At 40.3% G+C, this 55,143-nt stretch overlaps 3 protein-coding genes and 1 pseudogene across 6 annotated transcripts; 3 read left to right on the top strand and 1 right to left on the bottom strand.

Moving 5' to 3' along the window:
* The first annotated feature begins 685 nt into the window (after window positions 1–685).
* Window positions 686–8,299, top strand: LOC149023212 (5-oxoprolinase 1 pseudogene; annotated as a pseudogene). Of its 2 annotated transcripts, XR_016171503.1 has the most exons (3): window positions 686–1,122; window positions 1,194–5,699; window positions 6,799–8,299. The product of XR_016171503.1 is annotated as a 5-oxoprolinase 1 pseudogene, transcript variant X1 (transcript). The 2 variants fall into 2 exon arrangements; XR_016171504.1 differs by lacking the exon at window positions 6,799–8,299 and having other exon boundaries at window positions 1,194–6,419.
* Window positions 8,300–10,365: 2,066 nt separating this feature from the next.
* On the top strand, window positions 10,366–15,104 carry LOC149023211 (UDP-glucuronic acid decarboxylase 6-like). Of its 2 annotated transcripts, none has more exons than XM_089143764.1 (13): window positions 10,366–10,468; window positions 10,613–10,718; window positions 11,094–11,180; window positions 11,331–11,418; window positions 11,864–11,955; window positions 12,465–12,529; window positions 12,621–12,709; window positions 13,197–13,274; window positions 13,450–13,543; window positions 13,835–13,901; window positions 14,006–14,069; window positions 14,169–14,209; window positions 14,649–15,104. In XM_089143764.1, exons 2-13 carry the CDS (start codon window positions 10,635–10,637, stop codon window positions 14,829–14,831), a joined length of 1,032 nt encoding a protein of 343 aa, XP_088999890.1. In that variant the 5' UTR covers window positions 10,366–10,468; window positions 10,613–10,634; the 3' UTR covers window positions 14,832–15,104. The 2 variants fall into 2 exon arrangements, with proteins under 2 accessions (XP_088999890.1, XP_088999889.1); XM_089143763.1 differs by having other exon boundaries at window positions 10,366–10,473.
* A 4,381-nt stretch (window positions 15,105–19,485) lies between these two features.
* On the bottom strand, window positions 19,486–23,637 carry LOC149023210 (ATP synthase small subunit 6, mitochondrial-like). The gene is made up of 3 exons (XM_089143762.1): window positions 23,413–23,637; window positions 23,272–23,314; window positions 19,486–19,810 (listed from the first exon to the last, which is right to left on the bottom strand). The coding sequence occupies exons 1-3, from the start codon at window positions 23,531–23,533 to the stop codon at window positions 19,807–19,809; spliced, it is 168 nt and encodes a 55-aa protein (XP_088999888.1). The 5' UTR covers window positions 23,534–23,637; the 3' UTR covers window positions 19,486–19,806.
* A 4,823-nt stretch (window positions 23,638–28,460) lies between these two features.
* LOC149023209 (histone H4) lies at window positions 28,461–29,016 on the top strand. Its single transcript, XM_089143759.1, has one exon. It carries the CDS (start codon window positions 28,536–28,538, stop codon window positions 28,845–28,847), a length of 312 nt encoding a protein of 103 aa, XP_088999885.1. The 5' UTR covers window positions 28,461–28,535; the 3' UTR covers window positions 28,848–29,016.
* Window positions 29,017–55,143: the final 26,127 nt, after the last annotated feature.

The raw sequence follows: 55,143 nt of genomic DNA, 5'->3' as shown, positions 1-55,143 counted from the left end.
AAAAAAATTAATTCTGTTTTTTCTTTTTAGTTTTTATTATTTACTTTCTGACTATTTTTTTATTTTTGTTATTTACTTTCAAATTTGATGTTATTAGGAAGTTCCTACTTCTATTAGGTTTTTATTTTTTATTTTTTTAATTTGACATCATCAATTTTAAGAAGTTCCTACCATTAATAGATTTTTTTTTTTTAGAATTTAAATTGTATAAGAACACAATTGTAAAATTGATATGGTTTTTTCTAAATGAGGATAATTTTTTTATTTATTTCTTATTCTATAAGAACAAAATAGATTAAGAATCCAAACATAATGGTCTATTAATACTATTAAAACTAGGGGCACAGTAATTTCATAAATAGTAAGGTTTTTTTTAGTTGTTGAACTATAATATAAGAGCCTAATAGTAATTATCCCTTTATAATAAAATTCTTAACTCTACCAAAAAAAAATTCTTGAAGCACTAAAACGGATGACAATGTAACAAAGATGATAATAGTGGGAAAGAGGTCCTCTTGATATGAGAAAAAAACTAGTCAACCATGAGTTTTTTGTTCAAGTTTTTTTTCCTCTGGTAATGGTTTTTCGTTCAAATTATTATTGTTCAATATTTAACTGTAAATTTTTTGAAAATAAAGAGAGGTCTTTGATATATTTTTATCTTATAACAGGTTAAAGCATGCAATACGAAAAGATAGCTTTTTTGCAGCAGGTAGCAGTGTAGTCGGTCATCGTTCATCTATTCATAATCTCTCACACGCACACATGGAGTTGAAGTGCTAACAAAAACCAGCAGAAGAAGACAATACCCAAGGAGGGTTTAGTCTTTCAAAGCATTCTCTGGGTGAAATTTAGGCAATCAAAGGTTCATTAGAGAGAACCTATCCCATATCAATCTTTCCTTTAGTGATGTCATGAATCGATTAGCGAGTGACCAAATACAGCCAAGCAGCCGTCCCTTTCCCTGAGCTTTCCATGCCATTTCCCATCATCATGGTATCTCTTTACTGTGTGCATGCACTGAACCTGGAAGTTCAAAGTTCACTCCACACTCATCTCACAAGAACAATTATTCGACGTTGGGGAACCCCAGATCCTCAACCAAGTTTCTCCAGATTCAAGGTATAACTTCTGATTTCATATTTTGATTAATTCTGAATTTGTTTATGATTACCTTTTTTTGAAACTTTCAGTTGATCAGAGCTCAGAGAGGACTGCAAGGATGGGTAGTATTATGGAGGAGAAGCTCAGGTTCTGTGTTGATCGCGGTGGCACATTTACAGACGTTTATGCAGAAATTCCTGGTCGGTCGGATTGTCAAGTTATGAAACTCTTGTCTGTCGACCCTGCAAATTATGACGATGCTCCGATCGAAGGGATTCGCAGAATTCTGGAAGAATATACAGGGGAGAAGATACCCAGGTCTTCAAAGATCCCAACTGATAAGATAGAGTGGATTCGTATGGGCACCACTGTTGCTACCAACGCTCTTTTGGAGAGGAAGGGGGAGAGGATTGCTCTCTGCGTGACTCGAGGCTTCAAGGATCTCCTTCAGATTGGTAACCAAGCTCGACCTCACATTTTCGACCTCACCGTCGCCAAGCCCTCCAATCTTTACGAGGAAGTCATAGAAATAGATGAGAGGATTCAGCTTGTTCTTGACAACGAAGAGCATGACCCAGATACTTATTTCAAGGGAATTTCAGGGGAGCTAATCAGGGTTTTGAAGCCGCTTGATGAAAAAGCTCTGAGACCCTCACTGCAAGCTTTGTTGGATAAGGGAATAAGCTGTTTAGCTGTTGTGTTGATGCATTCTTACACGTATCCACAGCACGAAATATTGGTAGAGCAATTAGCTCTGAGCCTCGGCTTCAGACATGTTTCAAAGTCTTCGGCTTTGTCTCCCATGGTGCGTGCAGTGCCAAGGGGATTAACAGCTACTGTGGATGCCTACCTCACTCCGGTCATCAAAGAATACTTATCTGGTTTTGTATCTAAATTTGATGAAAAGCTGGGGAAAGTGAATGTTCTGTTTATGCAATCAGATGGAGGGCTTGCACCGGAAAGTAGATTTTTTGGTCACAGAGCAGTCCTTTCAGGCCCTGCTGGTGGAGTAGTAGGCTATTCACAGACTCTTTTCGGCCATGAAACCTCGAAGCCTCTTATCGGATTTGATATGGGTGGAACATCCACTGATGTGAGCCGATATGCTGGTAGCTACGAGCAAGTGCTGGAGACCCAGATTGCTGGGGCCATAATCCAAGCGCCTCAGCTTGATATTAACACTGTTGCTGCCGGTGGTGGTTCTAAGCTGAAATTTCAATTTGGAGCTTTCAGGGTAGGACCTGAATCAGTAGGGGCACACCCAGGTCCTGTTTGTTATAGAAAAGGTGGGGAATTGGCTGTGACAGATGCTAACTTGATTCTGGGAAGTGTAATTCCTGATTACTTTCCCTCAATCTTTGGACCAAATGAGGATCAACCATTGGATGTAAAAACTACCAGGGATGAATTCGAGAAGCTAACTAAGCGGATCAATTCATACAGGAAAAGTCAGGATCCATCGGCCAAGGACATGACAGTGGAAGAGATTGCTCTTGGATTTGTTAATGTGGCTAATGAAACAATGTGTCGACCTATCCGGCAGTTGACAGAGATGAAGGGTCATGAAACAAAGAACCATGCTCTTGCTTGCTTTGGAGGTGCTGGGCCACAACATGCTTGTGCTATTGCAAGGTCTCTGGGTATGAATGAGGTTTTAATCCATAGGTTCTGTGGGATCTTAAGTGCTTATGGGATGGGGATGGCTGATGTTGTTGAAGAGTCTCAGGAGCCTTATTCTGCTGTTTATGGTCCTGAGTCTGTCCTGGAGGCCTCACATAGAGAATCAATCCTGTTGGAGAAAGTAAAGCAGAAGCTGAAGGAACAAGGCTTCATGGATGAAAGCATTTCAACAGAGAGGTTTCTCAACTTGAGATATGAAGGTACAGATACTGCCATAATGGTGAAGAGATTCAAAACAGAGGATGGCTTGGAAGGTGATTGTGCTGTAGAATTTGTTAAGCAGTTTCAGAAAGAGTATGGTTTCAAACTTCAGAACCGCAATATCCTTATCTGTGATGTTAGAGTTCGTGGAATTGGAGTCACTAATATCTTAAAGCCTAAGGAACTAGAACATGTTTCAGGTACTCCTCAGGTTGAAGGTAGCTACAAGGTTTATTTTGGAAATGGGTGGCATGAGACACCATTATTTAAACTTGAGAATTTGGGTTACGGGCATATCTTGCAAGGCCCAGCAGTCATCATGAATGGTAATAGCACTGTAATTGTAGAGCCTGAGTGTGAAGCAGTTGTTACCAGATATGGCAACATCAAAATTAAGATCCAGTCAGTGTCGACTGCGACGAAATTAACAGAAAAAATAGCTGACGTGGTTCAGCTTTCTATCTTCAACCATCGGTTTATGGGCATTGCAGAGCAGATGGGGCGTACCCTGCAAAGAACTTCCATCTCAACCAACATCAAGGAGAGGCTTGATTTCTCTTGTGCCCTCTTTGGCCCTGAGGGTGGACTGGTTGCTAATGCCCCTCATGTCCCTGTCCATTTAGGTGCCATGTCTAGCACTGTAAGATGGCAGCTCAAGTACTGGGGCGACAATCTTAATGAAGGCGATGTTCTGGTCACAAACCATCCAAGTGCAGGAGGTAGCCATCTTCCTGATATAACTGTTATCACCCCTGTTTTCGATAATGGGAAACTGGTGTTTTTTGTGGCTAGTAGAGGACATCATGCAGAGATTGGTGGTATAACACCAGGCAGCATGCCATCCTTTTCAAAATCCATATGGGAAGAAGGAGCTGCTATAAAAGCATTCAAGCTTGTAAAAAATGGAATCTTTCAAGAAGAAGAAATTGTCAAACTACTCCGGTTCCCCTGTTCTGACGATGGATCAGCCCTTAAGATCCCAGGAACTCGTAAGATTCAAGATAATTTATCTGATCTGCGAGCACAAATGGCTGCAAACCAGCGAGGAATAACTCTTATTAAAGAGCTAATTGAGCAGTATGGTTTGGAAACAGTTCAGGCTTACATGACCCATGTACAGACTAATGCAGAAGAAGCTGTGAGAGAAATGCTCAAATCAATCTACACCAGAATTGCAAGTCCTTCATATGATTTTGGAGGTGCAGATTCTGTCACCATTGAAGAAGAAGATTATATGGATGATGGTTCTGTTATACACTTAAAGCTTACTATCAATACTGAGAAGGGTGAGGCTTTGTTTGATTTCACTGGGACTAGCCCAGAAGTGTATGGGAATTGGAATGCACCGGAAGCAGTTACAGCTGCAGCTGTCATTTATTGTTTACGCTGTCTGGTCAATGTTGATATTCCTCTGAATCAAGGTTGTCTGGCTCCAGTTAAAATATACATTCCAAGAGGTTCTTTCCTTTCTCCCAGTGATAAAGCTGCTGTAGTAGGAGGTAATGTTCTTACATCTCAAAGAGTTACTGATGTAGTACTCACTGCCTTTCAGGCCTGTGCTTGTTCTCAGGGTTGTACTAATAATCTCACTTTTGGGGATAATAGTTTTGGTTATTATGAAACAATTGGAGGTGGGAGTGGTGCAGGACCTACTTGGGATGGAACCAGCGGTGTCCAGTGTCATATGACCAATACCCGTATGACTGATCCGGAGATCCTTGAGCAGAGATACCCTGTTTTCTTGCATAAATTTGGGATAAGAGAGAACAGTGGAGGTGCTGGTCTTCATAGAGGTGGAAATGGACTAGTGAGGGAGATTGAGTTCCGCCGTCCTGTGACGGTAAGTGTGCTTTCGGAGAGGCGTGTTCATACACCAAGAGGTATGAATGGTGGTAAAAACGGGGCTAAAGGGATTAACTACCTGATTACAAAAGATAAACGACAAGTTTACCTTGGAGGTAAGAACACAATTGAGGTACAGGCAGGGGAGGTTCTTCAAATTTTAACTCCAGGGGGTGGTGGATGGGGTTCTGTTCCTCGTTGATTCTCTATTAAAACGGATTTTGTTGTGGTCCTCACTCATAACATCAGGTTATAGAAATAAATGATGAGTTCATACTGGTGAATAAGATGTTATGGTCCATTGAGGTAACAGAAAGGACATGTAAGTTACAGAAATAAATTGACTTCATACAATCTTACTTGTGTTTATATTAGAGATTTCTATATATCAATCTTTCCTGTCGTTTCAATCTTCAAGTGTCCCTCTCAATGTTTTCTCTTTTCCTTGTGGAATGATGGATTTGGATCCTGTCTTGCCTGAAAGTTGGTGCTACTTGTGCTTCAATCGTTGGGATTGCATCAGGTGACAAGGTTGAATGTTGGTCAGTCAAATAAGCATATGGAATTCCTCCACTGAAGTAAAAAGAACTGGAGTTGAACCCAAGTTGGACCGAACCTAATATCCATGAACCGAGATCCGTTCCATATCGAATTAACACAAAACCAAAGCTGTCAGAAAAAGAAGAGAGAGAGAGAGAGAGAGAGAGAGAGAGAGAGAGAGAGAGAGAAGCAGAGAAGAGGAGATGAAGTGTCCCTGCAACTCTGGGTCATCGTCCTTCCTCCTGTGATTATCCATTTGAGAAGAAGACTTCTGATGAAAGGGATACAGCTAAGGTGACCTTAAAGGGTTATAGTTCCAGCAATTTCACAAGGTATGATAGGTCAGGGTTCTCTCCTTTTTCTTTTCAAGTTTCTGATTCAATGTACCTTTTTGTTCTTTATTCCCCTGCTCCTGGACCATTAGGATCATGTTATTCTATAAATGCTTTTGGTTGGTCAGCACAATGTTCTTTGAAGGTGGCCACCCAAAATATCTTGATGCTGAATGCATTCGTAAAGCTTTATCCTAGTGATAAAGTGTAGAATGGCGGAGGTGGCAGCACTCAAAATTTGTGAGATACTAAAGATTTTTGTTAACATAGTGTGAATTAGATAAGACACATCCCTAATGCTGTAAGTCAGAATGAAGCTTACGATGCATGACAATTGGGCTCTCCCATGAAATCCCCACTGCATTTTCTCAATGTATTATTTTGTGTTACTTCATATTGAAGATTTTCTATTGAAAGTGAAGGATTGCTTGGTTAATGTTGCACATGAGCTGGTGGAATTCTTCAGCTTTTCAACCTGATTTGTTGCCAGAAATGTTTGCTTGTAGACATGTGGTTGTCTAAGATACTGATACCTTTTATCAATAGATGATAGTTTGATCATTCATGGACCCTTTAATTGCACGGGGTATGGTGGAATTCTCAACCTGCACTCTTTTTCATGGAAATTGGTGATCTGAATGATCATGAAAAGGAGCTGGAGCAGAGTAGTAATGAGGACAATATTTTATGAGAATAGTTTACTGAGATCAGGTACTTGATCTGTTTAAGGGAGTGGGGGGGGGGGTTATGAACTGTGTCCGATGCGAAAATCATAACAGGGAGTGGTAGTAGCATGCAGAAGCAAAGTTCATGCTTCTCTAAGCATATATATTAGTTCCATGTGTCCTACAAGTGATTTGATCATGTGAAGGAAAACTTGCCTCGTAGTTCAATTCTAATATTACTCCATGTTGTGTTTGCTTAGAATCGTTCCAGTTGTCTCATTAGTTTCTTCTCCTTGGAGAGTTTACTTGTCAATGCAGTGACAGAATCTATTTTCTTGAATAATGTTTGAAGATTGAAGATTTTCTTTCTTTCTCTCATGTCCACAAATTTTATAATGCCATACCTTGGAACTGCAATTATATGTTATGTTTAGGTTCAGCCTGTAAGCTGCTGATCGAAGGAACCATGAGAGCAAGAGGCAGGCCAAATATGACCATATGAAAAGTTGTGACGAAGTTCATTTGTTGTCTAGCTCTTGTACCTATTATGACCTTGAGTAGAGACCTGTTGGAGGACAAGGATCCATGGAGTTGTTGATGCCATCTATGTAGTTCTCAATGTGTTATCTTTTTCTTTGTTTGAAAATTGAGATCCAACATGTGTTTTTTTGGGTAAATCCTGAGCTCAAAGAAGTTATCCAAGGTATTATGGTTCTAACCCATCAGGTTCATTATTCTTGTTTTTTTGTGTGAACATGTGTCTTGTTCATTCCTATTGCTCATTCAATGAAATGTTTTCTTTTCACACGTAAAATGAAAAATACAAAGAATGAAAGAAGCCAATTCTATTGGACTAGCTTCAGTTTCTATATGAACTTTTTGGTATAGTCAATAACATGTCTTTCACTCTTTCAGCTAGCAGTTGGTCTTGCTTTTCCTGCTGCTTCAATTGTTCAGATTTGTTGCACTAGTAGTAGTTCTTGTTGCTGTTGTGGCTGGCCTGCTTCTAATTCTCTTTGCTCAACTCTTAGAAGATTCTTAAAATGAGTTCTCCAATAGTGTGTGTTTTTAATTTTTTAATTTTTGTTTATTTTATATTTCTCATTGTCTGTTCTAAAAGGCAAGCAATTAGCAATTGTAGCCCTTCTTCTCTTGGTTACCAGATAGATCCAGTTCATATTTTGGCTTCATTCTCTAAAGCTCACTTGTCGCTGACCTGAAGACACCAGCAGAAGGAAAAGGCTCTGAAACAGGGGAATTGTAGATATCAGCATTAAAGGGTACAGTTGCTTTGATAAGTTTTTCAAGCAACATACTTGAACATGTTACCACTATAATGGTTGATCAATCTTTAGGAACTGCTTATTGGTTTGACCCTTATCTTTCCTAGTTCTTCTTCTTTGTTTCCAAACACCCCCCCCCCTCTCTCTCTTTTCTGTCTAACTTTTAGCATGCTTCTCTTCTTTTTGCTGTAAATAACTTTTAATGCAGTTGCAACTAGTTGATATCTGACAGTGCTGAAAGAGTTCAACAATGGAAAAGTCAATGAAATCAAAGAGGGACAGGAGATTGAGGACTTGCAGATGAGAGATAATAGAGCCTTTCGGTGAAAAGAAAGAAGTTGCAAACCTTGCTGCTCCAAAGCTTCCTGTCCATCTCATAAGATACTAACTTTTCAAGTTCAGTCCTCTTGTATGTGCTGGCATCCCATAGACAACTGCAGCATAAGAAATGCTTTTCCAAAAAAAAAAAAAGAGATCATGTTTAGACTATCAACTTTGCATGGTATGTAAGTGAATCGGACAGTTTCTGGATAATAGAACTTCATTTTAAAAATTCACTTGCCCAATCACATTTAAAGAAAATAAATTCAATTATTCAAGAACTGAGTTCTCAACATTGTCAATTTGTTTACACATGATATGTCAATTTACAATGCCTTTGATCTCAATCAAACTTATGATGCGCCCCCCCCCCCCCCCCCATCAATGCTATGGAGCTTGAATATCATTCATTGTTGGTGCACACGTAACAGCAAGAGAGGATAACTGCTAATGGTCAAACATGGCTCACACTCCAAAATCATAGAAAATCCAAACAGTTCAAGTTCACTGTTTATGTTCCTCCTTAAATGAGCTCCATGTCAGTTGAAAAAACTGCACTGGATTTTTCATATTCACCAAATTATGAGCCTGTATAATATAACCACAGCATGTGAGAAGCATAAAGCTAAGCCTTAATAATCTGAGTATAAAGAATTTAATGGAGAAAACCTAAGCACAACCCACAGTTTATCTCTCTACATGCAGAGTTCAAAAAATGTGTTCTGTGATTAGAATGAAATCATAATTTATTTCAGTACCTCTGATTCAAGTAGATCTTTCTCTAAATTTGGAGCAGAAGCAATGACCAGTTTTTCTCTAAATTTGGAGCAGAAGCATAGACCAGTTTTTCTCTAAATTTGGAGCAGAAGCATACACCAGTTTCTTGTGTCTACCACCATCAACATGAGGGAATGATAATGGATGTTCCTTTACAGTAAATTATATAGGGCTTCTGCTTTAGTGCCAAAAAGATTTGAACACTTGAGCTCTTACTTATAAGGTATTAATCTTTACCAACTAAGCCCAACCTTAGAATTTGGATTTATTTCGATCCAATCATAGAATAGTATGAATATCTATGGTAAGTATTTATTGATTCTGTCTATTACCCATATGCACATGAAACTTGAAAATGTTTTGATAAATAAAATTTTGAAAAATGGGAGATGCCAGTTGAAATCAAATGATGCAGCATTTACTAGGTAACAGCTTGAAAAAAATTTCTAGTTGATGGTAGTTGTGTCAGGAAAATGGAAGGTGTGGCTCGTGTAATATATTCTTATGCTATGAAGCAAACACATTCATTATGAAAATTGTTTCACAAGACTGAAGAGTAAGTCAAGTGTTTTGGTGTCTCATCTAAACAATATATAATACAACCCATGGACTTTAATCAAAATTCTATGTAAGTTCTTTTATCATTAAAAAAAGAAGAAAAAAAATCTAGGTAAGTTGGTGAGCAAACATCTTAAGAGACTTTCTAGCATTGTTTACTTAATGTATAAGTTATAACACCTAATGTTAGAGGAATCTCTCATACTACAATGACGTCTGAGCAGCATTTAAATCTACGTAAGACCCACATGGTCGAAAAAATAACAAATAAATAAAAACATATGAGAAGATGATGATAATTTATTTTATTTTTTCCATTTGATCCTAATTTATAACCTAGTTGAGGCTATTTTGTATCACCATTTATTTCTAAACATGAAATGACCCATAAATATATAATTAAGGATGCAAATTTAGTCCCAATGGCTCCAACCTTCCCAAGTCCACTTTAAGCTAGAATAGATTTTTGCTTTAGCACTTGATAGTGTAATAGTGTATATTAATAAACCTTATCACATTTCTCAGCAAAAACAATTTTCTACGTAAATTTCTTCTAGCATAAATTTATCAATAATATCTAGAAGATCATTAATCATTGTCAGCCGTTAACTATGATTTCCATTCGATAACTCCAACTACCTCTTCACTAAAAGTGTTCGTTTATGCTAAAGTAGAGCTGTTCTAGTGGTGAAACCAACACCTCTTAGTGAAAAAGTCGTGAATTCGACTCTTGTTATAGCATATTAAATCCTCCTGAAAAGGTCCAAAAATCGATTTCAGTCCTTTCAATTAATTCCTCTATTATAGCGATTAAATTTCTCAGGTAGTTAATCGTTTCGATTCAGATCTAAATGATAGTGAAGTGGGGAACATGAATTAAGGATCTGGTAGAGTTTTCTTAACTTAAATTTGAAGTCTCTATATTTTATTTTTGTTATTTTGTTGCAATCTCATCTGTTTTCTAATTTCGGTCTTTTGTCGTTTTTCATTTCATCCAGTTGGCACCAGCCATTAGGTACGAGTCCTGGTTTCACGGTCTTCTTCTTCTCATCAACTACTATATAAATGTCTCTCTGATCCCAATCCATTACTCAGAATTTCTTTCTTGGAAGGAAGAACTAGCAGTCAAACTTGGGTGTTTGTTGATTTCACTGATTAAGCTAAGGTCAGGTATAAATCTTGATTCGTCGTTCATTACGTTGTGGAAATTTACGATTTTTTCTGTAGTCAAACATACATTGATTTTGAATCCATTATCAGGGTTTGTTTTGAGTGGCGAGATTTTTTTTGCTGTTTGTGGTTGATTTAGGTGTTAACTGAAGATCTGTGCAATGGCGAAAGAACCTTCCAATGGTACTCACCAGCCAAAGGCGGCGCCTTCTCCATCTCCATTGCGAAACTCGAAATTTTTGAAGGTGAAAAGTTGCATTATTGTTTTTATTTTGTTCCTCCCCCCTCCCAACCTTGTGATCTGATTATACCATTTAAGAGCCAGATACATCAGAAAGATCTCATTTTCCCCCTCTCGTATTCTCTTTCTTCTTTTATTAAACTCAGTGGTTCTATGTTAGTGAATCCTGAAATCTTCTAGGGTGGGTTAATCAAATTATAGCGATTAAAAGTAATCAAAAGTTGAAGTTTCTGCGGTTTCTTATTTTACATTGGGCTTGGGGAAGTGGGAAAGCTCGCATTTTGTTTGTTCTATAGGACAAATGATAAATCTCTTTGCGTTTTTTTGCCTCATTTGTGTTTTATATAATCTTGAGTGGTGTTTTCACTGTTGATGGCAGTCTAATATGAGAATTTTGATAACCGGAGGAGCTGGATTCATTGGCTCACACCTTGTGGATAGATTGATGGAAAATGAGAAGAATGAGGTATACAGACTTTTTCTCTTTTCTTCAACCATTTCCTTGTTCTTCACCCAACATCTATCCTGTCTACTGTGTAAACTGTCTTTCCGTGATCCATAGGAACACTGGATGAGTTGACATGGGGAATTTGTTTACTTTGTTCTTATTACTCAGGTAATTGTTGCTGATAACTACTTTACTGGCTCAAAGGCTAACCTCAAGAAATGGATTGGTCATCCTAGGTTTGAGCTTATCCGTCATGGTATATCTTTATCTCTCGCACTGGCATTGTTACAAACTCTTGATTCAGCAGATACATTGCTTCAAGGCGTGTTACAAATTTTTTTTTTTTTTTTCCCTTTTTAACTTGTGAAAAGAGAAAAAGTACAAGGCAAAGCTTAAAAAGAGCCCCCTGATGCAAAAGATTTGTTTTGGTCTGATTAATATCCATATTCATGTGACACCAATCGTGCATAGTTCCTGCCAATCCTTGATTACATAATGTGCCTTATGTAATTCTCAGGAATATTTATCTTAATCGTCATTTGTTTCCTTTTGACTGTCTACCTTATTCTGAATACTTAATGTTACTTCTATATTCTACCAACATAATCTCTCTCCATGTCAACAAATTGAAACTATTAGTAACTTCTTAGAGAATATGATCATATGTGACCACATTTCAAATGTGTTTGCTCTTTGTACAGATGTCACAGAACCATTATTAGTCGAAGTTGATCGGATCTACCATCTTGCTTGCCCTGCTTCCCCAATTTTTTACAAGTACAATCCTGTAAAGGTAGTATTTATGTTTCTCCTCCAAGCATGATGGTTTCTCTAATTTGGCTCCTTATCTGTTGTTTGCTATTTTCCCGCATCTTATTCACATGGTTCAGTGACATGACTCAAAACTAATTCAGGACTTATTGATGCCTTTGAAGGGTGTGAAAAAGCATCCAAAGGTTTGGTTTTTAAATTTATATTTCACCACTAGCCCTTAAAATCTGCCCTTTCAAAGACATTATCAAGGAGTAATTTTAATAGAGGAGCGTCCCAAATTTCAGTATCATAGATCACTCATCCAATGAGGAGAAGGAAGAGGCATCTATAGGCTTAGGTTACATAACCCTCATATGTTCTGCAAAGTTGTTTTGAGCCTGCTCAATCAGTGAACCTGAATCCTTTTCCTCAATACCTTAATTTTCTAATCGTTACTAAAATTATTAGTAATTTTTTGCTTCTATTTGGAAAGGTTTTTTGGACTATAGTACTGTTCTGATTTGGAATAATGGGATGATACCTTCACAGACAATAAAAACAAATGTGATTGGCACGCTGAACATGCTGGGACTTGCCAAACGAGTTGGAGCAAGGTTCAAGACTTCGTTCACTTATTTTTTACTTGCATCATCGAAGTTCTGTTATGTTATGTTCTCCACTCATTGTTGAAGAATCATGCTGCAGAATTTTGCTCACATCAACATCTGAGGTATATGGAGATCCTCTTGAGCACCCACAGACAGAGTCTTACTGGGGCAATGTTAACCCAATTGGTATATCCACTTTTTATTTCTCTGTCTCAACTTTAATGATTTACTGCTAGAGAGCTTTTGAGTTCTCCAAAGTTCTTATAGGATGATTTCTCCTTTGTCTCTAAACAGAAAATTTTCTTGGTTCTGTTCAAGGAGAAAATCTCCCTCTGTTCCCCTTTTTCTATTTTCAGAACTGATGAAATTTTTAAGACCATTTTCCACATTCAGATAATTGTTAGCAAACCATACGCAATTCAGCTCTCCACAGATTTCTCTTCTCCATATTGCATAATCTGGAAACAAATTTCAACCCATTCCATTAGTATCCTCTCTTTACTTAACCAAAAAAACATTGAAACAAGCCCACAAATTTTATCACCTTGAATCCATGCAAGGGTTTCATGTTTGATAATCTGATGTTGGTATCTCAAAACTTGCCTGAAGTTGACAAGATGGATCTGTACGAATGGCATATACATAAATAGATTATTTACTATATGTACTGCAGGAGTGAGGAGTTGCTATGATGAGGGGAAGCGTGTCGCTGAAACTCTGATGTTCGATTATCATCGTCAACATGGGATAGGTAAAAATATGGTTGCATGAATACCTTGAACGCATTTCTACATTGAACTGAGGGCACTTATAATTTTACACTTCTTCTTTCTTTCTCTCTTAGTGTTTTAGGAAATCCACATATTAATGTTTTACATTTATTTAAGGCCAAATCCTCAATATACTCTGGTTGTGTTTTGTGACAGAAATACGCGTTGCTAGGATCTTTAACACATATGGGCCCCGAATGAATATTGATGACGGACGCGTTGTCAGCAATTTCATTGCTCAAGCACTTCGGTAATCCTCAATTTTCTTTTCTTATGGTTTTTCCACATGTTGTTTTGCTTTATTTAAAAAAGAAATATAATTGAAGCCTGTTTAGGATTGCAATAATGTCCAATAGAGAATAACAAAATTTCAACTGAAGAGAAAAGCCCCGCAAGGGGGTCTTGAGGTTGGAAGGAATAAGAGTTTTCCCATTCATGCTATGTATTATCTCCTCTGTATGTATTGTAAGTTTGTAACCTTCTATTGATGGTACTTTGGATTAGCATGCTTCTCTGACAATCGTATGGCAATTGTCTGCAGAGGTGAATCCTTGACAGTTCAAGAACCAGGAACTCAAACACGAAGTTTCTGTTATGTATCCGACCTGGTTAGTGTACAGTACTTAAAGCTTATATGTATGACATGTAAAGTTGAGTACTACATTTTTTTTAATTGTTATATGATCTAATCTGCATTTTTTGAATGTTAAAGGTTGATGGCCTAATCCGACTCATGGAAGGAACTGATACTGGGCCAATCAACTTAGGGAACCCAGGTGCTTTGTTTGAGTGCTTGTGCGCAGACATGAATTCTGATTGTATATCAGTTATTTTTGGTAGTATAAACTGACTCTGGTACTTGTTTGTAATCATAGGTGAATTTACAATGATGGAACTTGCGGAAACAGTGAAGGAGGTCAGTTTTGTCTTTACCCTTGTTTCTATTTGTGCATAAATGACATTCGATTTTCAATGTTAACTAGAAAATGTTGAGAATATCTTACAAAGCCAGAGAAACAACCCTTTCCTCCCAACCCCACCAGGAAAAAAAAAAGGAAATGAGGAAACAGAGAAGGGATTGTGCCTTTCTCATTAGTTTCTTTGTAGATTGACTTTTGTAATCTCTCTTCGGGTGTGATACTCAAATATATATACATAATGGTAGAGATTAGAGAATTGATTTAATAGACAAGTGAGTTCACAAGTTGCTGAAATAAAGCTAATGGTTTGAAGGAGGCACAATAGTTGGATGTTTTTGAATTCGTAATTTGTTTGAATGCTTAGGTGATGATGTACTTCACTTTCTTACCTGATACCTGATGTAGTCCTAATTCCTCCTCCAATGTGATCTGCAGCTAATTGCCACTGATGTGAAGATAACAGTTGTGGGCAGCACTCCAGATGATCCACGCCAGAGGAAGCCAAACATCTCAAAGGCGAAAGAATTGCTTGGCTGGGAACCCAAGATTACCTTGCGCGATGGTCTGCCCCTCATGGAGGAGGATTTCCGGGCTAGGCTTGAGATTCCCAAAAAGTAGAACACAGACAAAGCGGTGTGGCATGGAAGTTCAACAGAGTTTACTTGTCTGAGTTTTGTTCGGAAGATATGAATTACCCATTTTTAGTTCCCTCAATTTTGTTTGTTTATTGTACCGGAGAAGGAAAAATTTTTGTTTTTTTCCTTCTATTTTTTTTCTCTTCCCTATCCATTTTTATGATATAGCTAAGAAATAAACAACTGTGGTTGTTGATTTGTTATGGATGTAGAGAAACTTCCTCATTCATTCAATAAATTCTTATAAATTTGTCTTTGTGCCAGGGTTGAATCTCTTACCCATCTGTGTTGAACTATGAACTGTCCTTTCCTTTCCTTGCATTGTTTTATTGCGTTCTCAAACCTAAGGGATTCCATGAACACCATGACTTGGAATTATGTGTTTTGGGCGAGTTTGATTGTATTACCAAAAAAAATTGTCGCGAGAATTACTTGATGGTATATGTTCATGAGTATCAATCATGTGGAAATCTCAATGGTTGAATGTCTTTTTCTTTTAATTAGCCATTGGTGGATATTTTTCCTACTCTTCTTTGAAAAAAAATGAAAAAGAGAGACTTTCCCATTCGTGCTATACATCTGAGACAAATGCTAGTCTGCTACATCAAAACTCCCATCAGCATCTAAATTTGATATTCAGGCGTAGTGTGCTATTTACTCGTCCCTTTTTTTTATTTATATACAACATTGAGTTGAGGTCCTTTATACGAGTAGAGGTTTATGCTCTTTTGACATTTTTCTACCATACACTAGGAGAGGGAGTCCTCTAAAATCCCACAAGAAAAATTAGAAATGAGTCTTTCATTAGGCCTACTTCTTAATATATGGTAAAATATAAAGAAAACACTAGACCTTGTTAACACTTTTTAAGTATAAATTCAACAAAATCTCTTATTTTTCAGATGTCATTAATCCATTTCAAATAAAAAAAATTTGTAACATGGGGAGTACAGGGATAAATTTTGGTATCATCAGATTTGTGAGGATAGAGCCCACAGTGTCATTGACATCTATGGAGAATTCAATCCGTACTTCAAAAGAGTCAACTGCTCATTAAGCCTCTTTTTAAAATGAAAAAAGTAATACGCATTCATAAAAACCTAGATCATTGTTGTTTCAAAAGAATGCAGAAGTCACCTTGGTTCGCTCTTGGTCTGAACCTGGTTCTTGATGGCAAAACAAGGGTAAGAGTGGGCCGCCTCTGAGGATGAGAAGCCACCTCCAATGATTAAGTCAGTAAACGAAGAAACCAGAGTCCTCCTTTAGAGGAATAAATGCCTAAGAAGAAAAGGAAGGGAATGTCTTTTGGAGTAGTTGCAGAAGAATAATGGCTAGGTATTCAAAGTCTTACTCTTTACCCATGCATGGTGATGACATATATGGCTGGTCCATAACTCATAAGAGAATAGACGCCCCATAGCCCTACAATATCCTTGTATTAGAATGAAGAGTGGAGATGGCCTCTTGATGGTAACTTGATCAGCAAGCCAGCAAGTTGATTTGCTATACAACTTGAGATAATATCATTGAATCAAAGGGTCAACATCATACTCACATTGGAGTGACATCAATCCCCAGCTGAGCAGACAAAACGTGAGGGTGCTGCACTCGATGATGGTTTTGAGCAAATGAGAAGCGACCTTGCCAGCATTGAACATTTAATGATTCTCAGTGCATTCAATGCTAAAATTAATGTTGTAATTGACATCTAGACAAAGATACGCTGGATCTCCCCACAACGTTACTTTTACCGAGAAGTCTCACTATGACAATTTGGGTGTCACCACGATATTCACTCCTCAGCGAGCATCCCTTCGAGAAGCGCCCATCTGAGAAGTTTCAAGTGAACCATCCCAAATCAAATTTGAATCCTTGGTTTGATTTGGATGGTTCATTCAAGCTCGATGGCTTGAACCATAGTGGGTATAACAATCATATATCATATAAACAAAGAGAGGTTCAAGTAATCAAATTTCTTCTTTATTCCCTATAAATGATAATAGTCCTCTCATAAAATCTCTTTTTCGTTTAATGCCATCAGATGCAGGGACATTACTCATTTCTTCTTGTAGGACATTACTCTCTCCTACAAGAACCCTGGCACAAAAAATAGCAACCAATACCCCGGCCCTGGCTGCTGCACCACCTTGCAAATAAGTCGCTTTGGTAATAAATTTAATCCATCTAGAACCAGAGCAATTCATGGCCCGATTCTCAGTTCTAGATCACCATAGAATAACCAAGATTCCTCCACTTCCTGAACCAATATGGATTAGAATCCCTGCAGATGGTTTCCGTACTTTCGAGCATTTAAACCTGGGTAAGATGCTTCTTAGCAACTTCTATTCACATGACCTAATGGGTATAGATTGTAAACTCAGTATAAGCGGTTAAGTTGGTTACCGCCATTATGAATCGGCCCCAAAAAGATTATCTAAAGTTCCATCACATGGCACACGAACCTGAAAAATCCCCACAGTTCAAATCGACTTGTGAAAGTTATAAAAACCTAACACCTAGCAAGGACGATGTCGACAATAAAGAAAGTCATAAAACTCTGAAGAAACAAGAAGAAGATTGAAAAAATCTATAGAATTTCATGTCCCTTAGAAGAATCTTGAAGAAAGTTGTAGAATTTTGAAAAATGGCGTAGAATTCTAAAAAAAGAAGAAGAGGTTTGCAGAACATTGTAGAAGAGAGAAGAAATTTGAAGAATGTAGAAGAAAAAAAGTAGAAAATTGATGAAAGAAGTAGAAGATTGAATAAATAAATAAATTATTCTTTTATTCGATTTACATCCCTTATAAATATAAATGAATCTTGATAAGCATGCAGTTATCATTATTTATTTAATTTAATTCCCCATACTTATTTAATTGAAGAGAGTTAATTGAGTATTTTTGTGTATTTTTCAAGAATAAGGTGATTTTGGATATTAGAGATAATATGGAGTAAGTTGGCAAATATATTAGATATTGGTGGATTTTAAATCATGACATTCAATCTTGCTGCCCAAGAAATCATGAAAAGTGAGATCTTAGTCAAATTGGAAACAGGTGGAGGTCTAAGGAACAAAATTGGTAATAAATCTGAAAATCGGGTAAACAGACCTACCTTCAGTATTTTGGGCATATCTCTCTCATATGAGCTTGGATTTTGATGATTCAAGATGCTATGGAACGATATTGAAAATATCTACAACTTTCCAATTTTGAGTTTTTCCAAAATCCGAAAGAATAAAGGTCAAATCGATGGGTAAAGAAAAGGGATTCATTGTATGCGGGAGACATAAAAGTGAAGCCAACCACAGAGAAGAAAAGAAGGCGGCGAACTCGGCTCTCATTTCTCTCATTGCTGAAGAAGAAGACCACATCTCTCTCTCTCCCTCTCCCTATGTTTCATCTTTATTTTTGTTATGAACTTTGTGATAATGAGTAGCTAGTTCATTTTCTTTGGAATGTAGATGAACCATGCTTATTTCATTAATTTGATTATTCTATATCTTCTAATTGATTGTGTTTAGCCAAAGATGTTCTATAGCTCAGCAAACTAAGCGTGCCAAGCTTCCGCGAATGACGATAGTCTTGCGAAGATAGAGCATATCTAGGAAGACTATCCCTAATTTGCTTTGAAGTGCAGAGTTATATCAGTGCATTGGGGATTCGAAATCCCAAAGATCTTCACGTATTCATAATTAACGTTTTTGCATTAATTAGTAGATTTAGTTTAAATTTAGTTTTGTTGAATTCAATCTTAGTGACTTAGCCTTTTAGTTCCCCATAGTTCGACCCCGTACTATCTGCTCGCTAGATTAGTATAGGATTTTATTTTTAATTGGTTAACGACACAATCAAATCTCACCCTATTTATAATGAAAATTTTGAGGAAGAGAGACCGCCTTTAATAAACAAAAGTGTTACCATACCTCAGTTGTTTGTAAAAAAATTGTGTTCTTAGTACAATTCTGTTAATTATCCAGCTCTGTTTCGTGTGAGTATATCTTTGTGAGTTCATATTCCAGCTCCGCTGACGAACTGCAATTTTCTTCTTCATAACTTCGACAATATTGCTTTGCTCAAGAGTATGTTGCATATTCATATGTTGTTTGATCAAGAGCATTCCTCAGACATTGCTACAGCAGTTCCCAGATTGGCCCAATAAACTCCAATTTTGTGCTTGGACTATAATACATTCTGGGTTTTCCATCATCCATGATCCCATGGTGAAATTGTGCAACTATAATAAGGGGCAAGATACAAAGTGAGTGAAATGATCAAAAAGTCCAAACATGATGTAACTTCATCAGCAGAGAAGAAATTCTTTCTTTTCTACAATGAAAGAAAAATTCAGGGTTGAGGTAGCAAACCATTCATCCCCATTTGCTGAGTTTGCCTAACTAATGCAGATAGGCATAATCATACTCCTCTATAGTTTAGACTGAAAAGAAACCAACGTACTAAAAAGTAAATCCCTAAATTAATTCGTATTTATGAAGTCTGTGGTGGGAAAATGGTATAAATTTAACGTTTTACATGAAAATTAATGAGATTGCCACCATGAAGATATGCACTAGAGCCACGAAACCAAATTTCGCATACTGAGATTGCAATCATAAAGGCTATGCATAATGCACTAAAGGCATTAAATAAAAAATTTTATATGAAATTGAAGCTACAGGGTTCCTTTAAATTGGTACACATCCAGGAACACTGGCTGAGACAAAGGACACACTACCAACACTTTTAAAGTCTCCATATTAATATTCAATTAAGCTCCATATCCAGCCTGACATATTTCAGGAATCAAAAATGATCCTTATTGAAGAGAAAAGGACAGCCTTAAAAAAATGGCAAAACCAAAGAGCTTAACCATTGTAGCAACTGTTATTTGATCTCAAATCAGCAACAAATAGCCAGAGCCTTCATTACTGCCTGGGAACTACATCAGGAGCCTGGAATTCACCTGCAGTAAGAAAAACCCATCAAACCATTAAATAAAAGCAAAAGATAGAACCTTCTTCCCCCCGAAATGCACAATCAAAAAAATAGTCAATCTAAATTATAACTTGGGTTTCTACCAGAACGGTCCCCATTACAACCACCTACTTACTTTCTTCGTAAGTACGTCCAAAATAATGTACTTCTCGTAAATAATAGGAACGATATTCACTAAGTTTGGGTTCTTGTGGTGAGATAAGGATTTCCCTTTGGATCAAGGAACCACATTTGATGCACTTAAATGCAACATGAGACACCAATCATGCACAGTTATGAATTTCTACCATCTAAAATGTAATTGATTATTGTTGTATTATTTTTAATAAAATAAAAAATAAATGTTTCATTTTCTTGGATTTATAAAGTGCATAAAACTTTCCTTTATTTGAAGTGTTTTTTATTCTATCCCACATCGCAAACCGAGAAGTGGGAATCCAAGTTAATTAATAAGCACTGCCTATTAACTTTAATTTATAATAATAAGGCATACCAATGCTTGTGCGGTGTACGAGCAAGGATGGTGTACTGTTGTTTAGACGCTTTTGGCACACACATGCTTAGTACTTTGCACGCTTGCATCCCTTTGAGCAAGATTAGATTTGAACTGCGTATTTTGATCAACAGTAAATCAAGGGTGACGGAAGTAGATCCATTGGATTCCTAGAATTTGTTACAAGATGATACACAAATCTACTCGATGGTTCACTCTAGACCATCAGATCATGCGGCCAAACGATCCAACAGCTGAGATTTGAATATGGGCATTGGTATTCCTATAGAGAGGAGCATCCATACGAACAGAGTCATGAACTATTCAATACAAGCACCTCAATGCCTATGAATACCCTCAAGCTTAACAAAGAGACAGAAGCAAAATCCAAAATTCTCTCTGTTCATGGGTTTTGTCTGTGCTTTGCAGAACCTGGGAAAACCAACTCTAAGTTGGGCTTCTTTGTATTCTGGGAGACGGTTAGCCGGTACCCTAAAGCACCTTCTGTGGGGGTGAATTACGTCTTAAGGACAGCTCCTACAATAACACACCTAAAAGTTCCAACTTTCACATTGTGCTCTCTTGCTCCTAATACTTCATTATTTAACAATTATGACTCAAATAGGTACACCAAGATAGGCATTATGTTTCAAAAGGACTCTAGGGCAACAGACCATGAGCTAAACTTGACAATGAGTCATTACTGAATCACCTAGACTAGGTTTCTGAATACCGGATAAACTTCCAGCACTGCAGGCCCCAAAAAATTGAGATAACCCACACATACATAGGACTAACAGAGAATATGAATGTCCATATGCTGACTGAAGGGTCTTCAAGTGAACCTAGGTTGGAACAATCTTAACTTTCAGCTGCTAGGTAACCCATCCAAGCAAGAAAAACTCGACTCATAACAGCTAGTCAAAATAATAAATAACTAGAGGTTTTTTCAAGGACAATAGTATAGTAAATAATCTGAAATTGAGAAGGAAAGCAGACACGCAAATTATCAGAACTCCAAAATCCAAGTGAAAGACTCTGACATGTAGGTGAAGAGGTATTCTTGGAGCTGAAACATAAGTAGGGAAAAACAGAATAGCATCAATGATTCTGGGGGTTTGTACAATTAACAATATTAGTCTTTGCTTGCAATTTCAAAAACTTATATCTTCTTCAACCTTTGAGGAGGAATAGAAATTCAGAATTAGAAGTCAGGACTCCAAGGCTAGCTGGCCAGCATTGGTCTGCAAGACGGATAGATCCCATACTCCGTCTTTTGTAATCTTTTTCAGTTTCAGTTCAAGTTCTATGTCTATAGGAGTATAGGGAGTCCGAGGCCCAATAGGTCTTTTCAAGTTCTATTCTTTTAGGATTCTATTTCCTATTTTTTTATGAAGTGTAAGGCTGTACGGCCATTTAAATACACCCTCTGAGTGCAAAGTAAAGGAACCAGAGGTTTACACAATTTCCAGCTTGGGCATCAGAACTGGTTCCCTTTTTGGATTATTGATCTAATGTTTAACGCCCAGTTTGGGCTTTCTTGGTCGTTAAAGTCCAAGTACCTTGAATTCTTGGTGGTTAAAATCCAACATGGTTAAGATTATTGGCAGTTCAAGTTGAATATTCTCGTTAGGTTGTGGATCCAGATGTCATTACCATCTTCAATTCCTACATTAAAAAATAACAGATCCATAGTACAGCAAGAACCCACCCCTTTATTTTCCTTTTTTATCCATTCCTTGAAATCCCTACATTGACCTCAGCTTGTTGCCCATCTAGATCCCCCCCCCCCCAAACCAACTATCCAAACCTGTCCAAACTTCATGCACATCATTCCCCCTAACCTCAGTGACCTTCAACCCAAATCTCAAACAGACCCATCATCCCAAACCTAGAAAACAGTTACATTCCCAACAACAATAGCCTAGATATAGCCCAACCTACCTATTAGATTATCACCAAGCTTGGTAGATTATCCCTCTACATCATTCGTACATTCACTCCAAGTTTCAGCCCATCCTAACACATAGAAATCCCAATTCCGACCTCAAGAATATTGACTCCCTAAGAACCTAACCTATCCATGGGCACCTTCTTGCCCTTGTTCCAATTAGATTTCAAACTAAAACAGACATTCTGCTTGATTGTTAGATTGTCAACATTACATTATGTGGCTTTTAACAAAATAATGTACCCAAAACTGAGAGAAGGAAATCCAGTTGAAGACTGAAAAAAACCAAGTAAATGGGAAAGCCTACAATAGGTTTTAGACAAATAGAAACATCAAAGCAGGACACATAAAAGCATGATACAATAAGTCATCAGGCAGACTGAGCATATTGCATACATGTACAGGAATGTACCAACAAATGCTTAGCAGAAGGCTTGCACACAGCACATTACACGATGCAGATCTGACAACTTAATCTTAAGTCTTGAACATTCATGATCTATCTGTTCTACGCATTCATCTATAACAATTTTTAAGGTTGAAAAATCAACGAAAGAGTCGGTATAATAGAATCCAACAAGAAGTAACATTTTTTCAAATCTATAGGCCACTGAGTACTTCTTTCGTATCATGGATGATTCCTAAAATAATCCGATTAGGGACGTGAGATGAACCAAATCACGAATAACTACTCAACCTTGACAAAATTCAACTCTATAACCCCTTGCCGAGTAGAAAAAATACCTTCGATTTATAAAAAAAACAAGACTAACAGTAAATACACGCAAACGAAAGGATAATTGATCAAATCTATTGATCAGAACGAAATAATGAACGTAACCAAATTGATCATTCTCAAAACCTAAACCAGATCTGGGATCCTGAATAACAAGAGACTACAAAGAATCAGAGTATCAATAAAGAATACGAGTAACATTCTAGGGTTGGATGATTGAAATGAACTTGATCCAAATCGAAGAAGTACCTCTTGTGCCTCTGAACGAAAGGGGAATTCTTAGCATCCTCCTCTGCGAAAATTAATTAATGCGTACACGATCATATTAGATATCATAAAGTTCAAACGAGTAGATAGATAAGTAAGTAACCAGACAAGAGGAAGAAGTACCAGTAAGACCAAGAGACATCTTGGTGATGATGGCGCCAGTGATGGCGAAACCGACCAAGAAAGGCCAGTTACGGTTCCACTCTCGCTTGAAGAATACAGGCCATGGATCGAATCTCGGCATCTCTGTTACTATGTGTTCCACACGCCCTAGCGTTCTCCTTTCTTGCTTTTCTCGTCGTCACGGATGAGAAAGACAGCAGCGGCGACAATCCAGCAGCTTGGCATTAAAAATGATCCTTTAATACAAAATGTGAATTTTTTATTTTATTTTTTATTTTTTATTTTTACAAATAAACCAAAAAATAATAATATCGGAGAAGGGTAAGTGGGTAACCAGCATGTGTCGGACCCGTGCAAAAAGATGTGCATTAAGTGTGCAAGTTTGGGCTCGAGCCTGTCCTAAGCTTGAATAGGAGGGTAAGTTAGGGCCAACATATTCTAGCCCTGACTATGATCAAAGACGGGCCTGAGATTACTCTTTGGCTTGCCAGACCTGTCCGGCCCATCCTTAATTTTTTGCCCCAACTCTGGCCTTAATTTTGACATTGATTCTGGTCATAATCCTGGCCTTAATTTTATCCCTGATATTTGATCTCAATAAATTAGGAACATGGACAAAAATATGGTCAATCAGGGTTAGGGTCAACTGCCAAGTGTAGGGTCAATCAGTATAAGGGTTAGGACATGTTCAAGTATAGGGCCAATTAGGGTTAGAGACAGGGCCAATCAGGACTAAAGACAGAGCCAATTAGGGCCAAAGACAGGGCCAATCAATGTGAGAATGGACTTGGCTTGGCCCTGTAGGGCTAGGGTCAGGGACGATAATCCTTGACCCTAAATTAATGTCAGGTAGTAATGAGCTTAAATTATAATATATATGGTTGAGCTTTGGATTGCAAAAGTCTGACCCTGTTGCAGCCCTATTTAACTATTTTTGACTTCGAAAGATATCTTAATTGGTAAGAAACCAACCCCTCCAAGTAGAATGTCAAAGTTCAAATATCTTAGAGGCTATAGCAAACCGCTACCTTATATTATATAATACTCCCATTCTCAATATATTAAGTTACCTACAAAATAACAAAAATTGTATGTAAGGTAAGATGCAGGACCGACAACCTCTTTAGGGATGCTTTTCTTTTTTTTTGTTTTTTTCTTTTTTTTTTTGCCAAACACAAAAAAAGAAATTCATTCAAATAAACAAGCCTGGGGAAATCCTCCCAGTAGGAATAGAGTACAACAGATCAAGACCTCGTAGTGGTTGCATCCACCAAACTTTAGACATACCTAAATAGCGAGCATCTCTAGCTAACAAATCTGCAGAAACATTATATTCTCACGAAATATGGATTGTTACACAAGTGTCAAACCCCAACAACAAGCTCCTAATGAGCTTAACTAAGTTTGAACAATTCAAATCCAAAGTAGTAGAGTCACCATGTAAACTAGAGACGTGGCCGGTGGCTCCACTTCTACTATTACTGTAGCTCACTTTGAAAAATCACCGCTATTCACCAAAATTGAAGTGAAAGTCACATCTGTCCCTACATCACACTATGGCCTCTTTGGAAACCTTTAAAACGTTAATTTCAAACAAATACGTGAACCTTTAAAATCTAAAGTTCTCAATAAAATCAAATTCCTCTTTAGATCTGATAGATATCTAATTCCAATCAAAACTTGCGTAATCCATCAAACATACAAATCCATACAATCCCAATCCAGACAAATTCACTTTCGACATTATTTTGTAAAATAGAGGCGACATGATTAAGAGTTTAATGGTTGAAAATAGAATTACACCACATCTCAAGAGAGCTACTCATAAATTTCCCCAATTTCTTACTCAGAATTATCGTCACATGAGAATGGCCGAAATGTTGTTATTACCCAGTCTTCCACCAAGTCAAGCGTGTATCGATCATTGTTACGCAAAATCTCCAATACATATTTGCATCTATAATAACCAATTAGAAGCAAGTCAATAGATTAAGGGTTGGATTAGTTGGCAATTACCAATGCATCATAGTATAAGATCAAATTGACCTTGCGTTGGATCGATTTTAAGACCATTACTAACTCGTTATTAAACAACTTTAAAATAAAAACTAATATCTAGATTTTGGATCATGCCTCTTGAGCTTTAGGCTCAAATAACCCATCCTATTTAATATATTGAAATCGGGTTATAACTTATACCATACTGGGTTTTTCAATGATTTGGTTCGGTTATTGTTTCAAGCTAACAGGTTGGACCAAATTGAATAGATGAGTTTTTCGATTCCAACCTGTATTGCATCCAATTAGCCCTGGCTTGGTCTGATTTTGATATTAACGGGCGGGTTCGATCATCGAATTTACACCATTCCTTAGCTCTAAGGGCCTGCATTATGAATATTTCTGCTTCTTCTACCCAACAAATTTGAATATTTCTGCTTCTATGTCTATAGTTGGCCCCTAGGCCAAGGGTGAGTCCAACTTTTACTTGTTTTCTGTTTGGAACTCCTTTTCTCATTTTCATCTTTTCAATATTAACCTCTTTAATGAACTCCTCCTGTATGTCTCTTATTTCGAACAATGGAGAATTCTCAATAAAAATGGCAGGGAAAACCTTATTATAAATAAGAACGAAATCTCAGTCTATTACTCAAAACACATGGTTGAAATATATTTGGAAATTACTCCTTCACTCAAAATTTTAAATTTTCTTTTGGTGTCTTCTAAATGCAGGGCTACCAGTCAAAGCAGTACTCGCCCAATGGACACCAATATCATCAAAATGCGAACTTTTTGGAAATAGTGTAGAGTTCCTCTGGCATACATTTCTCTTGGGTGAATGGATGAAAAGAATATGGGCTATAGGCCCTCTAGGACTCCGAACATAAAGAATTACACATACATCCATCAGTGACCTATGCCATTCTTTCATATCAAATATTGGTCTTGACAAACCATATAAACAAATGGTTGGTGTCCATCTAAATATTTTGTTTGGATAGAAAGAAACAACAAAATATTTAATAAGCAAACTTCCAACCCCATAAGAGTTTTCAATAATGTTTTATATTGGATTAAAGATCTAAAACTCAAAACACAAGAAACACCATAAATCACACACATCTTGACACAAGTAAGGCCTTCTAAATCTTATATTTGTTTTTGTGAAAGTATTACTAACTCGAGTCAACTACCAATTTTGATGTGTACAAGGGTACATAACTAAGATTTGAACAGCACCAGATGGAGTGTGAGACTGTTTTGGGATGAACAACTACAATATATCAGTACGGAAGGACTAGGGAAAAGGAAATATCATCGAGGCACTTTTGTTGGGATTACAGGACGTAATAGACCAAGCCAAAGTCCTCAATATTCAACTATATGAGATTTGGTGTAATGAAATAAATATTTGATCTACTTCTGCTGCTGAAACACAAAAGTTGGCCAATAGCTTATGTCTTGCTTTTGGTACACATAACTTTTTGTATTAACAATATTAACCTTAGCAGGTTTAGTCATATCACACTCCAACAATGGTTCATCTATTTAGCTTCTAAATCCTCCGTAAAATACAAGAACATAGTAAAAGTACTAGACACTAATGGTCTTTGTAATTGCTACTAGAAGTAATATTAATCATTTTTCGTGTTTACGAAAAAAAAAAAAAAAAAGCCTCATTTTTCCTTTGCTTTTCACATCTTCATTCCCTTTCTCTAAGAGTTCATTCATTTTCTCCATAGTTCAAGCCAATTAAGGTCAGCCCAGCCAAACCCAAAGGACGGACCATAATTGGATTTTCAATACACGACTTGGGGTTGGGTCTGGGCCCGGTAATGAGGCCTAGGTTCCAAAATGTCTTATACATCTCGATCATGTTGCCATGTGAGTCTTTGTCTCCGTGACTAACCATATAGGTGTAACACTACAAACGATTAACCCCCCCCCCCCCAAAAAAAAAAAAAAAAAAAAAAAAACACTACAAACATTTCATTATAACTAAACTAAGCATTCATGGTGACGAGTATGGTTCCTCTGTCCTCTTGCATTTCGACCACCGGATGTCGCACACCCTCAAGTTGCAGACTGGCTGGAAGGCTTCAAACAAAGTATGCCAAAAGATAAATGGGAAGCTAGGAAATTTTTTAGCCTCCCCTGCTTCATAATCTGGGAACTGTGGCTTGCTAGGAATGATACTTTGTTTAAACTCGGAAGCAGATCTCCAATGGAGGTTGTTACTCGCACTACTGTGCATCACGAAATGTTTTGGAGTGCAAACAGTTTCAAAGATAAGGCATACGCACATCTCGAGAAGCACACCCTTCAACAACATCGGATGACAATCATACCAGCTGGCTGGCATCTCGTTAGAACCGATGCCGCCTTTGGTCCAAATGCAAATCAAATGGGCACAGGCTTCGCGGTATATAATGAAGATGGGCTCCTCACCAAGGCGGTCTCGAAACATGAATACTTTGGGTCGGCTCTTGTTGGAGAGGCCTTAGCACTGAGAAATGCCATGCTGGATGCTTTGGGAGAAAGCGTTGAAAAGGCAATTTTCCAATCAAACTGTGCCGTGCTAATCAATCATTTGCAACAGACGGCCTCAATCATTAATCTCCACTTGGATCCAATTTTATCGGACATCAACACCTTAAAGTCCTACTTCTTGGATTATAAATTTGATGTAATTCCTAGGACAAGCAATGCAATTGCTCATATCTTAGCCCTAAGGCAATGTCAATCATGGGCTCGACAGTTTGGCCTATTTCCTCTCTTTGGCTGAAATTTTCAGCCTTGGCTTTAGCTTATCCTTAATAAAACTTGTTTACCAAAAAAAAAAAAAAAAAAAAAAACTAAGCATCCGTGGTGACACCCTTCCGACCAGCAGACCGTCGATTGACTTGTAATCGACGGCCCATAATCATTCAAACCAATTCACCCGGATCGACAACCGCAGTCGTAGATTTAACTACGAAATTGACCGATGGCGCCATGAAACCCCGCCTGAAACCGAGTTCAAAACTTCATCTATAAAACCCATTCGACTCTCGCATCTAACAAACACGAAGCGAAATACTCCTTCTCTTTACGGTCTCAGCTAGAATCACATCAAGAACTTGAAAATGTCTGGTCGTGGAAAGGGCGGTAAGGGTTTGGGTAAAGGAGGCGCAAAGCGTCACAGGAAGGTTTTGCGAGATAACATCCAGGGCATCACGAAGCCTGCAATTCGTCGTCTTGCCAGAAGAGGAGGTGTTAAAAGGATTAGCGGTCTCATCTACGAAGAAACGAGAGGTGTTCTTAAGATCTTTCTTGAGAATGTTATTCGAGATGCTGTTACTTACACTGAGCACGCAAGGAGAAAGACTGTGACAGCCATGGATGTTGTCTATGCCCTCAAGAGACAAGGCAGAACCCTTTACGGTTTTGGAGGTTAATGCATTCCTTAGGGCAGTTCACGTTGTTTAGTTCTCTCTGTTTAAAGAAGTAGAAGAAACATGTACTATACTTGCTCTTGATTTACAGTGTAGTTAATAGTTTCTTCTACAATTATAAAATCATTTTGATTTGATATTCTTCTCTTTTTATAGTATTTTTTCTCTCAATATCGTCGGCTAGAAAAGGTTCCAGAATCAAAGGGATCAGATGATTTGCTTGCCTAAACCTTTTTGATTGCCTTCGAGTTTTCTAGGTTAGGTTAGTGCCTTGATGGCCTTAAAATATTGAAGCTTTCGTTTTCACCCAGCTATGGTTGATGCGTCCCTTTCGGATGGCAACGCTGAGAGCCTCCCTTGTTTTATTTCGAACTTTTGGAATAATTAACCGCGTAATTCATGATTCTGGACTCTGTCGCATCTTCGCCGAATAAGGGAAGGTCGTTTTTTGTTTTCCCTCTCCCTTTTTGGAGCTTTCCTGAATCTATTGTATATCAATATGTCTTGACTCAGAGGAAAAGATTCAAAGTGACTTCACGATTTTCTCGCCATATAGAAGATCACGATGTTCAATATAGGCAGAATCTTCCACTTTCTCGAAGCAATGAGTTTTCTAAACACGCGTCCGATGCTGTGGGGTTTTCTCAATTTGTGGCTAGAGGACGACGAAATACATTCCCTCCCAATCGGATATTGGCCATTAATGTTGTTGTCTACATGTATCTATCTTCTATCCACTAAATAATTCCATTTTTATTTATTTTTAGATTGTCGTCGAGGCGCAGAAAATCATTTGACAATCGATTCGTCAGTTTTCTGCGCAGGGGGAGAAAAGGGTAAACGAATCTGGCTTGTGATTGACGTTCTAGCTGAATCGTATTTGATTTTCTGGCGGGTTTCCGTCATTTTTCCGGTATGTGTACCCCAAGCGAAGACATGGTTTAGATTCTAAAGGGGAAGAAAGTTGGTGAACCTTCTGTGATTACCGTGAATTGCCCAGAAAAGACTGGTCTCGGTTGTGATATCTGATCTTGAATTTGGGCTTCGAATTACCAAAGCAGGTAACAATATTACTGTTGCTAATTTCCCTTGCTTTTCGTTTTCTTAAATCGAATCTACATTTCTTTTCTTGTGGTTCTTCGTGTCCTCTCTCATTGTTTCTGTAAACATTTTGTGGGTGTGGATGTCTCGACGGATGGCATTTGGTATTATGTCGTATTATGGGTTGTTCCTTATTCTGCTTCGCTCACGATGAATTGGGCAAGCTTGAAGAATTTGCTTTTATCTGTATGCCCTTCGTATGCGGTTTCGTTTTACTCTATTAAACAGTCAAGCTGTTGTACGAGTCCTCCAGTTACCTGTTGGAGTTCTGTTGCCTTGACCGGAAGGGTTTGCTACATGGTAATTATGGGAATGACTGTTTATATAGTTATACATATTTTCTATTCATGTTAAGAACCATACATGGTTTTGATATTGTTGTGAGTTTTACTTGCAGATGTCACTGAGGTCCTCTGCGGTCTTGAGCTTGTTATTCAGAAAGTAAAAGTGACGACACTCCTGATGGCAGGGTCTTGGACTTATTTTTCATTACAGAAAGCATGTGAGGTTTCTCATCTCTGTTTTTGTCTGGGTCTTGGATTTCCTTTTCCTAACAGGTAGCGTGTGAGGTTACCAATTTATGTTTTTGTTAACATGTATACTGGAAAAGAAAGTTGTTGCCGCGGCAGGGAGGGGGAGATGCAACTCGGGTATAAGTTGTACATGTTTTCTCGTTGATACGGAGAGATTATGATCAGACCGGGTTCATACCTGGTCCGACCCTTGACCCCCGATCGAGACGGAGAGAACCGACTCGCTCACGAGCGAATCGGATCCAGAAGATGGCTTGCTAAAGAAGAAAGCTTATTTGGCTGCAAGCGTGCCCTAATCCTACTTATGGATTAGGGTAATTACCCTAATAATGGCAGACTTGAATTGACGGCTGCGGATAATCATTATCGAAGGGATAATCATCACATAACCTAAAGGTTATCTCAGGAGTCCTCTACTAGTCCAAACTAGTAGAAGTCTATTGCTCAACGGATCTAATTGTTAAGATCCAACGACTACCCGAAGAAGGCTCAAGTGCATCCAACGAAGGAGATTCGAAGGTACACTCTATATAAACCTCACTACCATACAAGGTGAGGGGATCGAAAAGAATACTATTTGAGACTCAGGTTCAGATACATACTGATAGACCTAAACTATCAGCGATCTGCTATCTAGATCACCTTTCCCAGTTCTTCATTCCTTAGCTCTGTGCTTCTAGCAGAGCCGTTTGTGATTAAGTTCATCGACTGACTTAGCCTTCGGAGGTGGACTCCCGACCCCAGCGGTTGGGCCACATCTGACGCTTTCGTTTTGCAGGTCATCACGAGGAAATCTAAGGGCTGAGCAGATTTTGGACGCATCAATTGGCGCCGTCTATGGGAAACAACTTGAAAAACCATGGTGACTAGATCAGCAGCCGCTGCACAACGCAATTCCGGTGTTCAGATCCCTGGAGCGAAAAATCCAGATATTCCCTAGGAAAGCCAAAATCCTATCGAGGTAGATGGTGGCCAGGGAGGACGTAATCCTCCTCCTGATACACTCCAAGATCAATTGGATCAGGTAAAGATTCAACTCTTGGAGGTGAGCCAAGCTGATACACCTAAAGTCTATCAGTTGCAGAAATATGAAGAGAAAGGGAGAACAGAGGAGAACTTCAGAGAAGAAGGAGGGATGAGGATAAAATTTCTTTGTTAATTTGCTCTTTCACTCTCAAGGTATTTATAATCGCTCAATTACAATATCCTCGCCTCTCAACCGTGAGATCGATTAACCCCTAGAAAATATTCATCCCACCAAACTTGTCTCTCGTTGTCATAGGATTTCCATTCACGCTTTTATTCTGATATTTCCCCTTTGCTTTTACAACGCATAATCAGTTAGGCGATTTGGCATCTGGCGTGCTCTGGTGTCGATACGCAGCACTTCGTTGTGATCTTCTGCCCGCCCGTCCCGTGAACTGAATTTGGGTTAGTTGGAAGTGGTCCCGGCACAGCCGAAGCCTGCTCTGCTGCAACTTGCTCTCCCTCAGGAAGCTCAGAATTTCGGTTCGTATCAATACCTATCTCTCCAACATCAACCTTGTCCTCAAGGTTGAAACAAGGAAATTGTTTCTGAAGTTCCTTGAGATCCACCCACGATGATTCTTCCACAGGCACGTCTTTCCACTGAACAAGGACCTGGGATACCTGAGTTCCACGACGCCAAACGGATCGAGTCTGTACCACAGCCAGGGGTTGTAATTTTTCTGGAGGTAGCTCTGGAATAGGTGTGGCCGGAGATGGAATGCCGACATATGGCTTTAGAACTGAGATGTGGAAGACAGGATGTATATGAGATGTTGCTGGCAATTCTACCTTGTATGCCACCTGCCCAATTTTGTGAAGGATCTTGAAAGGCCCGTAAAATTTCTTGGAGAGTTTCTGGTTCAAACGAGCTGCGACGGAAACTTGTCGGTAGGGCTTGAGACGGACATAGACCCAGACCCCTTCTTCAAATTGTCGATCGCGACGCTTCCGATCGGCCATAGTCTTCATGCGACTCTGTGCCCGCACTAGATTGTGCTTGAGTGATTGCATAATCTGAGTTCGCGTTTGCAACTCATCTTGTATTGCTGCATTCGCGGGTTCGCCCGGAATGTAACGAGTAAGCGATGGAGGAGGGCGTCCATATACAGCCTCATATGGTGTCATGCCAATTGAAGAATGATGGGAGGTGTTGTACCAATATTCGGCCAAACTCAAGTACCTTACCCAATTAGACGGGTTGTCGGCAACATAGCATCTCGTGTACATCTCCGGGCTCCGGTTGGTGACCTCGGTTGACCGTCGGTTTGGGGGTGATACGCCGAACTCATGGCGAGCGAGGTACCCTGCAGACGGTGTAACTCCTTCCAGAAAGAACTCAGAAAAATTGGGTCTCGATCACTGACGATAGATCTAGGTATCCCATGGAGTTTCACCACATCATCGAAAAATTTCTCTGCCACTGTGTAACTGGTATAGTGTGGAGATAGAGCCGAAAAGTGACAGTACTTGGATAATCGATCGACTGTGACCAAAATTGCTGATCGCCCTTTTGAAATTGGAAGACCGGTGATGAAGTCAATTGAAATCTCCTCCCACACTCGTTCTGGAATTGGTAAAGGCTGAAGGAGTCCCATCGGTTTCATGTTGTTCGGCTTCATCTGTTGGCAAATTTGACAAGCGGCCACATATATCTCGACATCGGATTTCATTCCCTTCCAGAATACATTGGAACAGAGTCGTTTGTAGGTTCGCCAGATTCCGGCGTGGCCTCCTTGTGGTGATGAATGATATTCTTCCAAAAATTTGAATCTCAGCTCGGAACCTTGGGGAATCACTAACCGGTTGTGGAAGAGGAGGATTCCTTGTTTAACAGAGTATCCAGATGAGCCGAGTGATTCCTCTGTGACGGCCTTACATATTGCTTGGAGATCCTGCGAATTTTGCACCTCCTGTTTGAGGGTTTCCAATATGTCAACCGTGATTAACGTGACTGAGAAAAATTCGTTGGGAGCTTCTGGCCTTCGGGACAACGCATCAGCAGCATTATTTTCCCTTCCTGGTTTATAACTAATCTCAAAGTTGTATCCAAGCAGCTTGGTGAGGAAACGTTGTTGCTCCGGCGTCTGAATCGTCTGAGCGGTAAGTTCACGGAGGCTCCGTTGATCCGTTTGAATGTAGAATTTGCGCCCAAGCAGGTACTGTAGCCATTTTGCCATCGCCTGAGTAATTGTCGTCATCTCCCTCACATAGGTAGAAGAGGATTGAAGTTGGGTAGACAGTTTGCGGCTGTAAAAAGCGATGGGATGCCTTGACTGAGATAACACTGCTCCAATGACAACGCCGGAAGCATCGGTCTCTATTGTAAAGGGTTGTGAAAAATCTGGCAATGCCAAGACTGGAGCTCGAGTCATGACATTCTACAGTTCCTGGAATGCTTCGAGTGTAGCCGTCGTCCATTCATAAGCCCCCTTTTTTAGGAGATTGGTGAGAGGAGAGGCAAGCTGCGCATAACCTCTTATAAACCTACGGTAGTACCCAGTCAGCCCTAAGAACCCCCTTACTTCTTTAATGCACTTGGGTATGGGCCAGTTGTTAATGGCTTGGATTTTCTCTTGATCCACTGAGAGCCCGTGGGCTGAGACTACATGGCCCAAATACCCAATCTCTTGTTGACCAAAGAGGCATTTAGAACTTTTGGCATAAAGTCTATGGGCCCGTAGTATCTTCAAAACTGATTCCAAATGAGCTAGATGGGCCTCCCAAGTTGGGCTGAAAATTAATAAATCATCAAAGAAAACCAACACATACCTCCTTAAGATGGGCTTGAAAATCGCGTTCATCATCGCTTGAAACGTAGCCGGAGCGTTTGTGAGCCCGAAGGGCATCACCAAGAATTCGAAATGCCCATCGTGGGTACGAAAGGCTGTTTTCGGCACATCTTCACGTTTCACTTGAATTTGATGATATCCGGAATGAAGGTCCATCTTTGAAAAATAGCTAGCCCCATGTAACTCATCAAATAACTCATCAATGGTGGGTATGGGAAATCGATCCTTGATGGTAATCGTATTAAGGGCTCGATAATCGACACAAAACCTCCATGTGCCATCCTTCTTCTTAACTAACAGTGCTGGGGACGAATATGGGCTAGTACTGGGCCGAATTACTCCATTCTGTAGCATGGTTTCTACCTACTTCTCAAGCTCTTCTTTTTGGAAGTGTGGATACCGATAGGGCCTCACGTTAACGGGCTGACTACCATTCTGCAGATGGATGCTATGATCATGGGCCCTTTCTGGAGGAAGGCCCACTGGTTCTTCAAAGACATCGTCATATCGATCCAACAGCTCCTTCAACTTCCCACTGGGCCTTGGCATGGGCTCTGTGCTTGAGTCTGTTAAATCAACTTTAAATAGCATGGCATGGTGGGCCCCCTTTAGAACACTTCTCATCTCATGATACTGAATTTGAAATGGACCATGATTTACTTCGCCCATCAAAATTACCTCTCGCCGTTGATCTTGAAACTTGACCATGAGATGGCTGTAGTCGAATATCATGGGTCCAAACGGTATCATCCATTCAGCCCCTAAAATCACATCTGCACCCACCATAGGGAGGGTATACGCGCCCAACACCGTATCATAGTCTTGTAATTTGAGCGTGAACTTCTGAACCCTGCCGTCGCAACGGAGTTTGTTGCCGTCTCCCACTAACATTGTTAAGCCGTCGGTAACCTCAACTGGTAATCCGATCAACTGTGCCATTTCTCTTCGCAAGAAGTTGTGGGTGCTTCCGCCATCAATCAAGACTTGAACCCTTACTCCATTGATCACTCCGGTAATACGTATAGTCCGCGGCGATTGCATTCCGTTGATGGAATGACAGGCCATCTCAACCATGGTTTCTTCGGCCTCCATCCTCTCATCCTCCGGCGACGAGTCACAAGGGTTCCCCTCCATAGATGCTCCTTGATCATCGTATTCCAACAGGAATAATTGTCGCTGCTTGCAACGGTGCCCAAAAACATATTTCTCATCACAATTGTAACAAAGACCTCTTTCTCTTCTCGCCTGCATCTCGATAGGCGTTAGCTTTCTTATGGGAATGGATGGTGCGGACGCTGCTGGTAATGCTAAGAGTTTAGGGGGAGCAGATGAGATCGGTGTGGGTAACAGAGGTGGCCTGGAAGTATTGGGATTAGGTCGAAACACAGGGCGTCGGTTCTCGAGGATTTTTGCCTCCTGTAATCGAGCGAGGTCCACTGTGGAAGGTAAATCCGTGGGTCTGAAAGCTATAACTTCATTACGAATCTCGCTCTTCAATCCAGAGATAAAGCAGCTTACTAAGAAGGTGGTCGGCAGATCTTGGATGCGGTTGGCAAGCGTTTCAAAACGGGTTTGGTAGTCGACGACTGTGGTGGTCTGTGATAGCTTGGCAAGTGTGGCGCGAGGATCCTCAAAGGCCGATGGCCCAAATCGGATCTCCAAGGCACGGGTAAAGAGATGCCATGAGGTGAACTGTCCCACTCGATGCATCCACTGAAACCATTGCAAAGCTGGTCCTTCCATATGAAAGGAAGATACTAAGATGCGTTGATCTTCGGGAGTTAGATGGTATTCGAAGAATCGTTCCGCTCTGAAAATCCATCCAGCGGGGTCGACGCCGTCAAATTTGGGGAAGTCGAGTTTAATACTCTTAGGTTTGAAGGTCTCGGCTAGGTTCTGGTGGCCAAAGGTGTTACGGTGGCGGTAGAGCTTGAAGGGGTGGATGGATTCGGTGTACGAGCAGAGAATTGCCTCATGAATTGGTCTACTCTTCCTGAAAGGGCGTTCAACTCCGCAGCTACGGCCGTAACCGCAGATTGCTGTTCCTCCATGGATTTATGCATTTCTGATAATCTTCCTTCCTGAGCAGCGGTAGTATTGCTAACGGTGGTGCTCAGGCTCTTCATTGCTTCATCGAGGTGCCTAAGGCGAGTATTATCGGCCATTTTGAATCCGGTAGGTCGGACCAAGATGATACACCTAAAGTCTATCAGTTGCAGAAATATGAAGAGAAAGGGAGAACAGAGGAGAACTTCAGAGAAGGAGGGATGAGGATAAAATTTCTTTGTTAATTTGCTCTTTCACTCTCAAGGTATTTATAATCGCTCAATTACAATATCCTCGCCTCTCAACCGTGAGATCGATTAACCCCTAGAAAATATTCATCCCACCAAACCTGTCTCTCGTTGTCATAGGATTTCCATTCACGCTTTTATTCTGATATTTCCCCTTTGCTTTTATAGCGCATAATCGTTAGGCGATTTGGCATCCGGCGTGCTCGGTGCCGATACGCAGCACTTCAGTTGTGATCTTCCGCCCTTGTCCCGCTGTAAGCTGAATTTGGGTTAGTTGGAAGTGGTCCCGGAGGTGGTCCTGGCACAGCCGAAGCCTGCTCTGCTGCAACTTGCTCTCCCTCAGGAAGCTCAGAATTTCGGTTCGTATCACAAGCACTCCGCATGCTCACCAGATGAGTGGTTTTACCACAAGAACCTGATCAGCGCGATTCAGGGAGACGTGCATTGCCACGTGACCAGAGATTGGTTGAAGACCGGAATATCGGTCGAATTTTCGTGGAAGGAGACCGAGGACTTAGGAGGATTGATGATCAACCTAGGCGAGACGATCGGTTCGACAGACCGCAAGAGAGTACAACTGATTCAAATATAAGGTTGGATACAGGGGTAAGAACTCACTCACCCACTGTCAGAAGAACCGTTCGTGATGATCGAGCAGTTCGCGATAAGCGGAATGCTCGGGAAGGATGGGCTGTTCGTGATGATCGAGTAGCACGGGATGATCGTGTTAATCGAGGTCGTGATCATATTGCTGAAGATCACCCGACCTAGATTGGTCAGGAATTGGCCAACATCAATGAGAAATTAGGGCAGTTGGCTAAGGGAAGAATAACTGAGGATATTTACTCAGTCATTCGGAAGACTCCCTTTGCTGAGCCAATTGCAGGATGTTAGTTTCCCCGTAACTTCCGTTTGCCTACCTTTTCAACATTCGATGGCTCCGGAGATCCAACAGCTCACATCGGCTATTACCAACAGACCATGGCAGTTTCAGGTAATTCTGATGAAATTTTATGCAGGTTTTTGGTTCATCTCTCACTGGAGCAAAGACAAAAGTGGTTTTCGAACCTCCCTCTCGGAAGGATCGTAAACTTTGACGAATTGGCGCGCCAATTCATAGGGCGATTCCAAAGTGGAATACAGGTCAAGAAAACGGAAGAAACCTTGTTTACTGTCAAACAAGGAAAGAACGAATCAATCAGAGAGTTTCTGAAAAGATTCAACAAAGTGACTATGGAGATAGAAAATTCTAATGGCAAGTAGCCAAAACTGCTCTATTTACGGGACTCACTAATCGGAAACTCCTGGAGTTATTACTACAGGATATGCCTGCGACTTATGCTTGAGTTGGTACGAGATGCCGGAAGCGGGTCAAGTCATGGAGATTCTAGATGCGCGCCAAGGAGATAATAAATTCTCCAATAAGGAACAGAAGGCTCCTGAGCAGAAGCAGAAGCCAAAGAAAAATGTCCGTGATCGGGTTGGAAAATCTCTGGCTTGGCGCCAAAGGTCCCCTGGTAAAAGTGAGTACACTTCATTGAATGCTCATCGGGCTGATATTTTAAATATCCTCAAAAGAAAAAATATTTTAAAGTGGCTGCCTAAAATTCTTTTGAAACCCGGAGAGCAGCAGGATCGAAAAAAGTATTGCCGATTCCACAAGGACTATGGTCATTATACTAATGATCGTGCGTCATCTGAAAGCGAGATATTGAGAGATTAATATCTCAGGGACATCTGTTCAGTTTTGTTAGCAGAAGAAGGGAGGAGCCACGTGAGCCACGTGCGGCTGCTCCTAAAAGGGATCGTTCGGTTAGTTCGGAACGATCAAGGGAGGCCCCGAAGTCTAAGAAGGGCAAGGAGGTGATTGAAGCTACTCGGTCACCAATCCTTACCATCTTCGGGGGACCAGAGCTCGAATCACTCCGGAGTCTGAAAACAAAATCCAAATTTGTTGGAACCGGAGAGACGCAGAAGCGGAAGAAGTTGAATGGTGAAGATTCTATCACCTTTAGCGAGGAGGACGAAAGAGATGTTTGTTTACCTCATGATGATGCTATAGTCATCAAGGTAGAAATTGCACGTCGGGAAGTACACAGAGTATTGATTGATACAGGGTCTGCAGCTGACCTAATTTCTTACGAGGTGTATCAAAAATTGAAGGTGGATCAGGACTTGATGAAACCTTCATCCACACATCTATATGGTTTTGCAGGGTCATCTGCAATGGCGGAAGGATCGGTCCAGTTGGATTTATCTATTGGAAGTTTTCCTAAGGAAACAACCGTCCGAATCAATTTTTTGGTGGTTCGGGAACTGCCAGCTTATAAAATGATCCTCGGGCGACCATCTTTATTCAAGATAGGTGCTATTGTTTCGACAAAGCACCTGAAGATAAAATTCCCGACTGATATGGGAATTGGTCAAGTCTCCTCTGACTAGAAGATCTCTCGGCAGTGTTACGTTGCCTATTTAAAAGACAAGGAGGGCCCGAGGAAGGTAACTGCCCTGCCTATAGAAGTTCGAGACGATCGGGAAGAGACAGAGATGCAAAGACCCGAACTAGTGGAGAAGCTGGAACAAATCCAGCTGTGTACCGAGGATGAGAAAAAGATTACTTATATCGGGTCTGAACAGCTGGAAGAATTTAAAGATGAGTTGAAGTTATTTCTTCAACAGAATAAAGATGTATTTGCATGGTCTGCTGAGGACATGCCAGGAATCGATCGGGCCATTGCAGAGCACAAACTCTGAATAGATCCTAAGGCGAAACTAGTGATACAAAAAAGAAGAAATTTCTCCATTGAAAAATATGAAGCCGTTCGGGCGGAAGTTGAAAAACTCAAGAATTCTGGTTTCATAGAACCAATTGAATGCCCAACTTGGTTGGCCAACGTGGTAATGGTAAAAAAGGCGAATGGGAAGTGGAGGATGTGTACAGACTACACAGATCTTAACAAGGCTTGCCCAAAAGATTGCTATCCGTTGCCTCGGATTGACCTCTTAATAGATGCGACTGTAGGATATGAAACTTTAAGTTTCATGGATGCCTACTCAGGGTATAATCAGATCCTTATGAATAAGGAGGATGAGAAGTATAGGGCTTTCATAACTGATCGTGAAAACTATTATTACAAGGTCATGCCTTTTGGCCTGAAGAATGCAGGAGCAACATATCAGAGGGCCGTCAACAAGATTTTCAAAGAGCTAATAGGAAATAATGTTGAAGCTTATGTTGACGACATGCTAGTGAAAAGCTTTACAAAAGCAAATCATATTGCAGATTTGACTCGAGGTATTCTCAAGATCATTGGAAATATCAAATGAAGCTAAACCCGAAAAAGTGTGCCTTTGGAGTCTCCTCGGGCAAATTTTTGGGCTTTATGGTATCACGAGAGGGAATTGAGGCTAATCCCGCCAAAATACAAGCTCCGATTGATATGGAGGCTCCCAAAACTGTTCATGATGTGCGGTGTTTAACAGGAGAGTTGTTGCTTTAAATCGATTCATCTCCAAGTCCTGAGAAAAATGTTTGCCTTTCTTCAAGGCACTTAAAGACCTCGAAGGGCAGTAAGGAAGCAAAATGGATCGAAGAGTGCCGAAAAGCTTTCGAGGAGTTAAAAGAAGCACTTGAACAACCACCGATCTTGTCCGGACAGGAGAAAGGGGAAATATTACAGCTATATCTAGCGACGTCCCTTTCAGCGGTCGGTACTATACTTGTTCGTAAAAAGATAAAAAACAGTGGCTGATTTACTATGTAAGCCACGTGTTGCTAGATGCGGAGACAAGATATTCACAGATTGAGAAGCAGGCTCTGGCTCTCATGATGGCCGCCAGGAAGCTAAGGCCATATTTTCAGGCTCATCCAATTGAGGTATTTACAACTTTTCCTCTTAGTAAAGTTCTTAATAAACCTGATTTGTCTGGAAGGATGGTGTCCTGGTCGGTTGAACTCGGCGAGTTCCAAGTGAGCTTTAAGCCCGAACCGCAATCAAGGCTCGGGCATTAACCGACTTTGTAGTAGAAACTACTCGCACCGGTGGAACCCACCATTGAGGATCCCATTATACCAACCACTTGGGAGGTATATGTGGATGGTTCGAGTAATAAAAATGGAGCAGGAGCTGGAATTCTATTAAAAAGTCCAGCAGGATTTATTATTCGATATGCTTTGAGATTTGCATTTGAAGCAAGTAATAACGAAGCAGAATATGAGGTTTTGATAGCAGGACTTCGGTTGTCAAAAGCATTATCTATTGCAGATGTTACTATTTATAGTGACTCTCAACTTATAGTCAACCAAGTCCAGGGGGAGTATGGTATTAAAGAACCACGTTTGCAGAAATATCAAGAGATAGTGCAGGCATTTCAAAACCAATTTCGGAATTTGAAGATATCTCAGATTTCGAGGAATGAAAATTCAGTGGCAGATGAGCTATCCCGACTAGCCAATGCCAAAGAAAAGAATCTAGACCCTTCGGTCTATATTGAAGAGATAACTTTTCCAAGTTATCTTGAGAAAGAAATTTCTTATATTGAAGCAGAACGTTGCTGGATGGATCCGATAATCGAGTATCTAAGGGATGAAAAATTACCTGAGGATCCAATAGAGGCAAGGTTGATCAAGATTTGATCAGCTAGATTTGTCATTCGAGATGATGGAGACTATACAAAAGATCTTATTCTGGACCCCTCTTATGAGATGTATAGGCCTCGAAGGAGCAAAATCAACTTTGGCTGAGGTTCATGAAGGAATTTGTGGAGCTCACATGGGTGGACGGGCCCTGGCTCACAGATAGTAGCAATTGATTACTTCACAAAATGGGTTGAAGCCGAAGGCACTAGCGGATCGGGAAAAAGTGGAGAAATTCGTGGCTTAAATCAATCATATATCGCTTTGGGATTCGATTCCAAAGATTATCGTCATGACCATGGTACTCGGTTCGATCGTCCACAATTTGAGCAATTCTCGTGGAACATATATGATCGAGCATCGTATGTCCTCGGTGGCATACCCCCAAAGCAATGGACGAGATAGAGGTTACTAACCGAACGCTACTGGAAGGAATAAAGAGAAGATTCGAAGCTGACAAAGCTTCTTGGGTCGAAGAACTTCATAATGTACTGTGGGTTTATAGAACTACGGTTCGAACACCCACAGGAGAAACTCCATTCAGGTTGGCATATGGTTCCGAAGCATTGGCACCAGTGGAGATAATAGCGGGGACATTATGGGATCGTGAGTTCGAGGAAAAAGCAAATGAACAAGGACTGCTTGATAGTCTTGATCTGTTGGACGAAGTTCGGGCAAAGGCAATAGCACGAACTCAACATTATCAAAGAAGGATAGCGTCTCATTATAATACTCGAGTGAAGAATCGTCGGTACTTAGCCGGAGATTTGGTGTTGAGAAACACCCTAGCTTCCGACCCGCGTCACCAAAGAAAATTGGACCCTTCCTGGGAAGGACCTTATATGGTTGTAAAACCGGTTGGTTCAGAGCTTACAAGCTGAAGAACATCAACACCCGAAAAGAGTTGAATCGTTCGTGGAATGCCGGGCATCTCAAAAAAGTTTTATCCTTGATGATGATTTCAATTTTGTTCGCGATGTAATCATTTTCAACTCAATCAATGCAATTTTTGGTTTTCAACAAAATATCTTTTGATTGGGGGGCATTATACACTACATTCAAGAACAAGATCCAACTATAAGGCATCGGATGAAAATTCGTGTGGGTCCTTCAACACTTATGGAATTTTTTCGAACTTTCTTAAGTCGAGGCATCGGATGAGAATCCGAGTGAGTTCCTTTTGCAAGGCATCAATTTGAAACCCGAGTAAGTTCCTTCAAGACTTATTGAATTTTTGAATTATCCTTAAGTAAAGGCATCGGTTTAAAACCCGAGTGAGTTCCTTCAAAACTTATTGTATTTCTCCGGAAATCCTTAAGTAAAGGCATCGGTTTAAAACCCGAGTGAGTTCCTTCTCAGACTTATTGTATTTCTCCGGAAATCTTTAAGTAAAGGCATTGTTTCAAACAACTAAGACCTAATGCAATAGCGATTCAAGTGGCTAGCAAAGTTTAAGATGAAGTTAATTTCTTATTTCTTCAAAAGATCGAAAGAGGCCAGTATCAAAACAATTACAAGAGCTGGATACAATCTTCGGTAAAAAAAGAAAGTCATCATCAGTGACTGTCAGAAGTTATACAAGATCGACACGACTTTGCTAGAACAAACATATGAGTCAACCATTGGAGTGGGTTCAAGGTAAAGAAGAAAAGAAATGAGGATTACAAAAAATATTTCGGTATGCATAAAATCCTCCGTAATTTCATACTCTTTGTCCAATTTGTCCAGGAGAAGTATGGTCCTCGACCAAACTCGCATTCAAGACAAGCTCGTCATAATTGACTTCTTCCAGGGGAGAATAAACAGGAGAATCTTCCAGATAATGCATAATATCTGGATCGGAAGGTGGATGATCAATCTTATCCTTGGTCCAGTCGGGAGGAGGAATACCCAGGTCGGTAAATACTTCAGGATGGCAAACAGCACTGTAGGGAGTCATATCAAAATGAGTATCCTTCCTTAATATTGATTCCCATACTTCGTTCTCACCATCCCGATACGCCTGCAAGTTATAAGCATTCAACATATCAATAAAGGGCTTACTGTGTAAATACTTGAAGACGCAGGCTCTGCGAACATCAGTTGGAAGGGATTCGGGCAAAGGAACGACAACTTGCCTTTCGAGGTAACGTTTCAGATCCTTTGGCTCTCGACTTTCCAACTGTTCGCTCCAGTCGCCGGATCTTCTCCCCGGCATCATCCAAGTCCGATCAAGACGACCAATCATCGAATTTTTTTTCTCCGCCACCTCCCAAGCTAGATTCCGAAGGCAAGCAATCTCAACATCTTTAGCTTCAGAGATTTCCCGAAGCCTGAAACTTCATTGCTCAACCCTATCGAGCCTAGAAACCGCTTCCACTTGGTTGTGGAAGTTACCAAGAAGACTCCCGCAAACAACTTCCTAGTTAAGAAGGAGCAGAAGAGTAATTTTTCAGAATCGAAGATAATGAAGAAAGACTTACATCACCAATGGACTTCGTAAAGACTTCATCCGGAAGTTTGGAAAGAACTGCGCTCTCGAAGTCATTCGAGCAGCAAGACACCATTCCAACGCTTCGTCAAACTCGTTTGACACTAATTCAGGCGAAGGATGAGAAGGATGAGCTACACCAAGAGAATGATGAGTTGCATCACTTGTCAACCGAAGGCGCTTCTTGGTGGCAAAATCCTCCGACTCGGAAGGAGAGGAGGAGGATGCCAAACAAGCACTAGAATGGGAAATAGGAGCAGCACCTGCTGGGACCACACCTTCATCAGACGCCAACTTAGTTGCCTCAGATGCCCGAAGAGTCTCCTTCGGGGGTGCACCAATAGTCTCACCAGCAGGGGTGTCGGCAGCACCATCGGCAACGGAGTGATCAAGATCTTCCTGGGAAAGACGAGCGATCACTTCGGGCAAAAGAGGCGCAGGGACGGCATCAATAGAAACTGTGGGAATCTGACTTGAAGATTCACTGAAAGCAGTCCCCTTACGCTTGGAGGATTCACTAGCTGAAACCACCTCACTGGCCCCAACCACCACCGACGGAACGATTTTCTTGCAAGATTTTGCTCTGATAAAGTTCGGGTTGATCTTGGGAGCCACTATGCAAACAGACAAGCCGTATCAGTATAGAAATCAAACGACGACAAAAAGAGGGAAAACCCTAGTTTTTTATCACTTCCGACAAAACCAAATAACTAAACCCCAAGTATAACTACTGTGCAGTTTACTCAGGGGGGAAGTGGGGAAAGAGATGAGTAATCAAAAAACTCACTTGTCCAGAAGTTGATAGAGCTATTGTTGGAGTACGAGGAATACGGAAGCAGGCCGAAGGACGAAAGGTCGCTTTAGCACTTTAGCAAATCTAACTTGTAGATAGCACGATAGATGGAGGGTACCCACGAAGGCTTTAAATAGCCTCAGGTACTAAGACGATGGTTGAAGGCTAAGGACAACCAACGACCTAGATCAAAATGATGCTTCGAAATCCGCAGAAAGCAAGATCAACTGTAGGAGGGATGCCACATGGAAACATGTGGAAACGAGCACCTGACGCAGAGATACCTTCAATCGTCGCACCGCCATTAAAATAATGGATGTATTTCCGATTCATTGAAAACAGTGAATGGTATACAAAAGCAAGAAAACGTTTGAACTTCGCAGAAGGGAAACATGCGGACTTTGCAATAAATGAAGTGGTGGGGAAGATTAATGCATCTTTCCGAAACGCATCTTCACAATACCTCTACAAGATTATTATTCGGCGAGGAATGTAAAGTTAAGTGATAAGTTTTATCATTTATACTTTGATATTCAAGGCAAGATTTCGGCAGGAGACGGGGAAATATAAAGGCCAACATGAAAAAGAAATGTCTATTCATTAAATAGAGGGTAAATCTTTACAATAAAAGATAACTCCCTAAGCCTCTTCTTCATTGTTGCCCGAGGGACCCTGGTCGGGAGGACTTTTCTCAGGATCTTGAGAAGAGCCTTCCTCAAGAATGGCATCGGCTGAGTCCTCTACAGCAGCAACTTGAGACTCGGCTTGTGATTTCTCCTCTGGAAGTGCCGGCTCGTCAGCCAGGTATGCCTCATATTGAGGGTCAGCTGGAAAAGGATCATCTTCTTCCTGAGCCCAGTCCGGGAGATCCATACCAACTTTCCCGAAGACCTCTTTGTGGCACACCTCACGAAAAGGAGCAGTGTCGAAGGCAGGGATTGATGCGAGAATTCGCTCCCAAACGTCGTTCTGCCCCAAACGATAAGCTTGAATGTTGTAGATACCTAGCAGCTCGGAGAAAGGTACGTTGTTCAGGTATTTCCGAACACACTCCTTCTGAAGCTCTGGCTTTATTTGCTCGGGCTTGCTAGGGATCGCCAACTTCGATGTTCTTCGAGCTCCCTACTTTTGAATTAAAGCCCGGTCACCAAACAACGTGGCAGCCGCTTTTTGCTTCCTGGCCTCGCGCTCGGCAGCGGCGGCACGAATCTTCGAAGCTTCGAGGGCATCCTTGAGGGAGATCACTTCTTCCTCATGCTTTTTCTGCAGCTCCACGGCAGTTGCAGTCAGCTGGTCTATTTCAGAATTGGCCTTGGCCAAATTCTTTTCACAGGTTTGCAGCAAGGAGCTGGTGCGACCAACCCGGCTCAATGCTTCCATGTGTTGATAAAAACTCAACACAAAGATTCCCGGGAAGGCGGAAAATATCGAGAAGAAGTCATAGGAAATTATGAAAAAATAAGTAAGCAAGAAGACCGGTACCTTGTAGATTGACTAACAAGGGAGGTGTCATCCAGGGCTTCAAATTCACCGGCGATCGAAGGAGCAAGACCGAGGGAGCTCCACTCTGCAGCTTTCTCAGGATCCCGAGTCACCCCGTCGGTCGCCTTCGGGGTCCACTGGGGGGTGAAGACTTCCTCACAATCCGTTGAAGCTTTGGATTTTTTTATTGGAGGAAGCATTAATTGTGTCATGCCTCCTTTTGGTTCGAGCAGAGGAAGAGACATTGGACCTCTCCACCATTGGTTTTTTCCCTTTACCCGAAGCATCAGCCACGGGCCTGATATTCCTGATACCCCTATAAGAGGGGTTGGGAGAGGGAACGAAGCCTCTTGATCTACGGTCAAGGCTCGGGTGATCGTTGCTCTGGCAGTCACAACGGCCCTAGCGGCCTTCACCCGCAGGCTCTCGTGGTTCATTCTTGGAGGCACTGCAAAGAAGAATGACAAGAGTCAGAATTAAAGACATATCACTTCAGTAAAATTAAAGGATGATGGTTAGAAGCTCACAATGAGCCAAGCCCCAGTACTGAAGAATGGAGTTATACTCCACTTCAAGTCCATGTATCTCTTGATACCATGGAATGGATTTGATCTTCCTGACGGCCACCTCGTCTTCTCTGGATAAGGGAAGGCCTCGGTTATTCTTGGAAGAAGAAGTACACCTCCTCCAGGCGGTTGGGAAGTTAAGATCTGATGGAGGCGCTCGACAGAAAAAGTATCGTTCGCGCCATCTTTTGTGGTTAGAAGGGCAAGTTCCTTTGGCAAGGATGCTGCCCCTCCAATCAAGTTCAGCCTTATTGCGTTTGGACAGGAAAAACCCATCCGGGAGGATGGGGAGATAGAAAGAACATGAAAATGTACAAAGAGAGAAAGAGATGGCGTAATGCCAAGTTCAAAACACAAACCCAAGAAGCCGACGATGAGACGCCAGCTATTGGGGAGGAGCATTCCGGGACAAATTTTCCAATGATTCAGAACTGCGAAGAGCAAATGATTAAAAAAGGGAAAGCGAACCCCGCTTCTCAGTGCATCTATATACAGAGAAAATTCACCCGAAAGGGTTGAATCAACCCTCTCATCAGGGTGGGGAGCCCTAACCTGATAAGAGGAAGGAAAATCAAAATCTTGGATAGCTGAAAGAAGGGTTTCCTCATTATAAATGTAGGGAATAGAGCCAGGTCCACCATCGGACCCGGAAGTTTGAGGCTGCCTAGAAGACTCGACAATCTTGGAAGATCCAGACTCGAGAAGGACAGGAGAAGTTTCGGTTTTTCTTTCTAAACCTTTTTGAGAAACTTCAGCAAACTCGCGCCAGAGGACAGTTAGGGTTTTGTTATCACTATCCGACTGTTCGGGAGCAGGAGAAGCAAAAACCTCACTGCTATTACCAACACTGGGTACCAGAGAAGCCCTATCGTCCGCCATTACTTGTTTCAGTAAACTACAAAAAGATAAAGACCAGTAAACTTACTGATTCAGTGAGGCGGAAGCTTGAGAGCAAGAAGGCGCGAAGCAGACAACAAAGGTTCAAATTCCAGACAGGAAGAATGAAACCTACGAAGACAACGAACCGCTTTTAAAACTCCCGCACGAGTGTTCGGGAATATGAACGATCAAGATTGAAAGACGTTTTGAAAGTTTGAACTCACGAATCCGAAATAGGCGTTTGGAAACCGTCGCTTGGATGACGTGAGCCACGACAGATCAACTGCAAGGAGATACGTGGCCTTACACTCACAACACTCGAGGAAAAGTGACCACCGCATTAAATGTGATATGACATTTAATGAAGCACGCAGAGATTATCATCTGACGACGAACCCAGTTAAAAACCAAGCCCTCGGGATCGACCGAACGCTTGGTCGGGGGGCTCGTGATACGGAGAGATTATGATCAGACCGGGTTCATACCCGGTCCGACCCTCGACCCCGGTCGAGACGGAGAGAACCGACTCGCTCCCGAGCGAACTGGATCCAGAAGATGGCTTGCTGAAGAAGAAAGCTTATTCGGCTGCAAGCGTGCCCTAATCCTACTTATGGATTAGGGTAATTACCCTAATAATGGCAGACTCGAATTGACGGCTGCGGATAATCATTATCGAAGGGATAATCATCACATAACCTAAAGGTTATCTCAGGAGTCCTCTACTAGTCCAAACTAGTAGAAGTCTATTGCTCAACGGATCTAACTGTTAAGATCCAACGACTACCCGAAGAAGGCTCAAGTGCATCCAACGAAGGAGATTCGAAGGTACACTCTATATAAACCTCACTACCATACAAGGTGAGGGGATCGAAAAGAATACTATCTGAGACTCAGGTTCAGATACATACTGATAGACCTAAACTATCAGCGATCTGCTATCTAGATCACCTTTCCCAGTTCTTCATTCCTTAGCTCTGTGCTTCTAGCAGAGCCGTTTGTGATTAAGTTCATCGACTGACTTAGCCTTCGGAGGTGGACTCCCGACCCCAGCGGTCGGCCACATCTGACGCTTTCGTTTTGCAGGTCATCACGAGGAAATCTAAGGGCTGAGCAGATTTTGGACGCATCACTCGTAGACTCAGTTTCCACCAGGGTATCAAGATAAGCCGAGCATGGCTTTCTCCTGTGGAACTGCTTTGCGTTCCTGTTTTTTTCCCTAGTTCCTAATCACTTATACATAAAAACAACAAATTATTAAGTACAATCTAACAATTAGTGTCTGCGTGAGCATGTTAGGCTCACTGGATGGGCTGGAGAGGTGGACTGGCAATATGTCAATAGAGAAATCGTGTTCTTATTTGAGATAAGCTCTGTTGATAATGACACAAGGGAACATGGTTCTTTGCCCTATTGTGCACAGCTAAAGTGGGGTTTCATATGGTAATGAGTTGTTTGCTGAAGTTTTTCTTCAGTTATTCATGTCAGATTTATCAGATGCCCCAATGGCTGACAGCAGTAGCCTCGTGTATGTTTCTAACTCCTTAGGAAGTCTCTATAGTGATGAAAATAAAGAAAGTGAGCATTAATGGTAACCTTAGTGAGAGGGTTGCATAGGAAATAATTTGAATGATGGTTTCAGCTGCATTGCCAATATCCTTTTGTCATTAACATCCTTTCTCATCTAATTAATTAGTTTCTTGTTGTCTCAGTTTATGTTATTGGCGCTTAAATTTTGCTTCCTAGTCTTTTTAAATGGTTGTCAATTTGAGCAGATTCCTGCTTTTATCTATTTATTTATTTTTATTTTTATAATCTCTTATATTTGTAGCTGTAATATTTCAGGGACCTTTTACATACAAAAGAGAGGCAGAATGACACATGTGAACAGCTTCGAGCTGTTTTGGGAGAATCATGTATCTCCTTTGAGATTCGTTTGGCTGGGCCTGGATGTCAAACTCCAGTGGGGGTATCATCTCTTTCACCAGAGGCAGCTGAGGAATTATTTAGTCGTGAATTATAGCAGACAATGAAAACTTTTCGCAAGCTCTTAGTCCGGATTTTACAAAACTGAAGAAGACAAATATTACGATAGACAATTCCCTAAGCCCTGCTCATACATTGCTCCAGATGAACTGTGTGATCAAAAGGGCCTTCTCTATGACATTATGAGAACTTTGAAGGACTGCAATATTCAGGTATTAATAGTATGCTCCATCTTGTATGCTATAGGTTTAATGGAAAGGTCATGCAGTCTCTGAATGTTGCTGCAATACATGGCCAAGGCAACTTGTGATTGCCTAACTAACTGTGGGGTTAATTATCAGGGTGGCTATTTTGATGGTTATCTCCAAGCCAATGTTCCCAGAGATTTTGGAAATTGACATTTTTAGGCTCTATGGCAACCCTTGATCATGTTCATACTGGCATGATTGTTTGCCTTGGTTCATTACTGTGGAATTATATAAAGCATTTTGAAATCCACAATATGAATACAAAATATATAGACCAACTTCATATAACTTATCCTATTCCTTTAGATCATGAATTGTATCTACTGTTCTGGTGATCTGTTACATAGTGTCCTGATGTTGTTTTGGTATATGTTAAGACAGGTAGGTAGGATTGGAAGAGAGTGGATTTGAAATTTGCATTAGTTGATATACCTTCACCTTCCCGAACCAATACAATCTGGTTCATTTTGGAAACACTTCTCAAGACACCATGAGCTGGTCAAAGTCCAAATGATTGTCACAGGAAGATGTAGTAGTCCCTAAGGTACATTAAGTCCATCCTTGTGAGGATTGCAAATGGGCCATTTAAGGTCTAATACTCTCTTGGATTGGATTCTACTGGTGTAGTATGTAATCTTAAAGGGTCTCAAGTCTGTACAATGTGTGATGTAAGGTAAAACCTGGAGTCTAGGTTTTCCTACAAGGGCAACAATTCTTTGCCTTGGGTAGGTTTCAGTTACACTTAGAGGTTGTCTATTCAGGACTGGTAGCAACATGCATTGAGCACATTCAAGAGGGGCATGGCAGTAAACAACAAGAAATGAGCACTATAAACCATTGATTACATGAATTCAACTAACAAGGTATCAATTGAATGTCATAGGGGTCAGAGATCATCCAGTAATTAGTCAAATACATCTCTGCATGAACTTCCAAGAAATCTAAAATTGCGTGGTTAAGCATGAACAGTATTAATAGCCAACATCCATGTTAATCATTTATTTGTTCAGTGAGAGTAACTCTGGTACACAATAAGTGGGGGAAAAAAAAATTCAAATATCAGGATACGGAAAATAAATACCACCTTAGATTTTAGCTGCAATTAGTCAGCGACTTCCTTAAAGTTGTATTTCTACCCATTAACTTCATTCTGCAGTAGAAAATTAAAATAACCATTGAGCAACATTACCGTGGCCAAAAACCCAATATATAGCAACTAGTGGATTTCAAATTCCTTCAAGATCTGTTAATGGCATGATATTACAAAGAGATCTGAATTGGTGACCGTATCAAATGGTTTTGTAATTTTTAAATTTTAGTTTTTGGTCTGCAGGTTATCAATTACGAAGAAAAATGGTGAAGATCTGTTGCATTGGAGCCGGATATGTCGGTGGTCCTACAATGGCTGTGATTGCTCTCAAGTACTCATCGATTGAGGTTGCTGTCATAGACATCTCAGTACCTCGCATCAATGCCTGGAACAGTGACCAGCTCCCCAACTATGAGTCAGGTCTGGATGAGGTGGTTAAGCAGTGCAGAGGAAATAACCTCTTCTTCAGCATTGATGTCGAGAAACATGTTGCAGAGGCTGCTATTTGGCAATAGTGATGGGTGATTAATTTGAGTTCAAACAGGGGAAGCAGTGCAGCACTCCCATACATGTTGAGTCGATTGTGTTCATTACTCATTTACTCGTAGAATTTTGATTACTAATACAATTTTACTTGTCTTAGAATAGGGAAGAAAAGGGGGTGGGGAATTTGGATCATCACCCGGTCATAGGAGCACTCTGTGCATCTTGACGGCTTTACCACTACAAATTCTGTGGGACCCACATGTAAAAAATAATAAAATATAAAAAAGATTCCATCACCCAATCCTTGGGTCCCCCTGTATTTATGGTGGTAAAGCCGTCGGGGAGCACAAGTGCTCCCCCGACGGGTAGTTGATCCGGACTCGGGGGTGGGGGGTATTTATGGTGGTAAAGCCGTCTCTCCTGACGGGTAGCTGATCCGGACTTGGGGGTGGGGGGGGGGAGGTTAGGAATCTTCTGTATCTACTTTGAGTAGATTTTTCATAGATGATTGATCCACTATGAGTACTTCATTCAAGAATTAATAGACGTTGGTATTGCACAGCTTGATGTTTATCCGGATGGGCTGTTAAGATACAATATTGAGAAAGTGGGCTGACTAAACAAGGCCAAGGTTGCTATTTTTTGACTTGCCCAATATCACCAGCCAATCAATTGAAGTTCTCTAGCGCGTTTGATAATGTTCTTAAAAAACGTTTCTGGCGTTCTTCTATTCTTTGGGAAAGGAAGAACGGGTTAAAGGCGTTTGATAAAACGGTTCGTTCTTCTGTTCTTTAAGAACGGACCAGTCAGAAAAGTGTTCTAAAGAACGCTTTTTGCAGAACATAAAAAAGACGTTTTTACCAAAGAACAGAAACGGAAGTGATAAAATTGGTTCAAATTGAAGCTTTAGAACAAGTTTATCAAACACCAACTTATTTTTTCAACCCAAAAAAAAAAACACTAACATATTCTATTTAGTGTTTTAAAAATATTTTCAAAATGGATTTATCAAATGCCCATTTTCAAGTAAAAAACAGTCTTTTAATATAGAAACATTAAAAAACAGTTTTGCATAAGAAATGATTTTTCAAAAAGGAAACATTACCAAAATTTTATACTTTCTGTTCTGCAACGTTTATAAATATAAACCCATCCAGAAAAAAGAAAAAAGAATTGTGACTGTAAATAAATCTCGTAGCGAAAGTTATTACTTATAAGTATATGCGACGGTAAGAAATTTCCGTAGCAAAAAATAGAATCTATCGATTCGATTACCATGACATATATCTAAGTATTTGCCATGATAACCAATTACCAGCTAAAGGGACTAGAACCGACCCCCGCTTATTTCCGTCGTAATTCTTTACGATAGCCCTATAACTGATGAAAACTTACTGTCAAAAAACTTATTTGCTCTGGTTGCTGGGCTTTTGCCATGGTAATTTTCAGTGGCGCAAGCCCTTAATTGTTATTGCATTTATAAGAACCACTTAGAAGCAAATCAATAGATTAAGGGTTTGCTTAGTTGGCAAATACCAGTGCATGTATAAGATCAATAATTTGAATTCCTAGGAACTAGGAGTAAAGCACAGTATCTACCCACGACTCCCCACCCACTATCTCTTGTAAAAAGAGCTGCCGGTTCCGTCTCAGCCCAAACTTGTCTTGAGCTTAAATAATGTATGGGTCTATGGGTGTCAACAATTTAGTCTGAACCAGTTTCAATTCCAATTTGAAAGCGCTATTCCTATATACAAACTATTAGTATGTGTTTGGTAATATTTATGTTCTGAGAAACCAGTTCTTATGCAAAACCGTTTTTTAATGTTTCTGTGCTAAAAGACCATTCTTTGCTTGAAAATGACGTTTGATAAATCCGTTCTGAAAATATTTTCAAAACACTAATAATAGAATAAGTTGTTTTTTTTTTTGGGTTGAAAAATAAAGTTGGTGTTTGATAAACTCGTTTTAAAACTTTAATTTGAACCAATTTTATCAATTCCGTTTCTGTTCTTTGGTAAAAACATCTTTTTGATGTTCTGCAAAAAACGTTCTTTAGAACACTTTTTTGTCCGGTTCGTTCTTAAAGAACAGAAGAACGAACCATTTTATCAAACGCCTCTAACTCGTTCTTCCGTTCCCAAGAACAAAAGAAAGCCAAAAGCGTTTTCTAAGAACGTTATCAAATATTTGGTCTTGGTCTGTTTTGGGCTAACAAATTTTCTTTTTTTTTTTTGGCTAACAATTTTGAGTTTGTGTTGGATCGATTTTATGACCATTACCGACTTCTTATTCAAGTATTTTAAAATAAAAAATCAATCTAGATTTTGGATCATGCCTCTTGAGCTTTAGGGATTTTTATTTGCGGCAGCAGCTGCTGCTGCTCTGCCAACGGCCCTGATCTTGCCAAGTCATCGGAATTTGATCGTGTGGCTGAGATTAACATGATGAGGGTTAGAATGTAAATATGAATTTTCAGTTTTACATTTTAAGGAGTTAAACTTTATTAATTTACAAACCCAAGTCCATCGTTTACCCAATGCCAAAACCACTGTCTCATGCGTTTTTTTCTTTTCTTCTTCCTTTCCGGTTATTGATTTCAGAAAACGAAAGAGAGAACAAATCCAGCAGCTTGCAGTGGTACAAGTAATGATTCAAATCACCACATCCGCCACCCGACGCCTCTCCATGCTTCCGCCGCCGGCAAATTAAAATCCTCTTTCAACGGAAAACGATCAGAGTCTAAGACGACGATGATCGCGGCATGTCTTGCAACAAGTGCCGACCAACCTCATGGGAGAAGATTTCTGTTGTTCCTCTTGATAACCATTCTGCTGCTAGCCCTAATTTCAAGTCTTTATTGGCATCCCTTACAAAGAAAAGCCCTAAAACATCATCATTATCAGTTCCCTCATCCAACTTTGCTAAGGAAGAACAATGGAAGCTAAACATCGCTGAACACTTTCACAAACTCATCCAAACTACACGAAACAAAGATGAAGCCATTCTTGAAGCATCCAAGCTCAAAAAATCCATGGCATAATTGAAGAAAAAACTCAACAAGCTTGAGATCTACTGTCATAGCCTGAAATCAGGACTCGAGGTATGCACAAATTCCCCACTCAAAACATCCAAAGACATCGGTTTCAGCCAAGGAACTCAAAGGAATCGAACATCAAGATAAGATCGTTGTTCCTTGACTCAGTTGCAGAAGCACGAACTTCTGTCTGATTTTCGAGCAGTTCACTGTAACTCCAGCTGAGACAACTGGGCGTCAAGGCCTACGAATGCATCTCATCGCTCCTCCAGCCATGAAGCTTTGGAAGAAAAAGACGAAGAAGAAGAGGATAAAAGCACAGCCGGTGATGGGAGAGGGTTTTGGTCTCGGGTAAACGAGGGACTTGTGTTTGTAAATTAATAAATTAAACACCTTAAAATGTAAAAATAAAAATCTATATTTACATTCTAACCCTTATCATGTGAATCTCAGCCCACACGATCGATTTGGATAACTTGGCAAGATCAGGGCCCTGCTGCTGCCGCAAATAAAAATCCGAGCTTTAGACTCAAATAAACATCCTATTTAATATATTGAAATCGGGTTATAACTTATAACATATTGGGGTTTTCAATGATTTGGTTCGGTTAGTGTTTCAAGCTAACTGGTTGGACCAAATTGAATAGATGAGTTTTCGGTTCCAACCTGTATTACATCCACTTAACCTTGGGTTGGTCCGCCTTGAATCTTAACGGACCGGACCAGTTCGATCATGCAATCGACACCATTCCTTAGTTCTAAGGGCATGCATTACAAATATTTATGCTTCTATGTTTATTTTTGCGATCCAAGGTTGAGTACAACTTTTAATTGTTTTATGTTTGGAACTCCTTTTCACATCTTAATTTCTTTTACGAAAAAA

This window comes from Hakea prostrata, chromosome 2 (assembly GCF_041222555.1).
Source record: "Hakea prostrata isolate BN-2017 chromosome 2, UWA_Hpros_2, whole genome shotgun sequence".
Taxonomy (NCBI): Eukaryota; Viridiplantae; Streptophyta; class Magnoliopsida; order Proteales; family Proteaceae; genus Hakea; species Hakea prostrata.
Note: the sequence above shows the minus strand (reverse complement) of the source record. Positions and strands in the feature narration are given on the sequence as shown.

Excerpts from the sequence above, each read along its gene's own strand:
- LOC149023211 (XM_089143764.1), top strand. The coding sequence starts at position 10,635 with ATGGCGAAAGAACCTTCCAATGGTACTCACCAGCCAAAGGCGGCGCCT. Across the intron at positions 13,275-13,449 it reads TCATCGTCAACATGGGATAG|AAATACGCGTTGCTAGGATC; the intron begins GTAAAAATATGG and ends GTTTTGTGACAG. Across the intron at positions 14,070-14,168 it reads AATCAACTTAGGGAACCCAG|GTGAATTTACAATGATGGAA; the intron begins GTGCTTTGTTTG and ends TTGTAATCATAG.
- LOC149023210 (XM_089143762.1), bottom strand. The coding sequence starts at position 23,533 with ATGCCGAGATTCGATCCATGGCCTGTATTCTTCAAGCGAGAGTGGAAC. Across the intron at positions 23,315-23,412 it reads GATGTCTCTTGGTCTTACTG|AGGAGGATGCTAAGAATTCC; the intron begins GTACTTCTTCCT and ends TAATTTTCGCAG.
- LOC149023209 (XM_089143759.1), top strand. The coding sequence starts at position 28,536 with ATGTCTGGTCGTGGAAAGGGCGGTAAGGGTTTGGGTAAAGGAGGCGCA.